At 40.6% G+C, this 70,005-nt stretch overlaps 2 protein-coding genes and 1 long non-coding RNA gene across 8 annotated transcripts in view; 1 reads left to right on the forward strand and 2 right to left on the reverse strand.

Annotated features, from left to right (window-relative positions):
- Positions 1-30,661, reverse strand: part of scn1lab (sodium channel, voltage-gated, type I like, alpha b) — a 48,183-nt gene extending 17,522 nt beyond the window's left edge. For 2 of the 6 annotated variants that reach the window (XM_017702235.2, XM_017702230.2), the window contains exons 1-17: positions 30,277-30,660; positions 20,285-20,607; positions 19,429-19,547; positions 19,194-19,283; positions 18,131-18,259; positions 15,833-15,924; positions 14,321-14,581; positions 10,851-10,914; positions 10,471-10,612; positions 9,607-9,813; positions 7,109-7,387; positions 5,185-5,526; positions 4,821-4,950; positions 4,341-4,579; positions 2,761-2,934; positions 1,919-2,275; positions 1,051-1,542 (exon numbers count right to left, since the gene is read on the reverse strand). In XM_017702235.2, the coding sequence (XP_017557724.1) occupies positions 1,051-1,542; positions 1,919-2,275; positions 2,761-2,934; positions 4,341-4,579; positions 4,821-4,950; positions 5,185-5,526; positions 7,109-7,387; positions 9,607-9,813; positions 10,471-10,612; positions 10,851-10,914; positions 14,321-14,581; positions 15,833-15,924; positions 18,131-18,259; positions 19,194-19,283; positions 19,429-19,547; positions 20,285-20,554 (3,387 nt within the window). In that variant the 5' untranslated portion in view covers positions 20,555-20,607; positions 30,277-30,660. Of the gene's footprint in view, positions 1-1,050; positions 1,543-1,918; positions 2,276-2,760; positions 2,935-4,340; positions 4,580-4,820; positions 4,951-5,184; positions 5,527-7,108; positions 7,388-9,606; positions 9,814-10,470; positions 10,613-10,850; positions 10,915-14,320; positions 14,582-15,832; positions 15,925-16,137; positions 16,230-18,130; positions 18,260-19,193; positions 19,284-19,428; positions 19,548-20,284; positions 20,608-28,981; positions 29,168-29,972; positions 29,990-30,276 lie in introns of those variants that run through there. The other 4 variants (XM_017702236.2, XM_017702233.2, XM_017702232.2 and 1 more) reach the window with 4 other exon arrangements.
- Positions 30,662-37,483: 6,822 nt separating this feature from the next.
- On the reverse strand, positions 37,484-43,126 carry LOC108430062. Its single transcript, XR_001858058.2, has 3 exons — positions 43,001-43,126; positions 41,117-41,241; positions 37,484-37,831 (listed from the first exon to the last, which is right to left on the reverse strand). It is a non-coding gene; the product is annotated as an uncharacterized LOC108430062 (long non-coding RNA).
- cobll1a (cordon-bleu WH2 repeat protein-like 1a) lies at positions 42,405-60,305 on the forward strand. The gene is made up of 11 exons (XM_017702237.2): positions 42,405-42,489; positions 45,016-45,180; positions 45,319-45,523; positions 47,704-47,929; positions 48,100-48,144; positions 49,036-49,139; positions 49,955-50,185; positions 51,091-51,199; positions 53,769-53,985; positions 54,940-56,290; positions 59,747-60,305. The coding sequence occupies exons 2-11, from the start codon at positions 45,092-45,094 to the stop codon at positions 59,765-59,767; spliced, it is 2,598 nt and encodes an 865-aa protein (XP_017557726.2). The 5' UTR covers positions 42,405-42,489; positions 45,016-45,091; the 3' UTR covers positions 59,768-60,305.
- Positions 60,306-70,005: the final 9,700 nt, after the last annotated feature.

The following is a 70,005-nucleotide window of genomic DNA, read 5'->3' on the forward strand; positions in this document are numbered from 1 at the left end:
AAGGGGATTAGGGGAGGGCACAGGCATAGAAAGAAAAGAAAGGGCAATCCGTTCCAAAAGAGAGAGTAAAAATGAGAGAGAGGGAGAGGGAGAGAGAGAGACGATAGTTTGGTTGGGTTTAGATGGCAGAGGCAGTCTTCATGGTTAGTGTGTGGGAAGAGGAAAGACTCTTACAGGGGTCTCTCAGAGAAAACCTGGGGTTCGTCTCTCATTACGCTGCAATAACAGGTCACACACAGAGAGATATACACTTCACAAAACATGGATAACAACGTCGGCAACTTCAACACACCACCAGGAAAAGATTACAAGGAGGAAGAAAGGAGATTAAGAACAGTCTGACAATATTGCTTCCTGAGTTATGGAGATGAATGAGAAAACACACACGCTCATTCACACTCATGCATGTGAGCTCGCTCACACGCACACGCGCACACAGTACACAATATGCATGCACAAACTTAAGCACACTCAATTTCACCCTGGGCAAGGATGCTGCATTTAGCAATTTCTTCAGCAAGCTCACTCCATTCATAGTCTGGGCTGAATGATTCTGTGCCTGCTCAGTTGGTTGTAAATAATAAACATTACTCTGTGTGTGTGTGTGTGTGTGTGTGTGTGTAGCAGTGTGTGTACTAATATAATGAGAGCATTCAGCAACTGTACCTGCTACAAGGCCCAGAGGTTTGTCTTAACTAGCTGACTATGATCTGGGTCATATGAGCACTGGGGCCTTTGGCATGACACACACACACACACACACACACACACACACACACACACACACACACACACGATGAACTACATGTGTAATAGAAGATGATGCAATGGCAACATAACTCACTGCAACTTCACTGTCCCTTTCAGGGAAAAAGTCCTACTTGAATCCACTTTAAACACACTTCCAATGAATAACTTACCATTTATAATAACAATAAAACACAAATCAAGACTTTTCTTTGTTTTTTAAGACAAAAATTACACATTAATCAACACCAAAAAAAGGAAAATTCAGATATTTGTCCAGCCAGTTTAAAGCACCTTCCTTACCTCTTTGCTGCCCTCCACATCGGATGAATCGCTGCTGAAATCTTCAGTATTCAGATTTTCAAAGTCCGACTCTCCCACCGCGATGGGCACGGTGACAGTGAGACTGGGGTTGTGGATAAACGACATGTAGTCCCCTTCCTCAATGCTGTACTTCACATGACCTTCGACCCCGTTTCCAGGGGACACACAGCCCTCTTTGAGGAAGTCCTTGCCTAGGTCGACAGCCACTGGAGCATGGTTGGCCAGACAGTTCTCCTTGCCATCGCTGTGAAGGTCGTCCAAGGGTTTCTCCTCATCCAGGGCCCCCGGCTTGCCACCGGCCAGGAACACACTCTGGAAGAACTGCTGAAGGGCTGACTTGACCAGGGCGACGCCCTTCTGGATGCGGCCTACGGCGATCTGCAGGTTGTTCATCTCACTGTCGTCGTCTGTGGCAGCCAGGTTGTCAGCACTGAAAGAGCTCAGCAGCAGGGCCAGGAAGAGGTTTAGCACCTGCAATGCAACCACAAACATGATATACAATGTAATACACAGTCTTAACACCATCCTAACCACCATCAACACAATATAATTGCACTGAGACCAAAAGAGCACAAAAAAAAAAAAAAACCACAATAGAAGTGTGGAAAGTAACAAATTACAATACATTACCTGAGTACCACAGGAGTAAAGTTACTTTTTCTAGGGTTTATTTCTAATAAAGTATTTAATATGGGTATTTTATTTTCCAATTGCTATTATAGGTTCAAAAAAAAGCTTTTCAAATCTTCCAAACCAGAAAAGCAATTAGCTGAAGCGATAACTATAAGCTAAATAGCTGCTTTGTTCTTTTGTTCAGAAAAACAGACAAAAAAAATACAGATCTTACCACCAGGTTGCCAATCACCATGACCAGCATGAAGACGATGAGGCACATGGTCTGGCCGGCCACCTCCATGCAGTCCCACATAGTCTCAATCCATTCTCCACACAGCACACGGAACACAATCAAGAAGGAGTGGAAGAAGTCCACCATGTGCCAGCGCGGCAGCTCGCAGTCCTCTGAGATCTTACACACACATTCACGATAGCTTTTCCCAAACAGCTGCATGCCTACCACAGCAAAGATGAAGACGATGATGGCCAGGACGAGGGTCAGATTGCCCAGGGCGCCAACCGAGTTCCCGATGATCTTGATCAGCATGTTTAGAGTGGGCCAAGACTTGGCGAGTTTGAACACTCTCAGCTACAGGACAGGGAAATGATGTTAGAGGAGGACGACAGGAGAACATATGTGAGCAGACGCAGAGTGAATTTAAAAACAGTACAAGAAGGTATTGTTCTGAATTTTTGCAGTTTGGAACTTTAGAATCAATTTCCATGACAGAACACATAATAATTTGGGCAAAATGTGGTCATAACATGTATATTTGTAAACTGTTCAAGACAAATGAATCTTTTTTTTGTTCCTTTTTTTAACCAAGGAAATGTTACTTACATGAAAGTCTTTTTGTGGGGTTTGACACAAAGGTACAGACTTATTAAAGATACTTCAAGCATAAATGCAAACAACTAAAGATGGTTTGTGGGAAGAAATTAACGTTGTATCATTTGAGTAAAGATACATGGTCTTTGATAATTTCCATGAATTACCAGCAACATCAGCAGTTTGGATTAAGATTTCCTTAATGCAATACACCTGTAAATGCAAATCAAGAACAGCTTCCTTACCAATCTGAATGACCTGAGCACAGAGAGACCCTCCACATTGGCCAGGCCCAGCTCCATCAAGCTTAAACTCACAATGATGCCATCAAATATGTTCCAGCCCTCCTGAAAGTAGTAGTAAGGGTCCAGGGCAATGACCTTCAGACACATCTCGGCTGTGAAGATCCCTGTGAACACCTACAGAGGTACATATTCATTAGCTCTGGACACACTTCAGTAGCTTAGAATAACAGTGCTGACCTTAAATAAGTGTCCTATTAAAATTCATATTGTAATCAAAATGCCAGATATTTTTATGATTCTTCAAGGGTTCTTTAGTAAAGAAAATTGTTCTATTTGGCGCCACAAACACTTAAAGAACCCTTTGCATGATTAAAGGGTTCTTTTTTACATCATGCATGGGCTCTTCAGATTGATGGAGAATATATTGTACATGGTTCTATACAGAACCTTTTTGAAAAGGGTTTTATATCACCAAAAAGGGTTCTATTGTTAGAATGTCAAGCTTGTGATATTAGAAGAACCCTTTCTGGTAATACATAGAACCCAAACAATATTTGTCATATTTTCCCTTTTATCTTGCACTAGATACTATAGAGCACTGTTGTAGAAATGTTCAGTGGGACTTTAAACATTTAACAGAATATGTTTTTACACTTCAGTAACAATGTTTGACATTTCTTAACGATCAGGGTTGGGAGGGTTACTTTGAAAATGTATTCCATTACAGATTACTGACTACCTGTTCTAATTGTAACCTCATCCAGAGAGATTACTATATTAAAGTAATGTAACTGCATTACTTTGCAGTACTTCTGAGTTACCTGTATTTTTAAACTTGTGTACTTGTTTTGTAACAGAAGTAGATTATAGTTGACTTAAATACTGTGCCTCACACAAACGGTCACTGATCTCACGATTAGCAAAACAGCCAAATATTACCATAATGTAATATAGATTTCATTCTGTATAAATTCTGTTAATGTAAAATAAAGAAGCTAAAAATACATAGAGAAGCAATGAATATCAAAAGTAAGCTCAGTTTCTATAGTTCTATAGTAGAATGGCGAGGCGTCTTTGACAGGTAAAAAACAGTTTTCTTATTCCACCTTCATATCCTACTGACTATGGTCTGCTTTTGGGGGCAGTCATGGGCTGGAGGTTAGGGAACCAGCCTTGTGAACGGAAGGTCGCTGGTTCGATCCCCAGAGCCGAGAGCACATGACTGAGGTGTCCTTGAGCAAGACACCTAACCCCCAACTGCTCCCCGGGCGCTGCGGATTGGGCTGCCCACCGCTCCGGGCAAGTGTGCTCACTGCCCCCTAGTGTGTGTGTGTGTGTGCGTGCATGTGTGCGCTTGTGCGCGCTTGTGCGTGCATGTGCGTGCGTGTATGTGTGTGCTCACTAGTGTGTATGTGGTGTTTCACTTCGCGGATGGGTTAAATGCAGAGGTGAAATTTCCCCGTTGTGGGACTAATAAGGGTCACTTAATCTTAATCTTTCTGTGCTAAGAAAATAAAGTAATGAAAGTAAAAGTTATATTTAAAACCAAACACAGCAATTAGCATTTGTGAGGTTCTCACCAGGTTTCCAACAGAGAGCACACTGTTGAACTCTTTGGTCATGGGATAGTGTTCCATGGCCATGAAGAGCGTGTTGAGGACGATGCAGATGGTGATAGCCAAGTCTACAAACGGGTCCATCACCACCAAGCTCACAATCCGCTTCACCTTCAGCCAATGTGGACAGCAGTCCCAGATCAGGAAGGTGTTGGCAAATTTGTACCAGCATGGAGGACACTTCTGCCTGGACTCCTCCAGCTCTGTACAGACGTCAGGAAAGCATAACATGACTCGGATTAATCGCGCTGCACTATGCAAAAACAGATACAGACAAAGTATGAACATAAACTGAAGTGGCTCTGTGTATGTGGACACTGTGTAAAGATAAGAGTCGGAAATATTTTACAGACAGTGTTTAAAGGGCACAGAGAGTCTTAGTAAGGTGTGAGTCAGCGGCTGTAGTCTGAACATCTCCAATGTGAGAGTGTTTGAGTGTCATACCCTCCATGGTGTTTGTGAGAATACTGGCCACACTCATAGCTCTTTTTCTTGCTACAGCATCATCCAGGTAATCAGAAGCCTGATGTGACCCTGAACGTTTCTTACGGGCTTCAGACTCTGTAGTTGTGCCCTGCAGGAAGAGAAAGAGAGAAACACAGAACATATTGAAAACAGACATGAAAGCATAGAACTCTGTTAAGGATTCATGCGCTTGAGTGCCCCATTGTGTATATGCAAATATATTTTGTTTAATAATTTTTTGCTCGTAGCTAATTAAATAGTGCCGTAAAATGATAGTAATAAGATTTGAATTCTAAGCAATCAGTTGTATCAGACCTTCTTGATATGCTAATGTAAGATGTACCTCAGGAAGCAATCGGCCAATCGGTGATGTAGGCACAGACGTCCCACCCACCAAAGAAACCACTCCATTGCAGTCCACGGTGCAGTGCATCTTCCCATTGGCTGGGAGTATGATTCGGGGGGCAGCGAGGCTGCACTGACTGACAGTCGAGTTTCTCCTCTCGATGCGGCGTGGCACAAAGAGCGATCCTCGACGACTGTCACTGTCCTCAAATGTACTGTGCTCATCATCTGCAAAATCATTCTCTGAGCCGAAGTCTCGCGCTCGACCGCGAAAACTGAACAAACTGGCACGACTGTTCCTCCTTGGAGAGAACAGAGAACCTCGGATACTGAGCAGAGACTGAAGGAGAGAGAGAGATACAGTCATGAACACACACAAATCATCAGGGTCAAGGTTAAACTGTACAATCTTGTTCAAAATATTTAAGCCAACTTATTGTTTAAGATCATTTATCTCAGGAATGAATGTTTCTGCTTGTTTCATAAACCTAAATACAAATACAACCCCAATTCCACTGAAGTTGGGACATTGTGTAAAACATAAATAAAAACAGAATATGATGATTTGCAAATTCTTTTCAATATTCCATATAGGTTGAAAAGGATTTGCAAATCACTGTATTTTGTTTTTATTTATGTTGTACACCACGTCCCAACTTCACTGGAATTGGGGGTGTAAACAATAATCACAACATATCAAATGTCAAAATAGAGATATTTTAATGTTTTTCAAAAAATACATGCTCACTTTGAATTTAATACCAGCAACACAATAAAAAAAAAAAAAGTTGGGACGCGACAACAAAACACTAGTAAAGTTGTGTAATGGTGAAAAAATAAATCTCACTACTAATTAGGTTAGTTCGCAACAGGTCAGAAACATGATTAGGTATCAAAAGAGCATCTCAGAAAGGCTGTGTCTTTCAGATATAAAGATGGGGAAGGGTTCACCACTCTGAGACTGTGAATCTGTGACAGACTGAGTAACATAAGCTGCCATCCAGATGATGTCTTTTAAAGGGAAGGTCTTGATTTTTCAGCAAGACAATGTAAAACCACATTCTGCATGTAGTACAAAAGCATGGCTCTACAGTAAAAGGGTCTGGGTGCTAAACTGGCCTGCTCGCGGTCCAGATTCGTCATCAACTAAAAACATTTGCCATATTATTAAACTTAAAATACAACAAAGAAGACCTGAACTGTTGAGCAGCTGAAATCAAGCAAGAATGGGAAAACGATGCACTGTCAAAGCTGTAGCAATAGGCCTCCAAACACTTCCAGAGTGCTGTTAAAAAAAGATGTGATCTAATACTGCAGTAAACATGTCCTTGTCCCAGCTTTTTGGAAAATATTGCTGGCATTAAATTCAAAATAGGTAAATATTTTTCAAAAAACAATACAATTTCTCAGTTTAAACATTTGAGCCAATCTCTTTGCACCATTTTCAAATAAATATAGGATGTAAATGAATTGCACATCATTTTTATTTACAATTTGCACAGCTTCCCAAATCAAGGTTGTATAAAAAAGTATTGATTAGCTAAAGCAGGATTTGGACAATAACGACAAATATTGGCTACTTCAAAGAATGACTTGTCAAGCTAACATAATCACAAACATAAAATCACAATTTACTGTAGAAATTTTGATTTGTATTAACGAATATTAGTGTTTCTCCAGACTAAATAAACACCCATATTAATGGCGTTATTTTCTCACATGGTCTAAGACACTTGCACAATACTGCAAAAGGCCAACAAATGTAATCTTCTAGTCTCTTTATTATTCATTATGTAATACATGCTAGGATTTTTTTTTCAGTCTGAAGACTGATGATTAACTTTAGTACCCACCACCATCGGATGTGCACAGTACTAACTACATTACCCACAAGGACACATCAGTGCAAAACAGGAAGTCACCTGGTTTGGGGTGGAGCACTTCTTCTCATAGGAGAGTCTGTTAGCGTCTATGGAGAAGCGAAATCCCGATCGCCTGATGCTGTCTTCCGACTCAGATTTGTGGAACTTCTCCTGGTCTGCCTTCTCCTCCTCCTCCTCCCTTTGTTTTCTTTTCTTACGCCTATTCCGCCGCTCCTTGGCGCTCTTGGAGCTGAGTCTGGACCCCCCAGAGGAACTCTCCTCCGACAACCCGCCCCTCCCGCTGTACTCGCCGCTCTCTGTCGCTGCTGCCGCGGCAACCTGCCAGCCAACCACAGCACAGGCACCGTTGTCAGGGGCAACAAGGGCTAGACTTAGTTCAAGCTCACATACCAGGAGCAGAAACAAACAGACCCAAATATCAGCTTTTGGAGACAGACGGACAGTAAGGGAAGTAAACAGAAAGGAGTATGAGAAACAGCCTTGTCTTTTAGCTGCAGGACAACATGATTTCATTTCTGTGCTAGGCTTCTTCTTTCTCCTTCACTTCATTTTTAACATGGTGTTCTCTATCTCATGAGTTATTGTTTGATCCTATGTGACATCATTGCTCTGTTGATAACAAGAAGAGGCTTTAGGTGCCCCTCATGAGCTTAATGTGTATAATCAATTTGACCTTTCTGAGAGAGGGAGAGAGAGACAGGGGAGAACAAGGGGGAGGAGAGGGGGATGGTGAGGAAAAATTGGTTGAATGGTTAGGGAAAAAGTCAGACAGGAAAATAGCATGTAAGGGTGAAAAGGACTATCTGCAAAGCTAAAGAATGAAAAATTAGCAGAATCTGGACTAAGCTTTAAATTCCAGTAATCTACAAGATGCATACCAACAGACAGTGAGTGCATGGCTGACACTATTATTTATAACTTTTCTATGAACCTTATGAACTGGAATAAACATACATACAGAGCCACCATTTGGTGTACTTCACATTTCTGTCTCTCTCACTGTTTACTCTTAGGAAGGAGACTCTCTGTCGTTATCTGCTTTGGTTTCCATGGTAACAGAAGAATGTTAGCCACACCAGTGCACAGAACAACTCCACAGAAGAAGGAGAGGAAAAGCAAGATCAAAGATGAGGAAGAAAATATTAACTTATAAACATACACAGTGTGAAAAACTGAATGACTGCAAGTGTAAAAACTATATATGAGGTCATGTATGTGGGGGGGTGTGCATGCAGGTGTGTTAGAGCAAGTCAGGGGTGTTTCTTATGTATTTGTGTATCAGTGTCTCTGATCATTGGTGAGAGTATTAGTCAGGGGCTACAAGAGTGTTCTAGCACCATTAACCATTCTTGCTATTGCTACATCACAGAAAGATAAGGACTTATCATGTGTCATAGGAAAAAATGAAAGGGCCAATCATGTTTTAGCTTTGACAGAGGGCATTGCTTTCATTGTTTGTAGTGCAGATTCTGAAGCCCACTCCCAAATGGTGCAGTCCACAATTGCTTGTGCATGCGAGGGCCACAAGACTGTACAGCACGCATGTTAGACTGGGGACCTTCCAGGCCAAAGTGCCGCAGAGACTATCGTTTGCCTTCATCTAACGCTCTGATTTCAGTTCATGAAGGCCTTGCAAATTAGCTGATGAGCTGAATGAGGTGTGTTTAATGAGGCAGTGTGCTGATGTCTGCAGTATTTTGGCCGGCGAGGACTGGCTCCTGACTCATGTACTGTGAAGTGTAAAGAGCTTGGTGATCAAAGGGGTGCTCAAAAGCTGCCTCTGCAAATGATGCAAACTCAGCAGCAGCCTCTTTCCTAGTCCCTGAGTTGTAGCTGTGGCCCAATCAGATAAGAGAGGTTTGTTTACAGCTGTCTGCCCAACATGGCCAAAAGCATTTGTTTAAACCAAACACCACTGAGGTTTCTTCACCTATAGGTCTGTGCATTTCTGACCTCACCAATGTGTTGACTTTGTCGAGGGAAACATGGCTTAGGGCACCATTTAGAACTGGGCTTGATGGTGCAGAGCAGTGTATGCCAATCCTGGTCCTGGATATATACCTTCCTGCAGAATCTAGTTCCAAAGAGAATCTGTTACAGCCATGAGCTAATTAACTTCCTCAGGAGTCCCTGATTGGCTGGACCAGATGCTTTATGATTAGGTGGGGGCAGTGGGTGCACATTAGATGCTGGTTAGACCTAAAGTCTTTCGTAAAAGTAGATCTCCAGGAGGACACGCATGAATGTATGCACAAAATCATGTGAAACTGCACTGATGAGTTCATCCGTCTAAAAAAAATACAATAGATCTTACCTTAAACACAGCCCTCATAATTTCCAAATTTGCGGATTATACGGAAATACCTAGCTGCTTTGGTATGTGCATGTTGTGACTTTTAACTACCAAACTACATCCATTTCTGTTGCCTTGTTCGCTACAAGAGCTACACAGGTTAACTTCTGAGAACTCTGGAAGAGTTCAACCACCAATCAAATTCATATCAATCAAACATATGTGTGGGTCGGTGTATGTTAACCTGTGCCTCCTCCTGCTGTCTTTTTAGCTGCTCCAACATGGCCTGGAACTCCTCCTCTTTCTGTTGGGCCTCCTCAATGGTAGCCTGGTTTTGCTCATCGTAAGCCATTGCCACCACAGCCAGGATTAGATTGACCAAGTAGAAGGAGCCCAAGAAAATCACCAGCACAAAGAACACCATGTAGGGCTTTCCAGCAGCACGAAGAGTCTGGAAGGCAAAATAAACATGTTTAAACTGTGGCATCTCTTTAGTGTAAAATAATAGATTAGCCTTTTCAAAATGTTGTGCATGCTAGTTTTAGGTTATTTAGTTCATTAGAAATGCCTCTTTTGTGGGGACTTTTGTTGTGATGGGTGGGGCTAGGTTCTGCTAAGGTAGAGGCTGTTGTAGCAGAGTGAGAGAAAGCTAGACCCTGTTAACGGTAAGAGCCGAGAGCTAGACTGAGAACTGTGTATTCCCTCTTACTGTTTTCATTTAAAACTGAGACACTACAATTCCGTTTCATGGAAGTGGAAGTCATTCTCTATGCAAGTGTAAAAAACTTGTGCATATTAAAAAGGCAATGGATGAACTGAATCAGCCAAGCAAATAAAAGTTTGCTAATAGCATTTAAAGAGACGGTTCAGAGACAGTCAGTGAGGGAGCTCATTTCAACAGATAGAGACATAATGGACAAATGTACAAACAAAATTCACTCTTCAAGAAAGCCGTTCCTGCTATTTTAGCTATCAATGTTATATAGAAACCACATAGACAAGTATTTAAGATTACTTAACTTGATGCATTTTGAAACAAGTGTGTGAATGAATTAAAATTCTGGCCAAACCATCACTTTAAAAGCATGACGAATGTTGAACAGCACACCTGCTGATAGAGATTCTCCCAGAAGTCCTGTGTCATAAGGCGGAAGAGGGAGAGGAAGGCCCAGCTGAACGTGTCAAAGCTTGTGTAGCCATAGTCAGGGTTCCGTCCAGCCTTTATGCACTGAAAACCTTCTGGACACTGCCTGCAAAGTCCAGCCAGCCAAGGAGACACTCTCAGCATGTTTAACCAATCAGAGTGTCCACAGTACAACACAGATCACAGAGACGTGCTGCGCAATCAATCACTGGAAAACGACACACTAAAACCACTTGAAAGGACCTGCGGTTAGATTCCACTGTATTCCAGTTATGAAAGAGTATAGTCAAGCAAACTGCTAAATGGGATGCATGTTAGATTAAATAAGTAATTGGGATTCCTACCCTGCATCGCTAGCATTCCCACACAGTAAAGCATCTCGGCGGTTGGGGAGGAAATAATAATTACCTGAGGAAGAGAGAACAATAAAAGATGAATGACAAAGCAAGGAATAGGTTTGACGCAAGCACACACACGCACACACACACACACACACACACATACACACACACACACACACATACACACACACACACACACATTTTTGACATGCTCATGCAATTGAGTCTTGGACTGGATGCTGTAGCTTACAGGGAGTGTATCTGTGTCCAAACTAAGTTTGGCCTTTGAACTACACAGACTATGAGCTCTCTCCCTAAAGCAGAGAGATCACACACACACATACACAGATGCTCCAAGCTCACAGTGACTCATTTGACTTGGACCAGTGGTACACTCCCCACGGCCCCAAGGCCCTCTTGTGTCACCACACATTTGAGTGTGACACATATACACTAACTAAATCACAAGGAGAGGCATACACACTCATGCTCTCATATACATACTCACAAAAACATATACATTGCTATATGGTGCCTGTTACAGGTTTGGAGACATCTAACAGCATATTATGTAGAAAAATTACAGAAAGATATTTCTTTGAAAAAAATACTGCAAAACTTACAGGCAACATATCACACTGTCAAATAGTCCTGCTCAATTTTCTTGCCTTGCAAATAAACATTCAGAATAAAAATCATCATATTTTGCAGTATAGATCTAGAGATGACTGTTAGGTTGGAGAACCTGTCAGTCTTAAAGAGTTCCTTGCACTGCTTCAGTTGGTGGCCTACCACAAGACACTCAGCACTGCAATGTCAGTAAAGATCTTAGCTCATTGTGCAATTAAATGTTTGTACTCTATATCAATCACCATGCCGATGTGTGCAGGAAGAAAAGACACTTCACAGCAAGTCACTGAAAAACTGTGAAACAGGTAAAAGTTAAAAGTTGCTGCTGTTGCATTCATACGATGACTTCACAGACTTTAGTATGCATTTCTCTCTTGTACTGCAGCTTCCATCATGTCTCTTTTATCATTTCCTAACATGAAGTGATGATAAATGATGTGGTATATGGTTATATGGTTTAATCAGCTTTCTGTTGTTTGTTGCATGAGTGGATGGGTATGGAAGGTGCTGAGTGAGTACATGTGAGAATGTTTCAGTTGTGGTTGAGTGCGTGGGTACAGAGTGTATGCGCTGTGTACATCAAGCCACTGCAGTGATTCCTGGGAACTGAGTGCTCTATCTGTTTGATACATGACCAAAGGCCTCACTGGTCTGTTTTTTCCTTACACTTCTTTTTAAAAGGCTTTGATGTTAAGACCCCCTTCATTGAATGTATGGTATGATGCAGCACCTTCTTACATAAAAAAAATAGCCAATAGCCAATAGCCATACGTGACTGTTTCCATTGATAAAAATACTACCTTGGGAATAACAGGAAACCTCACGTTTTATCTTTTTTGTTAAGTCAGCATTCAAAAAACACGTGGTGGTCTTGCGTTTCCAAATTTTAAAATATATGCCCAAGCTTTCACAGAGTGACCCTTGTCAGTTTGGTTAAATCCAAGTATTTCAATAATTGGCATTCAGTGGAAGAATCTCTTATAGCTCCCTATAGATTACAAGATCTTATATTTTTTGATGTTTTATTAGGCACTGTAGACGGTACTTTCGACCTTTATTTCACCTCAAATGTTCATGGCGTACAGCTACTAAGCAATCTGCTTGAATATAAAATGGCAATATCACTCTCCACTTTTTCACAATCATAATCTACTGGTAGAGAATTCCTCATTTTACTGTGCCCAATGGGAGGAGTTCACATATTAGGTGATATTTTTAATGAAAATGGTTTAAGGATATTTCAGGATATTAAGAGAGCAATTTAATTTACCAAGCACTTCTTTCTTTAGGTATTTGCAGCTTAAATCTGCCTTGTGGTCTTAAAGAGCATCTCTGAACTATAAGTTACAGCTACATCCAATGCTTAGAGTGGTTACTCCTAGTAAAAAGGCTGGGTCAGCTTCCAGTATTTATATCTTCCTACTTAGGGCTTTTTACACACCCCTTGGGGTAGGCCCAGTCTGGTCTAAAGATCTTAAATTGGAGGATCAAGAGTTTTTTTACAGGCCGTGCTTGGGAAACCATCTATTTATCTTCAAAAAACACAAATCACCAAATGATACATTGGAAATTCTCACCAGTGAGACGATTTCACATGCATCTTACTCAGTCTCCAATCTGTAATTTATGTTCCTCAGGGGAGTCTGGCTCTTTTCAGCATTACTTTTGGTTTTGTTCTAAGGTCCTTTGTTTCTGGCATCAGGTTGCCACCGATCTTACAGTCCTACTGGACCATGATGTCATATGCTCAGCATCTATTTTACTTTTAAATTATTTTTCTTCTCTTGATGTTTAGTTTCAGCAGAAACGACTGTTACTCTCACTGTAACAGTCTGCAAAGAAATTGTTTGCGCTTGATATTATTTCTTTGGAGCTGTCAGTTGCTCGTGTACATGGTGCTCAGTCAAGAACTATTAGTGCTTGGAAGGAGGTGCTCCAATCAATGGAATGTTTACTAGGCCCTTGCTAGAGTTATCTATTTTTTTAGTGTTTTAGGAGGAGTCCCGTTATTTAACCCACACATCGGCCACTTTATTAGTTAGCTGTTCAATTGCTTGTTAACACAAATACCTAACCAGCCAACCACATGGCCGCAACTCAATGCATTTAGGCATGTAGAGGTGGTCAAGACAACTTGCTGAAGTGCAAACCGAGTATCAGAACGGGGAAGAAACGGGATTTAAGTGAATTTGAACGTGGTCTGGTTGTTGGTGCCAGACCGGCTGGTCTGAGTATTTCAGAAACTGCTGATCTACTGGGATTTTCATTCACAACCATCTCTAGGGTTTACAGAGAATGGTCAAAAAAAAGAGAAAATACCCAGTGAGGGGCAGTTGTGCGGTCAAAAATGCCTTGTTGATGTGAGAGGTCAGAGAATGGGCAGACTGGTTCCAGATGATAGAAAGGCAACAGTAACTCAAATAACCAACCAAAATCTCTGAGGAATGTTTCCAACACCTTGTTGAAAGTCTGCCACAAAGAATTAAGGTAGTTCTGAAGGCAAAAGGGGGTCCAACCTATTACTAGCAAGGTGTACTTAAGTGACTGGTGATTGTATTTATGTATGTTTTATTTATTTACTTCCTTATTTATTTTCTCACTTTTGTTTTCATGAAGCTATGTTCATATGTGTATGCATATGTAGGTGTACCTATGTTTTTAAATATACTGTCCGAAACACATCCAGAAGGGGGAGTTGGGGAGGGAAAGGGGATGTTTTGTTTTCTTATGTTATATGTATGTCAACATAAATAAATAAATAAATAAATAAATAAATATAACACGGGTAAGAAAGCAAGGAGAAACAAAAAGCAAAGACATTGAGAGATCTCATTCGTGCTTACTCTCATCGAGAATGTACTGAGTCCAGTTAAAGGTATTGAGTGCTTTGTCTGCGCTGAGGTTGAACACTGCGGTCAGGTTGCTGTCGGCAAGGCCCTCAGTGCCGTTGGACTGCGGAATCCTCACACACTTCTGCCGCAGGTTCCCCATGAACAGCTGCAGGCCAATTAGTGCAAACACACTCAGGCAGAAGACAGTTAGGATCATCACGTCCGACAGTTTCTTCACTGACTGGATGAGAGCGCCCACGATGGTCTTCAGGCCTGTAGGGACACATGCCAGACGTCACACACACCCGCGCACACGCACACAACCACAAAAACCCTCACTCACACGGTTTGCTTTGGAACTTTACTTAGGGTTTAAGAAATGCTTCATAGGCTCTATGACAGAATTAAAAAGACTGAGATTTAAGAACAAGTGTAATAATTAAGATACTTGTTTGTATCTGGGTATTTAGCAAAAGCATAAACACCAGACTTGCTTTTTTACCGTGTAACAAGTAACTAAGTATCTATGCAGTATTTAGGCAAAAAGCTGATGAATGCCATACGCAAGCATGCATATTACTGTGTGGTTGCTTTACTGAGTGAGATACTTCTGCGTTTTCATTTCATGACTGGTATTATGAGAACAGTCATGTAGTCATTATCTAACTAGCTTAGTAGATGAGCAAGTTTAGTATTTGCTAGTAATGAATGTATGTTGTTGCATTATTAGTGCATTAGAATGTTTTGAGATGCTGCTTGTTAAAAACATTAAAGCATGCAGTGTTTGTGTGGGCATTGTATAACTACACTTGTGTGTTTGTGTGGGTTTGCAGGTGTTGCACATGTATGAAGGGGTCAGAATAGTGTATGGGTATGTGCAAATGTGCTGTGTGTGTGCTTCATGTGTGTGTGAGTGTGTGTGTCATGGCAAAGTCCTGCCATGCTTCACACTCACACAACACGAAATAAAACAGACTGGCGACGGTGCGCATGCACACAGAACTCAAACAGGAGACAGACAAGGAAGAGAAGAGTTAAAGAAAAGATAAAAAATGAAGTTAATAGAAGAGAAGAGAATAAAATAGAAGAGTTAAAGAAGAGAAAAATAAGGAAGAGAAGATAAAGGAAATAAAGAGAATATTAAGGAAGAATAGAGAAGATTTAAAGGAAAGGAAGAGAAGATAATTAAACTCCTCCAAAACATCACGCTGTAGCCTTTAGCAATGTCTCATGCAAAACAATAACACAAATCAAAACGGCCTGTCTATTCCCCAAGACATGGTCTTTGGGAAATAACAGAGCGGAATCTAACAGAAGGAGTAAGGAACATTACAAAGTGTTCTACAAAAGCCTGGAATCCTTTTTTCCCCCTTTGCTTTTCCATGCGAATGGATTCCTGCTTTCTCAGGCCGCAAGGAGCGACAGAATGAGAGAGAGAGGCCAGCGGAGGAGGGGATGGCGTGAGCGAGAGTTCGGATGGATAAAGAGGCAGCCTCTGGCCTTGAGCTGTGAGCTAGCTCTCACCTGGGATGACTGAAATAGTTTTGAGTGCTCGTAGAACCCTGAAGGTTCTCAGTGCAGAGACATTGCCCAGATCCACAAATTCAGTTACATATCTGTAAGGAGGGGAGGGAGGGATGGGGGGGGGATCACACACACACACACACACAACGTTAGGACGGGACAAAGGCAGCAAGAAAGAAGGGAAACGTCACACACGCACACGGACGCACACCTGACTGACACCTTGTGCTTGCGCATACACACACGTGCGCAATAAGGAGGCATGCGCACGCCTACACGCACACACACGCACGCACATCCCTTACCTGGGATAACTGAGATTGTTTTCAATGCTCTGAGCACTCTGAAAGTGCGGAGAGCTGACACATTGCCTAGGTTTACAAACTCAGTTACATACCTGTAGGATCAAATAGAGAGTTACCACAAATCCCACACACACTCGCTCTCTCTCACAGACACGCATATACATTGCTTACACAGAATCACTAAGGTCAACCTCTGCATTTACATACTCACAGTCAAACATGGCATCACTAAAACAGCACCCAACACTGTAAATAAGGCAAAGTCAGGCCAACTTGAAAGTTTAACTCAATTTTCTGCATAGCTTTTGCAAAAACCCAGCACAGAGGCTTTTTTCAATTTTAGGTTTAGCCTGTTTCGTCATTTTAGTCACCTTCCAAAATTTTCTCAAAAAGGATATTAAAACGTGTAATTGATTTTTCCTATTTTTTTGTTTTGTTTTTTTCCATTTCGCTGTCTCATGACCCTCTATGTGTTTATTCAGCTCTTCATTGACAGCATGTGTCAAACATAACAGAGCAGCTTAGTTTCAAGTGAAGTGCAGGTGCATCACACTAATTCAACCTTACATGAATGAGTCTGAAGAGATTAAGGATGAGCCTGGTTATTCAAATATAAGTATACCTTAACTCATCTTAGAGATGAAAGGCCTAATAACATTGTAAATATACATTCACCAGCCACTTTATTAGGTAATCAGCCAACCACATGGCCGCAACTCAATGCATTTAGGCATGTAGAGGTGGTCAAGACAACTTGCTGAAGTGCAGACCGAGCATCAGAATGGGGAAGAAAGGGGATTTAAGTGACTTTGAACGAGGCGTGGTTATTGGTCATTGAATGGGCAGACTGGTTCCAGATGACAGAAAGGCAACAGTAACTCAAATAAATAAACAAAATCTCTGAGGAACGTTTCCAACACCTTGTTGTAAGTGTGCCATGAAGAATTAAGGCAGTTCTGAAATCAAAAGGGGGTCCAACCATTTACTAGTGGCCAGTGAGTGTATACAAATATATACAACATATTTTTTAAACAATCAGCTATCAGACAGCTAACAGAGTAACAGGCTTTTGACAGTTAATATTAGGCTTTAAGCTCAAAGAATTTTAACAAATTTTACAAAAAAAAACAAATGTATATTTATACAAAGTATAAACTTAAAACATGTTACATACAAGCCTCACAGGCTTCAAATGGACGTCTTCAGCTGCCATAAGGACCTCCTGGGAGACAACGAATGAACTGCACTGTTAGCTTGATGCTAACATACAATGGAGAATTCCATATAGGTGCAAGCATAAATTATGCTAGAATTATGCTAGCATGGCTAAACGCTTAAACAAAAATATCACAAAAATGAAAAAAGTTTATGATCTTACTGGAACCCTATCTTTTATTTTTGCTGGTTCAGGCTGTGCTAGGTCGTGGATAAAGATGATTGGTAGACAACACTAGCAGAAGAAAAAACTGAAAGAAACTCAGGCCATTTCAGACCGTCCAGTAGACTAATGTGGTAGGGCAAGCTGATTCCAGCATTTATGAACATGCAATATAAGGTTGACCATGATTAGCTGTGGTCGATTAATGTTATGTATGATGTCTAGATAACACAAAGCATAATTCCAAAAAGTTGGCTGGAGGGCAGAATTTTGTTGACCTAATTCAGATGCAGACTTTTTTGTTTTTTAAAAAAAATTTTGACTAAAATAAGGTGAGAGAATTAACAAAAGCTACCCAGAAAGTTGGTTTAAACATTCAAATTGACCTAACTTTTAATTTTTTACAGTGCAGACACATACTAACAATCACACAGTCTTCTTAAAGCAACTTACTGAGCTGACTAAAGTTTATCCACAGTGTGCACACATAAGAACATCTCATTTGTAAAACAATACATTGTCTACAACACTATGCTATAATCCACTATACAATAATACAATAAGCATAATAATCCATAGCATGCATAACAGCAAGAGACACTCAGTGACACGCACGCCATGACGATGACACTGAAGTCCAGCCAGTTCCAGGGGTCTCGCAGGAACGTGAAATTCCCCACACAGAATCCACGTGCCAGGATCTTAATCACAGACTCAAACGTGTAGATCCCTGTGAATGTGTACCTGCAGGACAAAAAACACTCTTATCCATGAAGAGACATAATAAAATCCAAATATCTGAAATACATTAGCCTCAGAACTCTAACAGGTTTATTATTTAGTTAAGACTTATCAAAAACACTCATGACTGCAGTAAAGCTATAAAGTAATATATTTATTACTGCCACTCATGGCTGTAGCGAAGCAGTAAAGCAATAAACCCATCATTAATAACAATCAAAATAAACAGTTTCTGTGCCAAGCAATGTAGTTCATTATCAGCCAGCTATGGTTGAAAGGCAGCATAACATTTCTTCATGTACCTCATGTACTTCATATAACAATCTTTGGACTATAAAAACTTTTAAAAACTATAGTGGGTTAATATAGAATGCAGAATTCTCATATTCTCTTAAATCATATATTTCACAATGGCTTTAAAATGATATTATGTCGATCAGATTTTAGAACTGAAACTTTTCATTTTTATAATATTAGGAATGACTATAAATCATCAAGTAACTACGGTGAAACCAGGGATTTTACTATGAAGTTAGTAGTAAATTCATAATATGCATAAGTTTACTATGAAATTAATTATGAGCACACATACTGGTTCTTGCCGCTTGAGTAGACAAGCCACTCAGCCTATTAAAATCTTTAAAAAACTAAATCAAGGGACCAGAGGGCTTTGCCAATACTGTAATTGGCATATTGTCGCTGCCCAAAAAACATGCATCAATTTTTATTTTTTAAATATCATTTGAAAACAGCAGTGTGAACATTGCATTAATGGACCAATAGAAATGCTCCAAAATGAATAGTATCTCTTTGCATTAATGTACGTAAAAAGTTTTTGCCTTCTCCTAAAAAGTTCCCATTTCTGAGATGTTTTTGTTGGACAGTTACTACAGGCACACATGAACAAACACTGTAGCTACACTGAGGACAGACTTACTCCACATTCTTGGCCCATTCTGGAGGGTTGCTGAGCGTCATGAAGGCGCAGTTGGTCAAAATGGTGCACATGATCACGAAACTGAACATCGTGGACAGCAGTCAAGGAACATAATTAAAGACAAAACATTCTTCATCTCTCTCAATCACACACACATACACAGACAGTTTCAGTGCTCACACACAACTCCAAACTCCTGTCGTGCATTCTAAGGTTTTGTGCTAGAGAAGGATATGAATGCACCAGCACTTTAATGGCGGCTCTCCTCAGAGGGTTGAAGGGACTGAGGATGTAGAGGGCAGGCGTGGCGTTGAAGCGGAATATAGCCTTACCACGGTTCAATACTATAAAGGTCTGAAACAGTGAGAGGAGTGTGGTCAGTCTCTGCCCTACTCAATATTATGAAATAAATACCTTATCACACGTTCACAACTAGCTCTTTGATTCCTCACCCACCTCCCTCTCTTTCCCTCTCTCCCTCCTGTGCTCCCTCTCTCTGCCAACTTCACTCTTTCAATCTTTCTTTCTCTTCTTCCCTACCTCCCTCTGCCCCTTCTTCTCTCTCTACCCCTTATCCTTCCTTTTTTCCTTTCTCTGTTCTTAGCTCCCTCTTTCAAGCTCTCCTTCTCTCCCTATCTCACTTCCTTCCTACAACTCAAACTTCTACTTTCTTTCCCACCTCCTTCTCTCCTTCCCTACCTCCCCATTTCCTTTCTTACTCTGCTTCTCCCTCCCTATCTACCCTTCCTCCCTTCATCCATCCCTTCCAAGCTAGCTTTCTCTCCCTACCTCTCTCTTCATCTCCTTCACTCCCTCCCTACGTTCTTTTTCTACCCCTCTCTTCCTCCCTAACTCCATCTCATTCCCTTAGCGTAGCTCTTTCAGTCTCCCACTCTCTGAACTTCCCTCTCCCAGTCTCTTTCTCTCTTTCACGATCTACCCCTTTCCCTTCTTTCCATACCCTTCATTCACCCGTCCCTGGCTCTCTTTCTCCTTTCTTTCCTCTCTCTTTTCTCTCTTTACCTCCTTCGCTCCCCTATCAAATTCCTTATTTCCTGCTCTATCTCCCTCCCTCCCTTCCTCTCCCGTACTCTCTGGTCGTGGTAGTAAGTGTCCAGGTCCTCCAAAGGGACAGACACCAAGTCCGATGGGATGTCCCCGTAGATGAAGGGCAGGGATTTCCCCGCCTCCAGGTCGCTATTGGGCTTGGGCCCATTCTCGTCGTCTTCATCACTGCGCCTTTCTCCTTTGGGACGGCGGGCCGCCTCCTCTGTGATGCGCTGCTCGATGGCAGCGAGGGATTCGGGAATGAAAGGCCGGAAGCTGTCAAGTCCAGGAGGAACGAGCAGCTGGGCAGCCATATTGACATCCTGCTCCTGCAGCCGGACCAGCTAACCTACTGTCACACCGGGGGCTGACCACCACACACAAAAACAAGAGAGAGAGATTCAGACGTCTTGATTCCTTATTGCTTTTAAAATGGACAGTCTGATTCCAAAACAAACAAAGACCACAATATCAGCAAATTAAGTAAACATTTAAATGCAATGGGGCATAAGTCCTTTCTTGTCCACTGTTGCACAAGGTCTTATCTGCAGACTGGTCGATTATATAATAACCAGGGAAATAACTTTTAGAAAATGAGAAAATGCCATATTCAATGCTAGATCACAGGTAAATAAAATGACAAGGATTATCGTATGAAGTATTAATTTATAGTCATTTCAAGAATCTGTAAAGATGCATTTGCTGACTGTATGTCAAGCATATACACAATACCCCAAAAACACTGATTTTCAAAGATAAAAGCCTGAGATCCCTAACTTTCATACTACATCATCAGCCAAAATAGCAGGTTTTTGGACAAACATTTTTGGAATAAGAAGTATCTGATATGAACACAACACACTGGCAATAGTGTAATAAACTATTTATAAAATGAAGACATAATTTAGGCTTAACTTTACCTAGACCTACAGTTATATTACCAAAAGAGATCTAGCAGATCTCCCTTAATTCTATCCAGAGGCCAAGCAAAAACAAAAAGAACATAGATCATTTTTGTTAGCAAGACGTGCACAAACAGACATAAACTATAAGCCCAAAAGTATTCAAATACATCCAAGTACTTTAATGGATATTCCACCCATTTTCAAAATCTGTGCATAATTCAGTTACTGAGCTGTAAACAAAGTGTTTTGATGTAGTGAAATAGTGCATCTTAGCTGCTGATGGTAAAACAGATATAAATCTGAAGAAAACAAGGTTTTCTTTGGGCATTATTTTACCTAACAATGCCCTGCATGTATGTGTCTTCCAATAATGAATTTCAAAAAAAAAAAAAAGCCTTCCTGCCAACACTGTTCTGACTCAAAATGGTTTCTCTATAAGGGCACACTTCACATCAAACCACTCTGAATGACCCTGTTTATTTCTCAAGGATTTAATAATGCAGAGATTTGGAGCAATAAGCAGAATTCCTTTTTAAGGTGCACCCACTGCAATGTGCACACACAGCTTGTGTAACGTCCATAGGAGGTGAAAAAAAATGGGATACTCTGAAGCAGCTGCACATAAGTCTAAGGCCACAATATCTAATGCCAAGAGGGGTACAAAGCCCCTAGCACTGGACCATGGAACAGTGGAACTGTGTTCTCAGGCGTGATGATGCCCCTTTGGGATTTGGGAGTTGGAGTAGGGGTGGGCAATACGATGATATTTTATAGATGTGAGAAATTATAAAATTAATTCAATCATGTGTTTTCTGAGCACATCACAGATATCATAAGCACTTAAAACACTTCCAAACTGCACGTTTCGTTTCAAAGAAATCATAATTAGTCTCATTTAATTAGATTTAGTGCTGCAGAGTTTGTGTAATGCTGAATAAAATCATTGTATACAATGACTTTGACTATTTCTTTATGTCATTTCCAAAAATACTATACTATAGTTATAGATTTATAATAGTATTTTAATAGTGATATACACTCTCAGAAATTAAGGTAAGAAACTGTCACTGGGGCAGTGCCCCTCTTGTCACTGGGGTGGTACCCTCAAGGGTACATCTCAGTACCTTTAGTCAGGGAACATAACTGAACCATAATCCACTGAAATGATATTTTCTATGTTATGTTGACTCGACACACCCCGTCTCGTCTCCAGGCGTTTTATTTTATTGCTCTGTTTTAAACTGTTAGGTTAGGAAAAGGTACAAACATGTCCTGGAAAAACCTATTTAAGGTGCACAATTGGGCCTTAAAAACCACATTGTTTACTCCTTGATGAACAAAAAATGTACCTGCAGAGAACCTTAATTTCTAACCATGTAGTAATGGCAATACGGGTTCTATTTTGTCTGTTCCAACTCATTAAACCTCAGAACTAAATATTGTGATGCTTATAGTGTATGATAAAAATATTGCATTGATATAATAATTTTGCCATATTGCCCACCTCTAAGCTGGAGTTTTATTTGTTATCCAGAATTAATCAGCCAACAAGCAAAGGGGAGACAAACATCCTATTAATGCCTTTGATTTCAGAAAAAATGTTAAGCAGCAGATTTTCATATTTGTTGTTCACTTACTTAATACATGCACAGAATCTTCCATCTTACCCCCAAACTAACAAGCAAATAATAGGGAGGCTTGCTTTGTTAACAGAATGTCAAGACACATGTGGTTAAAGGACTTCACCAACTTGACTTAGTCAACTGAACAATTACTGCACCAACCAAATTAGTTGGTACAAATTTTCTGTTAAAATCCTGTTTTAAATGTCCTGTACTAAGGAAGATTTGCTGAGCCAGACAATCCTGTGCAACATCAAATCTCGACTGAAGAGACAGGCAAAATTCATAGAAGAGTCCACGGTGCCTGCTGAGACACCAACATCAGCAAAACACAAAAATGATGGAATTTCTCCTGACATGTCTTCTGCAAATCTCTAGAACTCTCCTGGACGTCATCCCCACAAAACCATTCTTCCATAAGATATTCCATGATAACCTGTCATAATTCTAAGTGTGTGTTCATGCACATGCGTGTGTTTAGGTCCATATAACTCTGCAAATGACAGTGCCAGGTCTATGTGTTTCACCAGAGCAGTGATGCTAGCAGGTCACCCAGGCATAAATGGCCCTGAACTGGACTTTACCCTGGAGATATACAAATCTTCCTCTTCATTCGCTAATTCATTCTACATCAGAATAGAAAGTGCATTTGTGTGTGTGGATATAAGAACAGACAGAAAAGGAGATTGCGAGAGAGAAACAGGGTGAAAGACAAGAACGTAGTCTTTAAGCTGGATCTCCATAAGCTTCAAGTGGACTGAGTAAATTACTGTTAGATTATGCAGTAAATTGACTGCTGCAGCCATTCTAAATGGTAGTGTGGCCTCAAATGCATGTAATGCAATGAGTACAACAAAATAATCAGTCCCAGTGGAAACACCACGCCTTCCAGTCTGTGTATTTGGTTCTTCTTATGCCAGATAAGTCTCTGAGGAAGAATCAACAGGACTGTTAAGTTTACAGCAAATCAACAAAGGTCTACCTGTTCAGGAAACCTGTCTTTTGGTTTACTTTCCCAAGCAAATCCCTAAAACACAAAAAAAAGTCAATATGAAAGTGATGTACATGAAACCTTCTATTTTAATTGAACTAATCTTTCGTGTTTCAAAATTGTCAGTTACAGAAAGCATTTTGATTCATTAGTGGGGCACAAGACCACTGCATGACCCCTGACACTGGGGCTGCCTAACACTCAATCTAAGCCTAATCTTGCCCTTATCTCAAAACCTAAACCTCACCCTAAACCTGTAGATTACCCTTTTAATTTCTAACCACTTGAATATTTCTAGATAATCTATAGGGTGCCAACAAAATAAAGATATATATCAGACAGTGCAGTGAAACACCCACATACATGCACATAGGCGATTGAACCGGCGACCTTCCAGTCACAAGGCTCGTTCCCTAACCTGCAGCCCACAACAACTTACACGTAAGTACACAGTCTATATATCTCAATTATGTGTTGCAATATAAAAGCGACTCCTAAACATAACTGACATGAAAATATTTCTGAAATGTTTTTCACAATCCTTCTCCTAGACTGACATCTTATACAACCCATCAGCTTCAATGCAAAGAGCGTCCTGATGCTAAAATGGGTGTGTTAGCCTATAGCAGGGGAAACAAAAACATGTAGTGCAGTGGGATTAGGATACACTGAACTACAACAAGTCATCATACTATATTTTTCATCTTGCAGTTGAGAAGTGCCAGAAAGCAGTAGTTTTTATCTCATTAACCAATGAAATTCAAATCAAAGATTCAGCTTATATCCATTCCAAAGTAAGTTTGTGTCTAACAGGGTGGTATTTAGTATTTAGGCCTGATCACAAGGCACCAACAGCAACCGCAGAAGAGTCTAAATATCTTTGATGTACGTCACTCCTGGGACCTCTCTGACTCACTGTCCATTCAAGCACCAGATACTCTTTGCAATACAACAGAACAGCACTCAGGTCTAATACTGTGCCCAGTGGCAGATAGAGAACATACAGTATTTGTGCATGTGTGTGTGTGTGTGTGTAATTCCTCAAATGGCGAGCGGGCGCTGTCTCCTCTTCTCTCCCAGATCAGTGCCTCAGTGGCACCCAGCGAGCGCAGCACGTTCTCCATTGAGAGCACAGACACAAACAACTCCTTCTCCTACCAGCCTTCTACCATCTAACCCCCCCTCCAAAAAAAAGACAAGCCTCAGGAGACCCATTACACCAAAGCATACCATGCTGCACACCAGCTCCCAAAGGCCTGACCACACCTCTCTGAGAGGGACATGGGGGATCACCAAAAACTATTTTTCATGTTCTCCATTATTTGTGTATGACTCTGCCGCGCCTATACTGCTGCCTCTGGGTCTATACTTATAACAGCACACACACACAAGCACATTCTCAATTGGTCCAAAACCAATTGGGTTTTCTTGGTTTTCTTCTGGGTTTCACACAGTGACATGTCATGGGGCCAACTAGGCAAATGACAGCTCTGACAATGCCAAAACACCATAATGAGCAAATTTTCTGCAAATAACCTTTGCAATCAAGTAAGTGTTTAAATGTATTATGGGACAAACACCTTCCTTATTCACTGCTGCAGAAGCTCTAATCCTTAGACTGTTAGACATTGTAAGAACAAATAAATTACTTGTTAATTAAAATTAAAAATCATTTATATTCAATGGAACTCAACTGTTCTCATATTAACACATTATGTAAGTCACAGTATTCACAAAACCTTTTTACAAAAGGGTTCCACTATTGGTTTAAGTCAAATAACCTTTTTTGGTCCTATACTGAACCATTTTCACTAAGACTGCACCAGAGACACTGTTTCTCAAAGCTAATAGCTTTTAATACCTCGATTGCTAATAAACCACATTATGAGTCAAAATAGGGACAAATAGGTAAAACAAATCATTTATGGACTTAAAGAATGACTTCTTATGCTGATGACCATCAGGTTGTGTATTCAGGGCTCTAATGATAGTCTCTACCAGCATTTGTATCCCATGCATGTCATATTGCTGCTCTTAAAGCAGAGTAAACAATACAGTGAACCATGTGTGGACATTTCCATTGCCAACATTTTACATTCTGGCCATTAAAAATACAGAGCATGCAGCAGGAGTGGCCACTCGCCTTGGTGATGTTTTTGTGCTTAAAACCCACTTGTTTTCACGAAGAACAAAGGGCCTCACTTACTAACTGTTCTTAAGAAGAAATCTCTTCTTGAAATTCACCTACACTGTTAGAAATGAAGGGGTTCTGCAGGTACATTTTTCATTGATCAAAATACAAACAAAGGAAACGTACCCTCAAAAGTACAACAGTGGTTTTAAGGTCCAATTATGAACCTAAATCCAGGTGAAAACTCCCTTATTTCATGACAGAATGTTTTAAAACAAAACAATAAAATAAAAAGCCTGGAGACAAGATGGTGTGGAGTCAGTACAACTTAGAAAATATAATTGCAGGGGATTCTGGTACAGTTATGTTCCCTGAATAAAGGTACAGAGATGTACCCTTGAGGGTACCACCCCAGTGTCAAGAGAGGTGCTGCACCAGAGACAGTTTCACACCATTTTTACAAAGATTCGGACATTCACCAGCGCTTTCTTATTTAGGACTTGTTCTCAGGTAAGAACAGAATCTACACACTCTAAAAAGCACAAAGGTGTGCACAGTTCTGCAGTTTAAGAACACACAGTTAATCTGACATAACCTTTTCTTACCATTCTTAGGAATAAAATGAAGAAAAATGCAGGAAGACATTGGCAAAGGAGGCTCATTCTGACATTCACCAAGGTTTTCTTATTTGGGGATTGTTCTTAGGTAAAAACAGAATCTACACACTCAAAAGCACAAAGGTGTCAAAAGTCCTGTGGTTTAAGAACACATCATGAATCTGATGTAGACTTTTTCTTAGGATTTTTCTCAAGAACACATTTAAGAACAAACTTAGGAAGATATTGGAGAATGAGACCCAGTGTTCTTACCCGTGTAAAGTGTTTACTAAATGTTTTCATCCTGTTTCAATGATTTTGGGACTGAAACATGCTTAACAGTGAACAAATTACTCTGGCCACAAAATTTGGCCACAAGGCTATCAAGCCTGTCTACCCCTGCAGTGATCAAAACCAGATCAAACATCCAGGCCTCAAACATGCCAATGACAATCAGAGCAGGAAATACATCACCATGACATACAGTACATCTGTGTGTGCCTGAGTGGGTGTGAGTTTGTGTGGATGAGTGTGTCGACATGAAGATGCTGAGAAAGCTTGACAGCATGTCACTGAGCAGAATGAATCTAATGTCCCAAACTCAAGCCTAAGCGAGTCAACTGTGTTTGCTCCAAAACTGCCTCAAAGCTTGAACGTCATAAATAAATCTAAGAGTGTTACAGTCATCCAGTGCGTAAGTGTGGATTGAAACACATCAATAAAGTATACACACTGATTTCTACATAAGTTCCATTGAAAATGGGGCCAAAACATACACACTTCTATACACATTTGGTTTCCTTGTTTTGAAACAGTTTGTCAAATAAATTTCAGGATTTTTCCTAGAAATATGTGGTGCTACTACAGGCAAATATGGTTACACCAGACACTACTGTGTGAATTCTGTTTGCCTGGCCAACCTTGTTTTTTGGTGCAGTTTCGGTAAAATCTTTTCAGTAAATATGTTGCATTTATGCCTTTAATGTTACCCAAACCAGTATCTTTATGTGACTTCAACTAAATACTGTAGATTTCTGACTGCAACTTTAAGCCGTTTCTCCAGTTCAGCTACTTTTGCAGCTTTCAAATCAGGCCCCTCTATAAACCTCAATGGAGAATTCCACTTTTTTTCTGCATAAATCAAATGTTGATATGTAAGCAAAGTCATTCAGAGTGGTTGGCTGTGAAATGGTGTACTGCAGAAAAACTTGCCAACTCAAATCTCTTTACAGTGGTGGTGATAGAAACCAGGGGTTGTGATGTCTACAATACAAATATAGTCATTTTATTTACTACTGAACCTACAGTAATGGTGAAAATAGTGGTAAATATAAAAAACACTTTCTTTGTGTACTATTTAGCCTTACAGCTCTTCATGAGCCTCTCCACCAAAAATGCACCTTAAAGAAATATATTTCAGACCGAAATCACACAGCTAATAATAAATAAAACAATGCCTCAGGCTTGGGGCAAGATATTAGTAATCAGGCATCTGGTTCTTATCAGCACCGCTGTGAATTGACAGGTTCTGAAGTTTCTCCAGAATGACGCGTTTAACATCAAGCCACTCTGGACGACTTTTATCTCTTAAAGTTTTCATTTTGCCTTTTACAGCGAGTTAACACGAGCTGCTGTCCGTGGTGCTGAAAACAGGTGCACCGCTAACAAGCTGCAGTTAAAGTGCTCCGTTTTTTGTTCACCCACAGAAATGTGACAATATTACAGTATTCTTGCGTTAGGATCTACCAGCATTAACACACACCCACACACCCACACACACACACCCACACACACACACACACACACACACACATTGTGTTCCTTTCTAAGTGACGTATTTCCACTGACTAAACGCTGCTAGGCTACACCTTACCCAACCCTAACCTTAGCCTCAGCAACCAAATGCTAATCTATTTCTTTTTGCAACGAAAAGCTACAAATTTACTACAAAAAATACATTTTCCTCCCGGGGACTAACCAAGTGCCCCCACACCGTCACATGTTCTCACGTTTTCTCATCCTGTGGACATGCTGTCCTCATAAAGAGCTAAATACACGACCATCAGCACACACCTGTTAAGGCTGTGTCATCACTGCGGGGCCCTGTCAGACTCATCAAGCCTATAGACTGCGTGATGACGTCCAAAGGTCAGGGATAATAACTATCGCAGTCAGTTCGTTTATTCTCCAAAGACGGTTTTCTCCTCGTGTTAAAATGCTCGTTCAGACTCTGGTGAGCTCTGGTCCACGGGCGCCATTAACTAATCACCGGGCGCTGACGCGAGCGTCTCATCAGCAAGGTGAGGCCGTGGGTGCCTGAAGATCCGCTTCGAAGCGACTTTGTGGCGGACAAGGTCACGGGGGAGAGCGCGCGCCCCTCACGACATAGCGAGCCTAGCGTGGCTGAGCTTTTTGTTCGGCTCGGAGGTGTTCAGAGCGGAGGGGAATGGGTCTGTGTGTGCCGTTTAAGGATGGAGGGGGGCAGGTGAGCCCTACCTTTACATCAGCGGCTTCATCAGCGGGAGGAGAAGGAGGAGGAGGGGGGCGAAGCAGCTGGCGCCATGTTGACGTCTCCGTCCGTCCACAGCCTCGAGCGCACCGAAGTCGTAAGCGCAGGGCCACGGTGCGCAAGGCTTCCGCGCGAGCGTCGTATGAGGACGGAGCCGCTAGGGCCGCGCGCACCGATCCGCTAACTCAGCCCCCCCCCCTCCCCACCCCGACCGCAAATACCAACCACTGCCGCCAGCAAAGCGGAGGAAACGCGCGCCGACAGGCAGGATTCAAAAAAAAAAACCTCAGGGCTAAACCGGTGGCCGAGCGACGACGAGCACGGCTCTAGGCGTGCCTTCCCACCGTCACGCGCGCGCGCGCACGCATTCACGAATCACTTTGAAGTGATCCATCAAAGCTACTTTCGTAAAATCGAACGTTTTGCCTTGTCAAGCGCTTATCTGGTGGGCTCCTCTTTTTCCCAGGCTGCCGCGGCTGGGTGTGGAGGGTGAGGACGCGAAAGAGGAGGTGTAGGGAAGGAGGAGGAGAAGGAGGAGGAGGAGGGGGAAGGGGGGGGGGGGGGTCTTCATCGACACGCATTATCAATACGCCGCCATGACAGAGGCCGCAGAGTTTCGAGTGCATCCAGGAAAAAACACTCGTTAAAGGCTGCATAGGCAACACACAACGACCCCCGCCCCCCTTTCAGCCTCTTATCAGCCAGATTCGACCACCGTCTCCATTCGCAACGGGATGGGGGAGGGAGGGGGCGAAACGTGCCCCTTATCCATTCACCACTTAGCACGGCATCAAAACGGAAAACAAAACAGGCACAGAAAGGTTTAATCTGATGTATGACGCGTGACATCTGGTCTCTTTAATCTAAATCCGTTTAAACTACTCTCGCCTGCCCACATAAGCTCCATTACTACCCATTACACAGCCTCCATATGCCAAATCAGGCTAATTCACTCCGCTGACCTCTACAAAAACACACCTGAGGTGTCAGGAAAAACGAAGGAAGAGGAAAACGGCTAATGTATCCCGTTTTCCCGTCAGCATTTTCCTCTTGAGAACGGATTCATCAATCAGTGCTTGCGCGCTGTCGACTGGGGTGTTGTTTTTTTCCTTCTTTCTCCTTTTTTGAAGACACTTTTCTGCAAATGACCGAATATAAAGAGGTAAACATGAGCGAAAACCTCAGTCATATATCGCCGTCTTAAGCCCTGCCGTGCACATTCCCCATTCTCTGCTCCTGCGCTTCCAGACGTTTCTGCGTGGATCTTTATTGAGCTACTCACCATGGCCAAGCCTCCGCCTGCTCGAGCCTGAGTGACGGTCAATCCCGGTTAGCTCGTCTCACCTTCGGTTCCCACCGCTGTGCTCGGTCTTCCATACAGAAAATGAGTCAGAATGAAAGCCCGGCGGTTATTCCTGTCCCTGCGCGAACGGTAATTATCTTCGCCGAAAACGTCCCCGCAGCCGTCGCTCGTCTCGCCATGTAGCTCTCTCACCGACACAGGCGCTTCCGGTTGTTGGTGGCTGTGGTTGGTGGGAGGGACGCGCGGAGCGTCTGCGCGCCACCGTACCTTGCACCCGCGCGCACGTGCAGCAGATATTGCATAAACAAGAAAATATCGCTATATTGATGGCTAGCTCGGACGGCCCGCTGACGGCTGCAGCGACGCGGTTCTGTGTAACAGCCGATCTGCGCCGTTAAGAGCCGCTCTTCAGACCCCGCAGCTGCGCGTTCGTCAGACCTCGTAGCTCTGTGTCTGCTTTCCAAACAGAGGCACATTAAAATGACGCTGTCACGCCTTTAGTTATTTGTAAATGTTTAATGTGCAAATAATCTCCTTTTCAAACATGTGTAGAGTGGCCATGTGGATGCGTTACTCAGATCTGTAGTGAGGCATGTTGTTTAACGCATTACCTCATTACCTCCAGCTTCAACACTTCTGTTAGGTTAGGCTACGTGACGGGGAGGGGAGGGGGCGGAGGGGGCTACTGCTGTGTTGTGCAGTTGTCGTTTTTATTCGATTCATTAAGAAAAGTAGGGCTACAAGACTCCGGAGTATCAGATTCACCAGTAAGAGTCGTTGGCCACGCTGATGAGCATCAAGCTGTCCCTTACACATAAACAGCACCTGAGGCATGGGAGAGGCGCGTGAGAACACAGGGCAGCGCGAGGGCGCCCTCTGTCGACAACAAACCTTCCATTAATGATCACCCACTCAGAGAGAGAGAGAGAGAGAGAGAGAGAGAGAGAGAGAGAGCCAAGTTATTCACCACCAGCACTCTCCCCACTGTCCAATAGGACAACCAGGCTGATACCCATACCCTCCCAGACAGAGAGAGAGAGTCAGAGACAGAGGGAGAGAGAGAGAGAGAGAGAGAGAGAGAGAGAGAGAGAGAGCACAAGAGGGAGACAGAGAGAGACAGAAAGAAGGAAAGGGAGAAAGAGAGCAATAGAGTGACAGAGAGACACAGAGACAGAGCAAGAGAGAGGGAGATAGAGAAAGAGAGACAGAGTGAGGCAGAGAGAGAGAGAGAGAGAGATTGAGATTTAACACCTTTATTACATCAATATAGTTACAGCTTTATCAATCGGTCCATCCAGATATATGAAGTTAAAACACAGTTAAAACTTGAAGACTAGGTGAGAATCATCATCAACACAGCACAGTACATCACTCTGCCCCCACACATCAACAAACACCTCGACCTGGTCTACCAGCCTATAATACTCCACTCTATATTCCACTCTAATCCACCCTGCCATCAGTCACTTTAACATCAGCTCAGGATTCACACAGCCAGCACCTGTGGCCTTAGTCTTCCTCAACTCCCATATAGCTAATTTTGCCGTCCCTACAATATAATTTAAAAGACACATTTTCCTCCACTTACTCATGTACTTCACCCCAGTATTATCAGAGAATTCGTCACTAAAAGCATCAAAATAAACTTAAAAACAGAAACAAAGCACTCAACCTATCACAGCAGAAAAACAGATGCTCAATTGTTTCATCCTGACCACAAAATCTACACTGCCCTCCCACTGATGGATTCAGGTGTGCCACGTGTCTGTCTGTAGCTATCGCCCCATGAATAATCCTCCACTGTAGATCAGCTGAACGTTTCTCTCGGGGTTTGTACAGGGATCTCCACCTGTCCCTCAGGAAGAAGTCTGGCCCGAACAACTCCAGTCACCTTACCACTCTCTGATGCCTCAGATCAGTCTGGTGTGCAACTTTGACACAGGCAAGGTACAGAGCCTTCCTTGAGAGCACTCGAAACTGTCCCAAGTCTGGAATGTGAAACAATGTTCCCGGTGGACTCTCTCCTCCCCTGGATCCACCTGAATCCACCTCCAAGCAGGGAGCAGAAAGTGCTCCTGCTTGCTGTCTCTGTATCCCTCTTCTTGCCATCAGCCATCTACAACACCCAGGAAGTGCTGATTTTACTTCTTCCACTCTGCATGACTGTAGTCCAGTCACCTCCCCGAATTCTTTTGACACCTCAAAAAACCATCTTCCAGACTAGGAGAAGAGATTGGTAAAAAGGGGTGAGACAAGACAGACTGGCTGAAGTCAGTCTTATCCAGAACAGCTGAAGGTCATAGCCCAACCTCCCTGCCCTGTGCAGGATTTTACTGGCTGTTTGAGTCCATGGTAATTCTCTCTGGTAAAGCAACCTTTTTGCTGATTGCAGCGGAAAGGCCCTCACCCAGCTCCGCATATCCACCAGGCCTTGTCCTCCTTCCTCCACTCCAGTGTTGTCCACTCCAAAAGAAATCAACCACTTTCTTCCATAGCCTTCCAATCAGCTCCTCAGGAGGCTCCAAAACCATCATCCTATGCCACAATGTAGAGGCAACCAAGTTATTCACCACCAGCACTCCCCCTCTGTGGTAATAGCCAATTCCATTTAGACAACCAGGCCGATACCTTCTCCATCATACCCTCCCAGACAGAGAGACAGAGAGAGACAGAGGCAGAGACAGAGAGACAGAAGGAGAGAGACAGAGACAGTGAGAGACAGAGAGAGACAGAGACAGAGCAAGAGAGAGGGAGATAGAGAAAGAGACAGAGAGAGTGAGAGAGACAGAGAGAGAGAGTTAGAGAGAGTTAAAAAGAGAGAGAGTTAGAGAGACAGAGAGAGAGGCAGAGAGACAGAGTGAAAGATGGAGAGAGAGAGTGTTAGAGAGAGAGAGAGAAAACGAACATACTCCAGTATGTAAATGTATATGAGAGCCAAACGGATCTCATGTGGTGCTGGTGGGGGATTTTAACTGCGATGTTTCCCATAAAGTGTCCCGCTTTGGCTGAAATCACCCTCAACCGTCTCCGTATTTCAGGCAGCTTTCCCGCTCGCCTGGGTGCGAGATCCTCGCGGGCTGAAGGGTTTAATGAGCGCCGCTCGAGGACTGTCAAAACCGGGCCGATGCGTCACGCATCACCGAGGGCCTCGCGGCAGCCACGCGCTCACCCGGAAAAAATCGCTGTAATGCAAGAAAATCACTGGGCTTTCCCGCGGTTTGTGCTTATTCCACTTTCCTAAACGGCAAAAATGGAAAAAAATCATCAGCTCTTCACTGCAGCCGTGATGATGATCGAGGTGTCATGGTGTGTTAAGACACTCCTCCACAGCGGTCAGTCACTGTAGGCTGTCTGATGGAAGCCTTCAGCTCAGAGCGGCTCAGGCTCAAATCGACTCCGAGCTGTGTGTAACGTCCCTTGCGGAAGGGAAGGGTCAGTCCCTGGCCCCAAAGAGGATCTACAGCACTTAAAGAAAAAGAAGAAAGAATAAATAAATAAATAAATAAATAAGAAATGATTGCTATGCTTGAAAGACCCCTTATTACAATACGGGTGGAATATACTAATTAAATAGGGGAGGCCGGGTATGGTTGTAACACTTTTTGCTTTAGCACCTGTAACACTCAATTTTTGAGCTAGAGTTCTCAAACATTTATACAAAGTACACACATTTGTTTACTACCAATGGCACCAATTCAAACCTCTGCAAGATTATCACATTCCTTGTGAGTTGATGTCAAATACACTGTGTTCCTTTGTTACAACCTACCCCACTACCGGGGTAGGTTGTAACACATGCTGGAGTTGTAACAATTAGACAAAAGAAGCAAAAACAGAGACCACATCATGCAATATCCTTCAAAAAGAGGTTTATTGAAATAAAATAACAATCCAGAACAATGTCTCTCTCTCTGTGACTGACCATAACTCAAATCCACTTTCTGTTTGACTCAGGGGTGTGTGTAAATTAATGTACTAGAACAAACTTCCTTAACGATATGTATGCTTAATGAAAACTCTACTACAATGTACCTGTATAAAGAACATGTAGGTCAAATAAAAAACAATGACTGTGTGTGTGTGTGTCTGTCTATGTGTGCATATTCTTAATCAGAGTCACAATGGTGACAAATGAATGTTGGTAACCCTGGAGTGCAGTCTTGGTGGGCCCAGAGATTGCATAGGGCACATTTTACCCACACTTCCTTTGGCTTCGAGTTGCCAAATGGCTCCATACAGACAACACAAAAGTTTTCATCGTCTGAGGTCTCAGAATCCTCAGTATTGGCTTTCGACATTTTCTTGGCGAGCTTTCTCTCCTTTTTCTTTTGCTTGCCTTTATTCTTTCCTAAGATTCTCTTTCTTGCATTTTTGCTTCCTCTTCTCTGTTCTTCTTCCATCAAAGCTTGTTTCACTGGTGTATCGGTGAGTATTTCAGACTGCCTCTTCTTCCTGATCCTGCCAGTTGGTTTCCTTGGCCCTGCTTTTGGAAACGGCCGTATAGCCAAAGGACTGAACGCCTGACCTCGAGACAGCCCTGATGTGCTTGGCTCATCTGGAGTACAGGACATGGTGACATCATGAATTGCAGAGGAGCCAGAAGTAGCCAGGTAGTATGGAGGAGAGGAGGCCGTCTCCAGGTGAGCTGGATGAGAGGAAGCAGTCGCCAGGTGAGTTGGAGGAGAGGAGGCAGTTGCCAGATGAGTTGGAGGAGAGGAGGCAGTACCCAGGTGAGGAGAAGACGGTCGGTGACTTGTGAGGGTGCATAGTCACACTCAAAAATGTCAGGATTGAAGGGCCAAATACCTGTGGATTGGAAACCGGCTTGAATGTTTTTGGGTGTTGCAGCTGCAGGCAGAGCAGTCTTCACAACGCTTGGAATATCATATATTGTCATCGTCTTGGCAGGATTCATCTTCATCCAGGCATCACTTGCGGTGTTCACCATTTTCTTGATTTTTCTAAGGGTATGGTTGTAACACTTTTTAAAGATGTGTTACAACCCACCCCAAACCTGTCAGCCATTGTTTAGCTAGCTGTATTAGCATAGTGGTTTGAAATTAGCAGGGGAAAAATGCATCACATTTTGCCTGAGAAACTACAATTTAATGTAATATAATTCATATGGTTTTATTTGCAATAGTATAATTACTAAATAATTCTTACCTCAAAATCTGTTTTTTCTTTATAGAATCTGCATGCGCCTGTTTCTAGCCTTGACAACCACCATGTGGGATCAGGGAGGAAATGAGCTAACACAGGAATGATCATATGAATCCTATCTTATCCATGATTGGTGCAATTGGTGGTGTTACAACTCTCCCCATGTTACAACCATACCCGGTCTCCCCTACAATACATCCAGAAATAAAAATAAATCAAGAATTAAAATTATACATAGTAAAAAAAATACAAATGCTAAATGTAGAAAGCATAAATACTACATTTATTAAATTTATTACATACAATAAAAATAATACATGCATAAATCCCAGCAAAAACATACGTTTGTTCTTTTTTAAACATTTAGTGCATTTACTGAGACATTTATTCATCACATTTCTCAGTTTCTTACTTAAACTACTTAAACTAAGTATCCGCTGTGTAAATGCACATTTACTATTGTTCACTGCGCAATCATTACATCAGTTATACAGCACGTTAATTACGCAGTACAACAGATAACACAGTGAGTGTGTTATCGCCAAATGACATCACGGCTATGATTTGGTCTCTGCAGATCATCACAACCGTGACGTTATACGCCATAACACACAATCTTAATTTAGTTCTATTGCTTTTATACAATAGTTAAAGAAATAAAGTAAAACTAGGTCAACTGGATCGTGAACGGGGCGTTTCATGTTTTAATGTTTTAACACTGCTGCTTTATTTTTAAGAGATTTTAAACTCGAGTTATAGAAGCTTAAAATGGTGCTTCATGTACGTTCATGACGTCAGTGACTGCGAACAGCCAGTGAGCGTTAACGGTCAATAAGCTGCTCTGCTTGCCAACCAATCAGCGCTCACTAGCAGTAATGCTAGCACCTGCTGCCCAAAACCCTTTCACTGTATAAAAAAGGAAACGTACAGGTAGATTTTCTTTGCTTTTCTAGTGAAATATACTCTTCTACTTTCTAAAATAAATGAAATTTCTGGGCAAGTGATTAGAAACTATTTTCACTTTCTTTCTTTAGCCAATTAGCTCCATTCACCCTATTGAGGACTCTCAATTCATTGGTGCCCTCTGGCATTGTGCAGTGCTGTTTTTGATATAATAGGGAAAATAGGAAGTGACCAGGCTTCTCATAAACTGGCTCTGCAGTGCCCAGTGGGCGAAAATGAGTAGACCACTGTAGTCATGTGTCATTCTGTAGTCCACGTTATGCCCATATTAGAAACTCCTGGTGTAAGCTCGATTTCTCTAAGGCACAAATGAAGGAGGTCTACGATAAATTGTTCCCTCATGGGACATAAAACTGTTCAGAACCAGATACATTTCGTCCTGAGTATATTTGTCTCCTGAATATCACTGGATCCTTTGAATTATGATGTTGTTACAGATTCAAAATAGGAATAATGCTCCATGCAAGCTAATGCTGCTCCACATTTATTTGACATTGCTAAGCTACACGAAAGTAAATGTCCTACTGTAGAGCATATTTAAAGGCAGCTCTGTACATAAAACTCAAAGTATATTGATAGCCTAATATCTAGAATTAGATATTTTGATAGTCTAAATCTTCTTTAGAACTACAAGGCTAAAGCCAGTTTCCCATCGGCTAGCTTCTTGTTTGAATTTTCCAGTTTCATCTTAAATGGTGCAGCAGTTGTGATTAGCCATCAAACATTAGCAAATGGGAAAAAACAATACAAAACAATGTTAACCACATGTCAAGCAGAAACAGAACAACCGCATTAAAGGAATAACTAGGCTTAATACTAAGAATATTAAGCAGAGTCTGTACTGATTTAGCCTGAGCGCACATAGTTAAGCATGTAGAGCTTGTCAAAACAAGAAACAGAAAGGAAAAATCTATTGTGTTTAAGTGAGTATCAGATGAAGAACAGAAAACTGTAGCATAACCTACGTTGCATTATATTAACAGGTTTCTTTTTTTCTGATTTCTTTTTAAGTTCCCTCCTCCTGTACACAGAAATCCACTAAAGCACATGCAAAGCATACTGGTTTGTGCAAGAGGATGCCAGTCTAATGACATTTATTCAGTGTGCAGTAACATTAGCTTACATGTAACAATATTCATATTTTGACTCTTCAATCACCATCTGTGCCATGCATCCGTCCCTCGGACCTGATCAGAGCCACAAGAGCCAGCTCAAAGGAGGGGCCCAAACACTGGCGAGGGACACGAGTGATGGGGAGTAGGAGGACTACAGTCACCAGAGAGGGGAAGTCAATGACGGCAACAAGAGGCACGAAGGCAGGATGCAGGTCCCAAACTCTGCCTCCTTGTTATCCCAACGACAGCCTCTTGGTTATCCCAGCCACTGAGAAACAGTTCTCCCTTGCTGCCTGTTCAGTAAAAGAGCATTCACCTTTAAAGTGCAATGTTTTCCACATCACCTTCTTTGCTGATGCTACATTGATGCCAAAAGTGGGATAGTGAATGAAAACAGCCTTAATTTTTCTGCATAGACCTGGCGATGAAATATGGGCATAGTGCCAGCTACAGAATAAGGCTTGATTGTAAAGGTTGATTCTATAATAACACTCATTACTCAAAGTGAAGGTTACAGCCAAAGCAACTTAGCTACTACATTTGCTGGTTTTTGTGGGGGTACTTTGGTTAGGGTGTCAGCCTTGTAATGTTAATTCAATGTCTTGATGTCTGAGCTTGTAAGTAGCAATTAGTATTCTGGCTACTTATCTTGCAATACAGATGATAAAGTGGTATTCAGAGATAAAACATACATAGGAAAAAAAAACATACTGAGTTCATAACATTTTAGTTTACAACAGTGGCAATTTTCAAAAACGCCATTCAATTCTGTCATGGAGAAAACCAGCTTGGAACCTGGAGTTTCAGGGTATGACCCCAACTATAGAATGATCCCACGACCTTAGAGGTCTTTTTGTGCTTATCTACAGTTCTACACAGATGTGTGTTGACATTTGTTTTTCTCCACAGAGTGCTGCATCTGTTTAAAGAGGATCTGGCTCCCTTTGTATGTTTCACAATTGGAGAGATTGAGAGAGATGCTGCTTCCACGTTTAAAATATATTACAAATAGCTCCTTATCAAAAGCTGATAAAAAAATATTAAATAAAAATAGGTATTGACAGTCATTTAAATATATTATTCTATTAATTGTCAAATCAACAAATAGACGGTTGTTACATAATGACAAAACTACACCCTACAAGTTCTCAAGCCATCATATTTATAAGGATATTAACTGTCTGACGAATGAAAAAGAGCACAGTTCAACTACGCTTAAGTGTCCTACTTTACCTGATGTCCTACTTAATCTCAGCCTAGTGTTTTCACGCTACCAACTGGATGATTCCATTGACAACGTGAACATGCAAAAAAAATATGTTTAAACATTGTCCTGCCTGTCCAGTTGAGATGACCAGAATCTAAAGTACAGTAAGAGCTAGTCAAGACCCCTGATAAACTTATGATAATATATATTATAACGGGTGTTGCATCTTTTTCTTATGCTCCTCTAGGCTCTCTCTCTTTCACACGCACACCTACTCTCACTCTGCATATTAGCACCGTCATGTGGTGGTACATATTTCATTAGAGTTGCTGTGCTAAATGCCCCCCTCACTCAACTGACATTTACAAGAGTGCACACATACAGCCTGCACATACATAAACATACATTCAGAGGCACATGTAGATGCATACATGTAAGCACAGACAGAGTGTGCACTTCCTATGTGAGGGTGCCTGCAATTCAGAGGATGTGAAAAGTAAACAGCTTATTGAAGGAGCATAATAACCTGGAACCAGGAGAAGTGAGGTCATGTTATTGGCCTGCATGCACACACAGAGTGGAATTTCCTTTGCGAACCTGTTTGATGAATATAGCATTTGTGTGTCTGTGTGTGTGTGTGTGTGTGTGTGTGTGTTTTCATCTGATACTGAGAATTTGGAGCAACTGAATCACTCTGTTACTGCACACAATAGAACAGCAGAAACAGTAACTGCAAATTGCTGCAGGAAAAACATCTTTCACCTCCATGTGACCTCCTTTGTCTTTAGCATGTACTAGTTCACTCATACCTTTCAAGTTTCTATATCTATAAAAGGCCCATTTCTCGGAAAACCAAATTTTCCTCACTTTTTACTTGAAATAAAAGAGTTTGATGTAATGTACAAGTACTGTCCCAGTTTCAAAACATACTGTTTACTCCCTAGTTCAGGGGTCAGCAACCCAAACTTAACAACCCGAACAGGCATTTTGTCATTCCAACCAAAATCAAGCCACCTTGGGACACAACATTTTATATCCATATGTCTCAGTATGTGTTAATGTTCTAGTAAAGACTAAAAATATAATATAAAGAAAAACGCAGACTTATTTTGCTCTGCTTTAACCTTTAGCTCAGCTTTTCTCACATGTCTGGCAGGAAACTTTTCCCAAATGTGGAATAGATGCCTGTAAAACATCTCCCAACAACAGTATGTAACAGCTGCACCATTTAAGTTGGAACAGAAAAATTTAAACATGAAGCTGGCAAACGAGAAACTAAGTTCAGTTTTGTTGCTTTTTATTGTTTGACAGTTTCTCATCACAGACTTTAACGTATCAGGAAACCAGCTGAGTGTTTATGAATGCAAATAGAGCAGCGTGTTGCCGACCCGTGCCCTAGTTCATACTGTCCATCTAAGTAAACTAAGCTGCAAAAACAGCCTGTTTTGAACTCACTGTTTCTGTGATGTCATTAAAATCATTCCATTTACATATATGCACCTTATAGGACTGAAACAATTTAGCCCCCCCTATTCACACTAAAGTTAGGAGTGTTTCAGTTTGGCATGCTTTTTGAATCGGACACAATACATGACAGCCAAACAAAACCAAGCTTATTTACATATATTAGTCTTAAATGCACAGAATAGCCCATGTGATTCTAAAGGATAACGAGAGGTTGGAAAAAAAGGTCATGTCATAAATCATTTTTACTGAACATAAAGCCACCCAAACCTTATAAGAGGATAAAATACAAGACAAATTTAGAATATAGGCTCTCTAATATTTGTCCTGTTCTCTGTAGCTTGTAGTAACATATTTAGGGGTTTAAAAGTTTAAAGAAAAACAGTGAATGGAAATTCCACATAAGAGCCTCTTTTAAATAGGCTATGTACTCGATGAGGCATTAATGGTAAGCTGATTACTAATCTCGCGTGATTGGCTGCCAGATATTCCTGGAGCTTCCGCGTCATCTAGTACAGTAACACACATTTGTGCTCTCATCACCTGTAAGAGCGTTCTTAGCTGGAACGGTTGAATTCTCATTCAGCTGTATAACAACAACATTAGGCATGGCTGAATCTACCACACAGGCACCAAAAGTACCCCAGATCCCTGCAAAATATAGGCCTATATCTTTTAATGAAGACCCTTATACACTTTATGCTGAACAATTTGTTCTTTTGTTTCCTTGTTTTATCCTCAGTGTTAAATCATGAAAAGATTTGCACCTTCCAGCTAAATAAAAGTCAGTATATTAAATATTAAGAGTGAAATGCTACATATTAAGCACTGAATATGTTTCAAATACTTGTGCTGTTTCTCGGCACAAAGGTATAAACACTGAATGGTGTACATTTTAGTTTCATACCTTGTCTTATGTAATCGTCCATAGGTGGTTGTGTGTGATTAGAAGAGTGCAGTTTTTGCAGAGTTTGTGGGGATGAGACACCACAACTTTAATGCCCAGGGGAACCAGAGGATCTTCAGCTGGCTCTGGTCAGATGAAATAAACAAATGAGCCTCACAAAAAGCTGAAAAGCTGACAGCTGAGCATTTTGACCGGTAATTTCCCTACTGGATCAATTAACACCATCATTTATGGCATGGCATTTTGGCTGACGCTCTTATCCAGAGCAACTGGATACTTCATGTGTAAAGATGCAATCAGTAAAATGTATACACATTTTACAATTTACATTTTAAGTTAATTTAAAGGGCCCATATCAGTGAAAATCAAACTTCCCTTGTTTTTTTTGCAAGTTGTAAAATATCAAAATGTACTACACTCTCTCCAGTCTATACTGTACGTATAAGGAAGCTAGGCGGCAAAAACAGCATGGTTTGAATTTCATGTTTTTGTGATGTCACAAGTACCGACTCATTTACACATATCCACCAAATTGACATGTTCACACTGAAATCATGTGGAGCATTTCAGCCAGCCAGCCTTTTCAGTTAAGCACAGCCACAACAGTGGTCATTCACTCACTCTCTCTCTCTCTCTCTCTCTCTCTCTCTCTCTCTCACACACACACACACATAAACAGTCTTCACAGCACAGCAAACAGACCATTTGTTTCTAAGGGGTATGGGAAAAATGGTCATGCCGGTTTTAGTACTGGCACTTCCACAAGTTCGAAGTGGGGAAAAATCAAATAATAATAATAATAATAATAACTTACATTTATATAGCGCCTTTCACAAACCCAAGGTCGCTTCACATAGCAAGACAAAAAAAAATGTAAATATATATAAAAATTAAAAAATAATAACAGTAATAAATGTAGGATGGACTCTTTAAATTGCAAACGCATGTATACAGCCAGCATTCTATACTGCTCTCTGCTAGATCTTACAACTGCTATTTCTGTCATTCAAATACCGTCCAACTGAAAAAAGAAAACTTCAAAAGCACGTAGCAGCTCTTAAAAACAGGTCCTAAATTCTTACAGACTATTTCTCAACTGGCTTAATAACAGTTCTGAAATACACACTGGCAAATATCACCTTTAACTCAGGCTCTTTTGCTCGGTAACTACACAGCCCTGAATTAGAACTGTACTAGTAACACACACAGGAAACAGCTTTGTTGATGTCACAGGACTGGGCAGGTCCATAAGGTGCTGTCAGCTGCCAGCAAAGCAGGATTACCCAAACCCCCCTTCTACAACTCTCTCTCCACACACTGTCTGACAGACCTGTGGATGGTGAAATTCAGTTTGCTGAAGAGCAAAGAGGCAGGTAAGCAAGCAGTTCCTGTTTTTTAAAGAGTTGGGTTCAGTCTCAGTTTAGCATGCCTGTTCACGTTATTTCCCACGCTTTGCGTAAAGGGGGGCACGCGTGTGTGTGTGTGTGTGTGTGTGTGTGTGTGTGTGTGTGTGTGTGTCACCTGGTAATGCTTTAGTTAATCCTGTAATGCTGATGGAACCAGCCCTCTTAAAGCTTCGACTAAACTAGTTGGAGGCGCCAGTATAAAGTCATGAATGAAAATAAATTCAAAATGTTTGTGTTTTTTAAAAGGAACTTGTTTTATGGAATATTATGCTAAACTGGGTAAACTGTAGCTGAGCGATTCGTGTGGGTCAGAAAGTAAATATGTAGGGTAGATAAATCCACATTGTAGCCAGACAACTTGAAGAAATACAAGATTTCTTACCACTTATGGTCAGTTAAGCTCTAAAATAGCTTAAAAGAAAAACAATCACTATAAGCATGACTGGGTTACGTTATTGTGAATAAATGTGACCATAACCTGCGGCTGGCTGAGAGTTCAGGGCAGCTTCCCGCTAGCTTAGCGCCAGGTGCGTGCTGCGCATGCTCAGTGCAGAGCGGGCGTGAGCGGTTTGTGTCCGGCGGCCCGTGACCTCGCGCCGCTCCGCTGCTTTGGAAAATAACGTGCAGCTGTGATAATGCTGACCTAAACACCCACCCACCCTTTAACAGATGTGTTAGCAGCCTTTTAACACTTCAGGGTCTCAGGTGGTCGACTCTTGCGGGGGAGAGCGCTAACGTTACCTCACACAAATACACAGGGGCTGAAAATCAGTCACGCCACAGAGCCCATATCTCCGGAGCACCTGAAGTGAAATGATGACTATTTTTTAATAAGCTGTGATTATTTTGAGGCCACGAGTTACGAGAAACGTAACTTGGCCTCGATATAGTAATATGTGGCCACACCTTAATTAAACAATACTCACCCTGTCAGGTGCCTCGTATATGTAGATGTGGGATGGACTGAAATGCCGTCACTGCTTCAAAGTTGTGTTTGTACGACCAGAGCCGGAGGAGCCTGCTCTCATATTTCCCCGGTTACATCAAAAACGTGGCTGCAAAACGCCAGGGGGCGCCCACGAGCGAGTCCTCGATGAATGGGGTGAATTGAGTTAAACGGCTAAAAATGAAGTTAAAATAGTTTCTAATCACTTGCCCAGAACTTTTATTTCATTTTAGAAAGCAAACGTATGCATTTCACTCAAAAACAGAGAAAAGCTACATGCATATTTTCTTTTTTCTACAGCAAATTGGTTCTGGGCAGCAGGCTGATCGCATTACTGCTACTGAGGGCTCATTGGTTGGCAAGTGGAGCAGCTTTTTATATTAAAATGTTTTATATCAAAATAAACTATGATTTTGCACAAATGCTCCACATTAAGTCATTCATTTTGGATTGGACTGGGAGCGCCCCCTAGTGTTTGAGAAACCAAGAACACATTACAGAGTTAGTAATTCTCCTCTGAAGTTCTGAAACATCCTCAAGTAAAAATTGTGTTACTCCAGTGATTTTAGGACTAAAGTTTTAAAAAATTTCACTGATTTTCTGCATAATTCAGCTGCTAAAAAGTAAACATAGTCTTTCAGAGTGGTTTGATGTGAAATGTGCCATTATAGGGAAACTTAACAAGTTAGAATTCAGTGGTTTTCATGAGAACCACACGTCTGAGGTTTTTACTGCGTCTAAAAGCTGCCTCAAAGAATGCTATTATATGAAATTTTACTTATCACATGCATGAGACCTTGTTTTAAAGTGCTTTTGAGACACATTTTTTTTAATTCTGTTCTTCGTGGAGAGGTACATGCAGGGCACTGTGAGGCAAAAGAGTCCCCAAATAAACCTTACCACTGTTTCACCTTTGTCAACATTACTTTTAAAAACTCAGAAGGTTTTGGCTAATAAATAAAATGGTTGTATTTTTGTTGTAGACATCATGACCCCTGGTTCCTATCATAACCACTGTAAAGAAATGAGGTAGTAAGTTTATCTGCAGTGCGCCATTTCACATCTGACGACTCTGGCTGACTTTGTTTACATCTGAAGGACTGAGATGTAACTTCCCCTTTGGAATAGCAGTACATTCAGCATTTACCAGTATAACTCAAGTTTGTCTGCCACAGTCGTCTCTTCAGATTCCCTTTGGCCTAAAATAAAATGCTGAAGCTGCCCACCTCTGGGCTCTTGCATGCAATGTGTGTGCAACATTGACAGAACATGTCTTACATTCCACTGCTCAGTGTTAGCAAAGTCACAGTGAGTCAGACTCCAGGGGAGAACTTCCCAGTGCTGGAATGGAGGAGGAGCAGAGTTTCTTTGATTGTTGAATCTGATAGAAGTGAGGTTGTAGAAACGTAAAATGAAAGATTGCTCCAGTAATTAAAGTTAGTTGACTGTTCAAATAGATTCTTGACCTTTGGTATGCCAGCCTTATCATTTCCTGACTGTGAGGTGACCTGTATATAAATAACATTATTTAATTTTGGCTCTAATAGGACACAAACGGCGGAAATTCCAGAATACTCTTCCTTGAATACTGACTCAGTCTGAAACGCTTGGACACACACACACATGGAGCAGGAGGAGCTGATTGAAAGGGATCTGACCCTGGCTGTGCAGCTTCCAGGAGAACAGGAGAGAGCAGTTACGGTGCATGGCAGGTGAGGGAAGTGGACACAGAGGGAGAACATGTAAATGAATCAGTAACTTAAATGGAATGCATAACTGTGATAGTGTCTATTTGACCTGTGTGTGTGTGTGTGTGTGTGTGTGTGTGTGTGTGTGTGTGTATTCTACAGCAAACCAGTGATGGACTTGCTGGTCACTCTGTGTGCACAGTACCACCTGAACCCATCGGACCACATCATTGAGCTTATCTCCACCAATCAGAACCAGATTAAGTTCAAACCAAACTCTCTGATTGGCTCTCTGGAAGCTGAGCGGGTTGTGCTTAAACCTAAAGGAAGTGATGACAATAACAGAAGAGCTTCTAATATGCCTGTGGTAAGACAAATTAAAATAGACTTCTCCACCTCAGATGTTCTAGGGACATGTCTGCCTAGTAAGGCTGCAGGAATTTCTCCAAAAAGTTAATTAGCTGTTGCTAATGTTTATATACTGTAACTAATAGTTCCAGTCATAAAATCTGATTGGCTGAGCCGTGTTCAAAGCCACTGTAAAATACTCAATACATGCACGTCTATGATGGCCTAACAGCAGCTGAATTCTGTCTTACGACACCAAATCATAAACTATCCTTGGGCTGTTTATGGAATAACATTTCACTTTAATGCTGCTTGCATGGACCAACAAGTGTACAGATGAAGTAAAAACCCAGGTTGGTTTAAACTGAGAGGCTGGCAACTTATTTTCTTAACTAGAATTAGGTCGATCAGCACACCTACAGGCTAAACAGCTCCTTCATTAATATCACAGACTTATATTTAAAGTTTTTATTGTATGGTTCACTGTAAAACTTCACTATAAAAGACACTTAAATGTCTTACATGCTTCAGATGTCCATGTTTTCGTCAGATCTGCCTTAAGCAACATTAAACCCAGGCTGAATCTCAAACAGCTTGGTGCTCCCGAAATTAGAGGTGGGCAACTCCGATTCTGCACAGGGGATGTTCCTGCTCAGGCACACCTGATTCAACTCTTCAGCTAAGTACCAGGCTTAGTTTGTGTGCTAGAGCCGGAAAATCACCAAGCGGTGCTGGACTCTGGTCCTTATTTCCTCACTCTTGCCCTAAGCAGCATGCTATCTCTATCTACACCCAAATCATGCGCTGTTTGTCCAGTATGGATGTGGCTGAATTCTGAATGACTATTTGTTGGCTGTTATGCACTGTTTGGGTCCAGAAGCCAATTTTTAAATTCTTGCATAGTGTGACACGTGGGAAGTGGAATGTTCAACAGCATTAGCTTGGTGCTAAATACAACCTCTAAATACGAATGCGTAGAGGTGTTAACAAAAACTAGCATCATTGTGGTGTTGACACTACTTTTAATGAGCAAACGTACTTTATAAATAATTTGATAAAGTTAAAAAGTTAATGAAATTGCACTCTCAGAAATAAAGGTAGTAAACTGTTTCTGGGGCAGTGCCCCTCTCGTCACTGGGGTGGTCCCCTTAAGAGTACATCTCAGTACCTTTAGTCAGGGAACATGAAATTACATTTTCTAAGTTGTATTGACTCCACACACCCCATCTCATGTCTGGGCTTTTAATTTTATTGTTCTGTTTTAAAACATTAGATTATGAAAATGTACAAACTTGTATTTTTAACCTGGTAAAAACGTATTTAAGGTGGACAATCGGGCTTTAAAACCACTGTTGTGCCTTTGAGGGAACATTTACACTGTACCTAACAGTGTACAGCGATGAGCAGCTGAACATTCCTGTCCTGTTTCAGCAGCAGCTCATAATGCGGTTTATTGCTTTTATAAAATAATATGGTGATTCGTTGTTTAATTAAAGGGGCGCTCTGGCCAAAATGAAAACTTTAAATCATTACTACATCTGTTGTAAATATGCCTTCTCGCATGCTACAGCAGTACAATGACAGTATATATATATATATATATATATATATATATATATATATATATATATATATATATATATATATATATATATATATATATATATAGAGAAGTATTTTATGGTTTAAACACTCAGAAAACCCTCTTTGAGTGTTGTATCTTGAAGGTGGGAGAACCACAATGACTTCTTTATGCATCAGTACGTCTTTTCTTTGGCTAAAAGAGTGAAAAACATTTTTCTGGTATCCGTTTTGTGCCAAATTAACATAGAATTGACGGCTGAGGCAAACGTTCCACTAATGCTTGCTTTGTTACTGTTTATTAGCCTACAGCTCGGGATTGGTTGAGACTGCAGGGATTCCTAATGGCTGTTTAACATATTTGCAAAATGCATCATGGGTGTTGCAGTACGAGAATGTTGACAAACAAAAACCTGAAAATGAGATGAAATCAAATCATGAGGCTGAGGCATACAATGCTGCACTACACAGTATTACATAACATCAAATAACAAAATAAATGCTAGTTTAGCCTCTTTAATGACAGACATGCTCTATAATGTTCTTATGGTACATGTGGTCATTCCAACAGATTGTAATACACTAAAGTAACTGTTTTTTTGTTTTTGTTTTCCCCAGGCCACAGTGCGTTTGATGATAAACTACAGGAAGTCCCATAAGGCTGTAGTGCGAGTCAACCCCAGGGTACCACTGGCTGAGCTAATGCCTGCTGTGTGCGAAAAGTGTGAATTTGACCCTGACACCACTGTCTTATTGAGAGACAGCCAGTCAGAAGACCCCCTCGACCTCACCAAAACGCTCAATGACTACGGCATCAGAGATCTGTATGCCAAAGACACAAGAGGTAAAGATGTATGTCTTTTTTTCTTAGATTAGTGGTTCAGATGAATTTGATGTTCGTGATCATTTTTATATTACAACACCAGTAATAATTCTGTTTTGGCTTTAGCTATGCAGATCCAGATGTTAGTGCTGTATTGTTTTGCACCTAATAGCCTTTTCATCCTGTTGCAGTTCATTCAAATGACCCAAAGGACCCAGCAACACCAGATCATAAAGGTAAAAGAAAAAGATGGCTCTCTGTGCCAAGTAACTAATTCATATGCTGCATTTCCATGGATACAGTGTAGTCCGTCTGTAAGTAACTAGACAGTTTTTTTGTCTTATACTTCAGTGCACAATGGACTTGGATGAACTTGGGGGAATTCATGTTTCAGTTTCAGCATGTTTCTGTTCTTACTTGTTTTGGGGTCTTTTTGCCTTCAGTCTTATCTTCAATAACAGGATGATTGATTTAAACAGGATTGTTTCACTTTTTGGCCCTGAAAAACTCTTAAAACTAGTTTCAGTAAATTGTTTTGGTCTATTTCCTGCTGAATGAGTTCTGAGTTGTCTGTGGTGGTTTTAGGTACTCCTGTGAATAATGCATTACAGTAGTCTAGATGTGAAGGTTCTCCCTACCCCTGTAGAATTTAACGCTTACACACACACACAGAATTCAATATTATGCTCCTATTGATTTTTGTCTTGTCTGTCCAGAACATTTGTCTGAACTCTGCAGACTTTTAACAATCCCAGCTCTCTGTACATTTTTAGAAAACTGTTGCCTGGGCTTTTTGTTCTTGGGGCTTATCAGTAGTGCACATCTGGGACTTGTTTCTTATCTTGTTTCTACATGAAAGAATGATTCAACACACAGCTGGCCAAGAAACAGCTGAGCAGCCAACTGTCCACTTACTTAATAGACACATTAACGCATAAATAGCCAGTTTATCTGATGTCCACAAATAAAAGGCATTTTGCAATTTAACTTCATAGTCAGTTGCCTTTCACATCTCGTGCTGTTGTACAGACCAACCAAAAAAAGTTACTGCAGGGTTACTGACAGATTACACTGTACAAATGACTTTAAGAGCTCATTTGCTGGTTTGCTTCTGCTTGTTTGTTCAGTATGCGAGGTGAAGAAGATGGTGATCAGGGAGAAACACCAGAAAGAGAAAGAGAACAAAGGATTTCTCAGCTTGTTCAGGAGAAACAAGAAAACAGCTGAAGAGGTTTGTCAGAAGAGGTTTTCTGTATTAATGTGTTCTGTTTGTTTATCAAGTAATGAGGCTAAGCTTTATAGAAGAGCTTCACCATAAAATCTGATGAATCGTTTAATGCTGATCACACTTGCTGCATCAGATACTCCCCATGTGAGTCTGCACAACAAATGAAGATGTTTCAGATGCCACACAAAATACCAGACATATATCTTTTCCCTCTTGTGCAATCAGAAATATTCTTAAAGGGAGTGTTGTACGTTGCTTGAAAGGGCCAAAAAAACCAACATAATAATTGTTACATCTGTTGCAAACATGCCTACTTGCCTTACTTGGTGGTGACTCGGTAGTCTTGAGAGTGGTATTTAGTTTAAAGACTAGGAAAACCCTCTTCTGGTGTATAATGAAGGGGGGGACTACAAGTACTTTGCGTCACTTTATTTTTTTCATTCTTGTATCACGTATATTTATTAACCTCTATGTGGGTGGATTTTCTTATCAGTGTGGGGAATTCACAGTAGTACTAATGATGCTTTTGCATAAACACACACATGTGCTGGAATGCCCTTTTAAATGCTTTATCACCTATGCTAACTATGATTTTATAAGAATTACTGCATCTTACAATGAAATTTGCATGTTATTTTTTGGTATTTATCTTAAAGTAAAGTATTTATCTTAATATGTAAATATATCACAGATGTGCTTTTCTATATCTGCATAGCAAGTACTTGCTATCTTAGGCCCTCTACAGTTATCAGCAGACTTGTTTCTCATTTTATGATATTGCTAGGTGTTTTAGTTGGTTGTTTCTCTGGCTTCCATAGGATGTGTCCAGCACCAACAGTGCCCCTACGTCTCCAGCAATAAATAATCACCATGTGGTTAATATTAGCTGTCTAAAGGGAAATTCACCCACATCCACTCCATCCGCCGATATGTCCAAGAAGAGACGGGCACCGCAGCCTCCGAGCATGATGGGGTCCCAGAGCTTCCCCTGCGGACTGAACTCTAGCCAGTCCATCACCTTGCCAACTGACCAAGCTAACGGAAAACAGGTGTGTGGATGCCAGCAGAAGGGTGTGCATTAAACTAAGTGAGTGAAATCTCACCAGTAGACATGCACAATAATGATACTCCAATACTTAATAATACTGCAATGGCAAGGTTACTTTAAAATACTGCCACTGCAATTTATTTGAACAAGTTGTAGTTTTACAAGACATTTTTAGGTGGAAGATCACCTCTGCTTTAACAAACTCTCACTGCGCTATCACAATCTGATCATATGATATAGCCCCTCCACTGAGTGGAGCTTGTAAGCAATCACAACAAGCACAGCCACAACACAGCAGAAGGTGGGGGGGCAGAGGGAGAAACCCTTTTCTCTTTTAAAAAAAAAAAAAAAAAAAGTGAAGACTCATATTGTACGCTGCTTAAATAGGTGGGAAAAATGACCAAAAGCACTAATACATGAACGTTTTGTAGCCTGCCTGCCTGTGTATGCAGAAAAAGGTATGAAAGAACAATAAACTAAACTCTGTTTTGTTTAACATGCAACTCAGCAGACTTCTAATGGACTAACAGGTCTTAATGCTTTACAGCAGCGTTCTTAACTTCAGTCCTCACCACAAGAAATTCTGTATGATGATACACAGTGAGCTTCACTTTGTGGACTTTAATATATTCAGTGTTTATTTACTTGTAAATATTTCTTATGCATAATTAAAATAATGATCTGCAACACTTTGAGATCTTTATGGCATTCAAAGCCTTTAAAGATATTGTGATACTATTGTTAATGATGATAAAAGGTAAGGCAATTATCGTTCTTTAAAAAAAAATGATATTGGCACATGCCTTGAATAATCTTTGGTTAAAAAGGCTGCATGAATTACAGCTACAGTTATCTCACACAGTAAGTGTATGATCTTTAAGTTGATCTGTATGTGCATTGGTTCAGGGTGTGCTTAGTCGTGTCTCTTCCACTGAGTCATCTCTTAAAAGGACCAAACGAAGAGCTCCGCCTCCTCCATGCACTAGTTCCTCTATGCCAGACTCTAATGAGAAAGGTAAGTCTCCATGTGTGTATGGTGCTTTTTCATATCACTGTTTTTGGATGAAAACCTTGTGTCTCCAAAATAGTAACTTTACAGGAGAAGGAAAAAAACCTGCTTTACTTTTAATGTAAGCCACCAGAACTAGAATTTTTTCCAAGTCATTTTGGGTCGTTTCTTTTAGTCCGTTCATTGTGAAATTTGCATACAATGTAAAGAGTAACAGGCCATTTCAAATGGTCAAAAACTGAAAAACATCAAAAATGGAGAGACAAGGTTTTCTTCTGACAGCGGCGATATGCTTTTCAAACGGCATGACATTAATAGCACTACATACTGTATATGTTATGATGTTGCCTGTTGCTTTGAAGGAGTTTGCCAGATTATATAATAAAGCTATGAAGATGAATTTGTGGAAAGGAAGCAAAGTGTTGAGTTGAATGAAGTCTGTTTTAATCAGAAGCCAGTTAAAATTTCAGCCTGATAGTAACCTGCAAGTTGAATGTTTGCAGTAAGCACTGGCCTGCCTCTCTGCTTTTGTTCAGATGCAGTCCTACAAGGAGGGGGTGCTTAGGAGACCATGTGCCTTCTCTCTTCCTCTTGTCTACTCATACTCCTCTCTTGCTGTCCTGCTCACTGGTGATGGGCAGATCTCCTTCTTATCCTCTTGTCCACGTTTGTCAGCCTTATCACCAATCTGTCATTTGTATGTCAATGTCAATGTCTGTCCTTGGTGCGAAGTGTCAAATTATAGATGCAGTTACCAGATCAGGTCACACTGAGCACTTGTTATGCTACGCAAGGAAATAATCAAGATTTTATGGGTTCATATGGCCTCTGACCAACTGTGTTATGTTGCTATAAGGTTTTATTGCAAAGCTGCATACAGTTTCAGCAATGTATTGTGAATTTGATATGCATTTTAATCATTTAATAGATTTAATGAGAGGTTTGTTCAAAGACAGCCTGCTTCAACCATGAAATAGCTTTTAGTTTTAATTCTGTTTTAATTGAGTGATTTCAAGCACTTGGAGCTTTGTGAGGCATGTGCCTCTATGTATCATTGGTGCCTTAATATAAAAAAAATCTCCCTTTTTAAGCAACTTTGGTAACAGCTGATTAAAGCTGCACTGTGTAAGTTTTAGGGATTTGGACCTCTCTGGTAGAAATATGTCATTGCATGCAATGTGAAGAACATTTTATAGCATCAGTTGTGTTTCTGACCCCTTCTCTGAGCTGATCAATTTGATTATTGCGAATGCATTGACAGAGAATTCAAAGAGAACTCAGTAAAACTTGGTGAAATACGTGTCTTCAGAGGATGAGTGAATTATCTACTATTATCATCATATCTTCATCAGTATCATGTTGATTTTGTATTAGAGACCGAAACACAGAGGCAGAGCTTCTTTTCGAGCCTGTAAATGGGACATTAATATGTAAAAGAATATGACGTGGTCCCAAAAACTCCTGACGTCTTTGACTTTTTAATTACTATTTCAGACTTTTTTTCTTGCGCTTGTAATGCTAGTTCTTTCAATTAAAAGCAAAAAAATCGTGCATAGTGCAGCTTTAAGTGGTGACATGCTTCTGATCAGTGAATAATTGACATTGTGGTTTGAAGATGAATTAAATGATTAAGTCCTTTTGCTTATAGTCCATTAATTCAACATGAAATACAGTATAGTGCAAAAGTCAGTTTTTTTGTTTACTGAATTTCCAGTCAAAATGTTTAAGTATAAGTTGTTCATTATTCAGCGTCATAAAAAGCAAAACATCTTTAACAGAAAATTACTCAGACTCCTCAACTATTGAATATGTATGTGTATAAATATTTTAGTAGTTAGTGTGTCCACTCTTTGCCTGTATTTTTTTTTCTTTCTTCGTAAGGCTTGCTTTCAGGGTTATTTTTATTAAATAAAGAAATCTACTGGGATATTTTTCCACACTTTTCCACAAGTTTCTTTTTCTTAGAAGATGTTTTTTTTTCTTTTCTAAAGTCATGTGCTAATTTAATCATTTTGTCGTCATTAAATGTGGTCTCTTCTTGTGCTGTTTATCTTGGCTTTATCTGTTTGTCAGTTAATTCTTTCCTTTTTAAACTGTTATGTGATGCTTTTCTTGTCAATTTTAAAGCTTGTCCATCTTTAACATCAAGCCATATTTTAATAAAATGCTAAGTTTACAAGGTTATGCAGCTTTTTACTTCTTTATACCAGTGTTTTGTGAACATATATTGTTGCACCATAGAAGAACCACTTTTGATTCCTTAAAGAATTCAAGATTTTACACCTTCCAAAAGGTTAATTTGAGTTTTACTAGAAATTTTACTCTACTCTATGTGGAGTTTTTTCTTTTAACAGGATTCATACACTGCATTTACAAAATTCTCTAAAGAACCATGTATGAAAAGGTTTTTAGGGAACCGAAAGTAGTTCTTTTATGGCATTTCCCCAAATAAACTTGTCACATTTATTTTTCTAATAGTTTACTCAACATTACTCATGAAATAATTAAAAACGTAAAGAAAGTAGGCAAAATAGGTAGTGCAAGGTCGGAAATGGTGTCTTCTTTTTTTAATCAGAGTGGTCCTGTGTAGAAGCCTCACTAAACCTCGCCTCAATAGAAGAAGCTCAAGAGGAGGCTGATGTACCATCACACTTGAGCAGCAACTGTTACAACCAGGACAGTGATTTTACAGCCTGTTTGCCCAGCCAATCAACCTCTTTAATGACAGAGATCCTGTCTGAATTCATGGATGTAATGAAGACAAAAGAACAGGGAGAGCTCTCGTCTGACAGGTATTTTAATTGATTTTTCATTCCTTTGGCCCTTTTGACTTTCAGTTTAAGCTCAAAGTTATTAAATCACAGTTTCAATCATTTTAATTAAATGCCATATGTATTGAAAAAGCTAGGCCTTTCTGACTGCTTTATTAGATGCTTGCCATGTTGGTAGAGATTGCAGATCAGTATTGGACAATGCTGGATTGAACATATTATTATAAGGATGAATTTGATCCAATTCTGTCATAAATGTAGCCTGATGTGGCACATAGTACCAGTGTCTTGTAGTGCAATGTATTTATATGTGTAAATGGTGAGAAGGTGCGCTAGAGAGCTTGAGTACTTGGAGCATGATGACTTACTTCAATTAAAAACAGCTCATTTTGAAAGCTTAACAGGTTTTAAAGAAGAAATATCAGATATGCCGATACTCAAGGTTTTAGTATTGGTGAGATTTCTATTTGTAGCAACACCTTGTAGGCCAACTGTAGATTTTTCAATGTACAAGTTGTTAGTCATGCTATTCCTCTTCAGTATCCCTTCACCGTAGGCTAGATGGTTTTGACTGCTGGACTGTTCTCAACCCAGCTGTGTTAAAATCACAGAAGCACTATTGCAACTGCAATGCTAAGATTGAACAACCACCAAATATTTTGGTCAGTGGTGGTCCTAGGGTGTTTTTCCCCCACTAATGATGGGTGCAGAGGTTGGCTAGCAATGATGGTTGTGCTTAGCACCTGTACAGTCAGTAATTGCAAACCTACAAAGCACACCTATATGGTAGGTGTTTCTGATAAAATGGCCAATGAGTGAAGATAGGAGAAAAACCAACAACTCACTGTACAAAACAAGAAATCTGAGGTTCAGGAAATTGAGTAGCCACCTTATTGAACTAGTTGGATGATTAGATTGTTCTCATGCTGACTTGCTTTTGACTGGTTGTGCTTTTTCAATTTCTCTTCTCTCCAGTTCTGTCACATATTTACCTCCAGCAGCGAACAGTTCTTCAAACTCTCAGTCGGTGCCTGGCTCTCCAGCCAGCAGTCAGGACTCCAATCCCATAGGGCCCCCTGGTGGCTTGCAATGGAGGAACTGCTCTTTGAGAGAGGGTCTCACTACCTTCACCGTGGTACCACAGAGAAGACAGCCAATCTTGAGGCAATATGAGGTTCTCGTCACCCTGGAGGCTTTAGCCTCTTTGGAGCAGAGTGATGGAAGGACAGAGATTCTAGAGAGCATTCCTAAACATGGAGAGAATGTGGAGACTTTGGCACCAAAAGAGATTGGGAATGCTGAGCTGTGTGAGGATGAGATGATGATTCTGGGAAAAAAATATGGCAAAAGTGAAAATCGAGAGGAAAGAGATGGAGGGCTGGGCATTCCAAGGCCAGCAGAGAAAGTGTTTGACAAGTTTGAGATGAATAGAGATATTGAGAAACACTCTGAAAGGGAGAGATGGGAGATGGAAGATGAAGTGGAAGAAGAGAAGGATTGGGTGAAGGAGTATAGAGCGAGGAGAAGAAGATTTCAAGGTGACACTGTTGACAGGAAAGCGGTGAAGTTAGACAGATGGATGAATGAATCTGAAGAAGTGCTGAGTTATGCAATAACACAGGATGGAGGAGACGATGTAGAGAACGGTTTTCCACCACCACCGCAACTTCCTCTTTATTGGGAAGAGGAAGAGATTGAGAGAAACAATCAGCAGGAAAGAAAGGGAAAATTGGGATTCAAGACAGTAAGAGAGGAGGACGACGAAGATTCAAATGCTTCCACCATCAGTCCAGAACCATCCAGCTATGAGACCTACCATAAGCCTATGGCTGACACTGCTCATCTCTCTGACATTTACTGGGATGAAAACCGTTCTTCTGACCTTCATTCCCCAGATTCTAAACTTGATTTTGATGCAACACAAGTGTCTCTCACTTACCAACCACTTCATTGTTTCCAATCTCTTTCCCAAACTAAGCCTGATCCAAAGTCCCCCTGCAGTAATTACCAGCCCAGCTCAGTGCCTGCATCTCCTACTTTATCTGGACATTCAGACCTAGACACCTCTCCTAACTCTAAACTCAGCCCCACTGTTGATGTTCCTTCTCCAGCCCCCATGTCTCTTTTTGCCTTGGCTGTCTCTCGGAGAGCTCAGAGTCTTACAAAAACATTCTACCCTTTATCTCCATCCACTCAAAGTTCCTGCTCGCAAACCCAGCCTTCCAGAGTGTTCTCTCAAAATCCACCGTCTCAAAGGTCCAGCCACTGTGTTCTATCTGCTCAGGGTGGAAGGAGTCGAGCCTGGAGCTCCCCATCCACATACACAGTAAGTGAAAAGTGAATGTGAGTCTTGTATGACTTGAGTATATATTAATGTAATAAGCCACAAGAGGCCCTTCCCCACACACAGCCTCTTGTGGCTTTTTCAGAAAATAACATATTATTTATAATAACCAAAATAAACAAGTATTCCATGAAGAAATGTAGTTCCTTTAGAGTACAGTATTGTTGCAAAGCAACCATGGACCAAATGAGGAGAATGTTCAGTCGCACTTCAATGCTTTTTAACTGTATAAATATAAAAATATGACAACACAGCATGAAAATGCTTTATAAGTGCTTTTTGGTCACTAAATTACCGCTGCAAGTCGTATTTAGTGCCAATCTAGCGGCTCCCTCTTCTTACGCTGAAACTGAATTTCACACAGCTCCCTGCTCCCTACATAGTGCACTACGTAATAATTTAAATACTGGATCCTGCAGCCCGACAGTGCAAAATATGGCTGAGAAATGGTCATTTCGGATTCAGCCACATCCATACTCAATAAATGATGCACTATTTGGCAGCAGAGGCTAGAATTTCTAAACAGCACACTGTTTAGAGATCATGGAGCCACTTGGTATTCAGCCTGGGTTTGGCGCTCCTTCCAACTGGAACATTTGAAGCGTATAATCCATTGAGATGACATATTTTAGACTTTTATACTGCCATTTTACAGTTAATCATACTGTAAGTACTTTAATTTAAGCCTGTGATATTAATGATGGAGTTGTTTAAGCTGTTGGCTATGTTTTAGCCTGTTAGCTAGCCTACCATCCTAAGTTTCCAGCCCCCTCCCATCACCACCACTGTACAATTCTGACCACATTTTGCAGAACGAAACACTTCACATCAAACTTTCTGATTTTGATCTTTATGATTATTGAATTATACAGATAATCAGTGGAATTCCACTTTAAGTGGATGCCGGGGGGAGGGGGGATTAAATACAAGAACAATGTAGAATATGTACTCTTTAAATATTTTCAAAGAGCATGCGTTGTCCAGTGCACCAGACTTTGGACGGTTTGAACATGCCTTGCTTTGATTGCACAACCCTGTTTATCTCGTCTTCTCTTCCTTTTGAATGCTTAGACAACCCTATGACCCCCTAAGTCTTTGATGGTCAGCATGAAAGTTGAGAAACGGTTTATCTTCTGTCATCCAGCAACAGGGCATGCCTAAAAAGGATGTATGCCCTTCTATATATGTGCTGTTCAGTTTATTCAGAATTATTCAGAGGTCATGGTCTGTTAAGGTCAGACTGTTTGTATGTGTGTGTGTTCAGAATGTGATTGTATTGGCATCCAACACTCATAACAGTGTGTCTTGATTTGCCACATCTGTCCTGTGAAGTTTATGGAAGTGGTTTGTTCCTTCCTCTAAGCACGTATGCGTGTTCATGGGGAGCACACTGCTTTGTGTCCATCTTTGCGGCCAGCATCCTGTATAACTAAACTGAGAGTCAGGGTTGTGTATGTATGTGTGCTTTAAAAACATGGGTTATTTCATTATCATGCTTCATATATTTTGGACAATATCACCCTTTAGCTCTAACTAATATGAGGGAAGTGATCAGTTATTATGTATTACTATTATATACACAGTCCTTTGTTTCAGTAAGTAATGTATTTCTGTTTCACAAAAATACTTTATCACCAAATTCTTTTGACTTTCATTTATTCAAGTTGAAGTCAAATGGCCACAGAGCACCAGCTTTTCATTTTTCAGTATCAGGAAAATAAACCGAAAACGAAAGCCACCAAAACTTAGTATACCAAATGTATTAGTATTTAAAGCAACACTTTGTAAGTTTTGGGGTTTTGCAGACCTCTCTGGTGGAAATATGTGGTCAATCTTGGAACATCCAGTAAATTACATCATTTAATCCATTTGTGCTCTATTTTTTTTTTTACAATTAGCTAAGAATAAAGTAGGTCACACCAGTGACTTCAGCTAAAAGCTTCATATGAAATCATGAGCTAAGTGAGGGAATTTCTGATAACTGAAAAGAGGGAGTGGACTTACCATGAGCAAATTTTTTATTTATTTGTTTGCGCAGTAACACCAGTGACACGACTCCTAGGGACCACAGGTTTCATTATATATTTGATTATATTTGTTTGGCATTTGTTTTCTTTACATCATGGAAATCATATATTTCATGTATTTCATTTCATGTATAGATTATTGCGGTTAAAACAGCAGAAAAACTTTTTTACCTCAAAATAGGGCCTCAGCCTTTACACATGACTGTGAGGAAGAGCACTTTTGTGGTGCTTGGAATTCTGTATAACTGATTAAAAGCCAATATTGCTGAACTGAGGCTCAAGAAGGTGTAATTGTTAAAATAACATTGTTTTAATTTAAAATAGAAAGAATAATCCTAACATGTTTTTTGAGTGTAACATATCTGTATATGATAGGGATATAAAAATGGGTGTTTCCATAGAGTGACTCAATTGCAAGCAACATGCAAAGGAACAGTTTTGCAGTGATGGTTGTGCTTCGGACCCCCTCAAGTGGATGAATCTGACTTTTGTGTCTCAAGAGTATTTAAAGACAGCTCAGTCAAAATTTTAGCCTGTATGTGTGACGTTAATACATAAAGACGTATGAGGTGGTCTGAAAAAAACTTTTAAATGATTAGTTCAGGCTTTGTTGGGCGACTAGCAGCGGTGAAAACAACATATTTTTATGTTCTTTTTTCTGCATACTCAGTAATGCTACTTTTCTGTTTTAACTTGTCCATTTTTATACTACCACCTACTATCACCCTTCCAGTCTTGTAACCAACAACTTACAGCTGTCCTTCCAAAGAAAGCTGTTAACAAAGGGGGCAATGTTTCCCTTCAAAGAAACAATAACAATCACACAAGCGACTACCCAAACACACCTTAGCTGCCTTTTAAAATGGCAGAAGGAGATATTTCTGAGGATGTTCGCATCCAAGCACACTGCTGAGAAGATCAAGAAGCTGCTGGTGTTCTCAGTAAAATGGACTCATCTGAGTCCAGACCTCATCACTGAATGTGTTTGGGATTACTTGGATCATGAGTGGAAAGTGCAACCAACTTCTAAGACTGAACTTTGCAGGTGGATTGCAGGTGGACACACTGAATACTGAAAACATTCTATATTTAGTGGTCGAGGCTTCTGTGTCATTTTTTGTTAAATAAATGTGCGTAAATCTAAATACATGCATCTGCTTTTTTTCCTTTAACACTGAAAAATGAATAACTTTGGCCACTTTGACTGGAAATGAAATAAAACACTGGATGCCCTCTGACTTTTGCACAATACTGCAGTCTATTTGCTTTGGATGACCATTTCACTGAACTTGAGATTTACATCTTCATTTAAATGTTGAAAAATTCAGTGTCTGAATGTAACTAAAAATGTATGATGTATTTTTTGTGATGTTGTATGTTTGAGCAATATTCTGTGTTTTTGTGTCCTCAGGCTGGAAAGAGTGTTGACTGACGTTCTGGACGAATGCAAAGATCCAGATTTGGACGAAACTTTTCAGTTTTTGTTGATAAACCTTCTCAGGTCACTGCCTATATTTTTATTAAGATATGAGCTTGTTTCGTTGGCCTTTTCTTGTATTGCAGTTTCATTGATTGATTTGTCTTTTTCCACCATTTTTTTCTTTATGAGCTGCATCGAGCATCATCTCATTTGTTTATTTTGCTAGGCTGAATCAATGTTTCCCCATCCTGGTCCTGAAGGCATTCCTGTCCTTCATACTGTAGTGTTTCTTTGCTGTACACACACTGCAGCCCAGAAAGGGCTTGTTAAAGGGCTGAGTAGTTGTACCGGGTGTGTTGGGAGCTTTGAGTGCTAAAGTGTGAAGTGTTGAAAAGTGCAGGGCAGGGGGTGCTGCAGGACCAGGATTAGGAACCACTGAGGAAGATTATAATTCAGAAGGAGTTCTGATACAGGATTTTCTAAGAAATGTGATGATATTGTTTCTGTTTTGTCAACATGCATTAATAAAACATGTGAAGGAGCTTCCAGGGAAAGGACTTTTATCATTTTATTCATTTGCAGTAGCTTTTCTGCTGCATATTAAACATTAATAGTGACATTTTGGTTTAGGTTTTGTCAAAAAGCTTCACTTTTTTTGGGATGGGGTGAGGGTTGGGGGGTGGGGCATATATGCTTTCTCTTTTTGCATCCTAACCTGCATATGTTTGAGGATGTCACCCACCCCACCCCACCCCACCCCAAAGTGGGCACATTTTGGCTTATTCTGATGAAAAGATGGCATTCACTTTAACAGTGCAGAACTACAGCAACTCCCCACTTAAACAAGCACACAAGTCTTCTCTCGCTCAAATCATTATAGTCTAGCATGTTCAATAATAATTAACAGCTGCGGTTCTTAAATCAGGGAGTGCTGCGGCTCCCTCTGCACCCCCACGTCCTGCGTCCCTGCAGATGCTGAAATGCAATGCCTAAAGTTTTACTTCTAAACTTCATCTTCTAAACCATCAGCTCTTTTTTACCAGCTTTCTTTCTTTTCTTTTCTGCGTTTTCTTTCCTCCATCCACTTTCTCAGTTTTCTCTTCCTCAAACACATCACCTTCCTCAATGTCCTGTGGTTCATTTTACATTACATTTTACATTTTCATTTTCACATAAATCTCAAAAAAGAAAAAGAATCAAGAAAGAAAGAAAATGAAAAATGAAAATGAGAAAGAAAAGAAACAGAAAAGCAAAGCAGAAAAAAGTGGAGATAAAGGGAAAAGGAAAGCAAAAACATACAGTAAGACAGGAGGAAAGAAAGGAAGAAAGAAAACAGAAAAAAGCTAGTAAGCAAGAAAAAGAAGGCGGAGAAACAAGAAAGAAATGTAAATAATAAAGAAAAAACAAACAAGGAAAAGAAACAGGAGCTAATCAGCTAACCAGGCAGACCTTGCAATGCAGAACATTTCTTAAGAAGTTTGAGCACAACGTAAATAACGTGTGTAATTGCTCTGTGTGGTTATGAACATGGAGCTGAACTGTGTTGTAGTGCCTTTCTTCTTGTTCTTGTTAGCCGTGTAGCCTTTAGCATGCTAATGAGCCAGTCAGCAGAGGACAGTGATGAAGTTGTACCAGCAGTCAGGTGTTCAGCAAATCGTATATGATGGGTTTGAAATGTCAAGCATTTTAAAGTACACTATATTGCCAAAAGTATTCAGTCACCCATCCAAATCAATGTATTCAGGGGTTCTAATCACTTCCATGGCCACAGGTGTATAAAACCAAGCACAGGGGCCTGCAGACTGCTTCTACAAACATTAGTGAAAGAATGGGTCGCCCTCAGGAGCTCAGAGAATTCCAGCGTGGTACCGGACGCCACCAGTCCAGTCGTGAAATTTCCTCACCACTAAATATTCCACAGTCAACTTTCAGGGGTATTATAAAGTGGAAGCGATTACGAACATCAGCAACTCAGCCATGTAAAATGACGGTGGCGTTTAGTGTAAATGACCATAAAAAGAGCCATTTTCTTTTTCTTTTAATCGTTGATTTATTTCTCAACTTTTCTTTGAGCGTACACGTAAGAATACGCTGACTTTTATTTCGCGAATGCTATTGTGTAGTGGCATGTTGCAGCACGTGCAAAAAATGGAGGGAAAACATGGTTCATGAAGATGAACTCACTGAAAGGTTCTCACTGAAAGCTCTGCAGACTTAGCACCTAGCTGGAAGGTGAACAAGGTCATTTGATAACAAACCAAAATCTAATTTTTCTACTTATTCAAAGAGCTTGTAGAGTACTCGTAAGGTGTTTCTGTGAGCATGCATACTGTGCTTATGTGATCCATGCAATGTAGGCCACTCACAAATTTACAGGCTCATTCTTCTATATTCTTAAATTTGAAATATTCATGGGTCAAGCAGTTGTGTTGCTTTCTATTTTTATGTCTAAGTTTACCGCATTTAGGACACTGTGAACTTCTGTAATAGCGTTTTACAAATGGACAGTCAAGCTTGTGTTGTGAATGGTTTCAAGAAGTAAATGTTTTGTCAAAATATCAACTTTAGATTGTGCGAACCAACAGTTACACATCATCCTTTATATGTTGTTTTAATTCAGCCCTTATGGTGAATTCATGAAACCTAAAGAAAATAAACCTAGACCATCATTTGGCTGGGGCTGCTTGACTCTGAACAATCCTGATGACTGCTGCACGTAAGGCTGATGTTAACGATGAAAGGTTTCCATGGCGGCACTTCACCTCATGTTGCTAACTTCCAGTCATCCCACGGCTCAGCGTAAGGTCTTCAACGGTAGCTTTGCGCCCCATACAGGCAGCAGTGACATGGATCTGGTGCGATGGTCAAAATATGTCATGGTTATGGATAGCAGCAATAAGCAAATCTGTGAGTATTATCTGCAAGGTGAGAATTGATCAGTAAAGGCTTCTACAGAACAAAATATTTTCTCAGATCTCAGTGACTGCTTTCAAGTCTACTTTCACGGCTTAAGAAAACAGAAGCTATGTCCATGTGTTTTGGTTAATGGACATGCAGTAGAAATCAAAAGAAGGGTGGGCACTTCAAGAACATTGCAAGAACATAATTTTCTAATCCAGTATAGTGTAAACATCTGTATTGTTACGTAGCAGTGCTAATTAGAGTTGTAGGCTGTTTTGATGTGCTGTCATTTCTGAATGGTCGATGCACTACCGTGTTTTTGTTTTACTAACTTACTGCAAACAAAGGGTAAAATGACAGAACCAGTTACTTTCTCTTTAAATTCTGAACAGTCTGAAAAGCAAATCAAGTCTCCAGCAGGACATTCAGAAACTTGAGAATATGTTTCAAAATGAATCTGAAACTTCGGGCAAACAGCAACTAGAAGAATTGTTTAAAGCCAAGCAGCAAGTGTTGAGTTATTTACAAGGTCAGTTTCAAGAGTTTCAAAAATAATTCGGCATACCTCGTCGCTCTGAACGGACAGGGAATCCTACAGAGAAAATTCTCGCCTTTCAAAAAGAGGAGGCTGAGAAAAAGGAGAGGAAGCTTGCTTCCATGTACAACCAGTGGAAATTTCAGGCTCGTAATGCACGCCAGCAACCTAAAAATTACATTTCAGAGAGTCGGTTAGCCATATTTGTTGACACTTTAGAAAAGGCAAGGAATGATGTTGTAGACATTTATGATGAAATTAAGCATCACATGGAACCTTCACATGAAATATGACGGCAAGTGGATGCATGTGGCTCAGTAACAGCAGACATTATCAAAATTGCTTAAGAAAGGATAGCAGGCATTGATGGAGAGTTCAATGCTGAAAGGGAAAGAAGCTCAAAAGCATGAACTAGAACGGCTACAAGCAGAGAAGGATTTAAAGGTTGCACAAGCTAGGCTAGGGGTCTACAGTCAAGAAGTAGCATGCAAAACTAGTAACCTGTCCATCAGTTGTGACCTCAAAGGAGAACAGAGTATGATTCAACTCTCTTTACAACAGTTTTCCACTGTCATAGCTATAACACCACAGGCAGACATGTCTTCCCTTACCCAGGCCTTTCAAGACAGCATAGCTCTAAATAGACTTCCAGTGCCAGAACCATTTGTGTTTAGCGGTGATCCTGTTCTATTCATTGAGTGGAAATCAGCCTTTATGTGTATTTTCTCAAGAAATATGCAAGTGGTCCAGCTCGAAAGACCTTGGATGGTACCTTTTACAGAAGTGATAGCAAAGCCTATCGAGATGCTTGGAACAAACTGGATCATCGTTATAGCCAACCATTTATCATACAAAGGGCATTTAGAGAAAGGCTCGAAAAATGGCCAAAAATTCAATTTAAAGATCCCATGGGGCTGCGAGATTTTTCAGATTTTTTTGAATGCCTGTTTGGATGCCTTGCCTCATGTTAAGGGTCTCCAAATATTAAATGACTGTGAAGAGAACCAAAACCTTGTGCAGAAATTACCTGACTAGGCAGCTTCTCATTGGAATACACAAGCTACACAAACACTGAATCAAAGTCAAGAATTCCCTAGTTTTCAGGAATTTGCTTCTTTTGTGTCAATGGAAGCAGAGGTTGCCTATAATCCAATAACCCCTTTCCATGATCTCCGTTCTTCATAACCTGCTCATGAGAGACAAACCCTCAAGGTGGTCAGGAGAAACAAGTGTTTTTAGCACTCAAACAAACACAGACAGTGAATTTATTTATGTTTGGTCAAGACAGCAAACATCAGCTTTACAACTGTTCCAAATTCACAGTCAAGTCCCTAGAGGAGCGCCTGAAGTTTTTTCAGGAGTTGAAACTCCTTATGGCTATCTAAAGCCTGGGCATAGTGCAAGAGACTGCCGTCATCGTCTCATGTGCACCAGATGCAAGGGAAAGCACCCCATGTGTCTTCATGACGATACCTATGTAAAAAGCCAGCAGCATGTGTCATCAGGTGTCTGTCAAGATAGATAGATCGCCTTTCCAACTTTTCTTCTCGCTCTAAAGCAGTTGCATGCATTCTTCGATGAATCAACAAGGACAAATCTAACAGCCTCACTTCTACGTATAATCAAGAGATATATCAAGATGAACCAAAGAGAATAAGCAAAGGGACTTTGCTGCCTTCCCACCATGAACTACACTCCCTAGATGTCTTCATAGATAGAGATGGGTTGCTCAAGGTGGGAGGAAGACTTTGGGACTCTTTTCCTCTCTTTGAATGATTCATTCAAACACCCTATAATTACACCTAAACATCACCCCATAATGAAGATGATAGTTTCTCACTACCATGAGAAAGTCCAGCATCAAGGAAAAGGCCTTAACATAAATGAGATTAGATCAAACAGCTTTTGGAGCCCAGAAATCTATAGAACTGTAGCATCCTTTGTTCACAAGTTCGTCACCTGTAGAAAGCAAATAAGGCCTACTGAGGAGCAAAAAACCAGAGAGGTTGGATCCATCACTGCCACTTACTTACTGTGGCATGGACTGCTTTGGTCCTTTTCTCACAAAGCAAGGTCGGAGCATTCACAAACGGCATGGTCTTTTGTTTACCTGTTCCTGCTCTCATGCTGTCCACCTTGAAATGATTAATGACATGTCAACAGATGTCTTTATTAAGGGTATACGCTGCTTTATTGCCATACAATGAACTTCAAAGGATGTGAAGGCAGATGAGCGAATACTTTTGGCAATATAGTGTAGTTTATTGCTGTAGCTGTGAATGTGTGTGATTGTATGTGTTTGCCCTGTAATGGACTGGCAATATGACCAAAGTGTTTCCTGCCTTTTGCCCAATGACCACTGAGATAGGCTCCAGCCACCCCGCGAACCACAAAGATAATGCGTGTGTGTATTGCCATTATTTTGGGGTTTGAAAAGGGAAATGCATCATGGTCGTAATGATTTCTGAGCAAGTTTTGCTGATAAAGTTGACAGTTGTGTTCACTTGAACCCTCCGAAGACCCTAATACCCTTCATCTGCGCTAATAAAGTAATGGAACAGCTGGGGATCCCTCACCACCCCTCAGGGGGAAATGAGGAGGCCAATGGGGACAAGAGCTTGTTAAACCCAGTATGCAAATGGGGGGTTAGATTCAGAAACCCATAACAAGATATTTTGCTTGCATACCACAGCCACTAGGTGGCAACACTACCCTGACTAAAGTTAGCCAGTGTGCTGCAGAACACCACTGAGAATCGTGACTGATGTTTTCTGAAGTTTTCATCAACAGCACATCTACAAAGAAGTGGAAGCATCAAAACATAGATTAATTATCCACCCTCTCTTTCATTTTCTCACATTGTTTTTTTGTTTCCTGTTACTGTTTTTGTTCAACGCTGTAAATATTTTGCTATATTTTTTTCTGCTCTCCTGCTTTTCTGGCAAGAATAGAAACATATTCTGTCCCTGGATTACAGAGAACATATTCAACACACAGAGAAAAAGAAAAGAGGATCAATAAATGACCTCAAGCAGCGAGAGAGAAAGAGAGAGAGAGAGATCTGACATTGCCAGAGGACTTGTGTAAAAAAAAAAAAAAGAAATGATAAAAAGCAACATGAATCAATATAGTAGTGACCTTTTATTATCCTCAGCCTAAGTTCTCCACCACATGTAGTTATTAATTTATTTGTGAACCTGTTTGTATATAATCATGGCTTGATGTGTTCCGGCTTGATGGAAGTTTGGTTTTCACTGGTCTTATTGAGGCTCTGAGCAAAGACTTTACTGTATTAACAAAGCCGTCCCATTAGGGGGCAGAATCCCCCAGGAATCCTTCAGGATACAAGCAGCCCAAACAGAGGAACTCATCACTCTCGCTTTGAATTTCACTCCCAGAGGGTATTTCCTACTGCCGCTCTGCCCACGCCAATAGCAAACCCTAACTTTTAAACACAATGACAAATTGGAAATAACATTGTGAGGACAAGAATGATAAGAAACATTGAAAAATCAATATATTGGGACAAAAATGATCAATAAATGTCAGTATTTTCATTAAGTAAAACCAAGAGTTTTTAACTGCTGCACTATGTAAGATTTTTTTTGTTGAAATTGAAAGAAGTAGCATTAAAAACACTAAATTATAATGTTTGGTTGGCCTGCAAATAATATTATACAACTTTACATATTGTTAGAATGTAAAGATGTCACATGCACAACCTAACGTTTAGGTGGCAGAATCAAAATTACACTGATGAAAATATACAATATATACTAGTAATGATGATAGTAGATGATTCACTTAAGAAACCATATGTAATATATTTACTGTACTAAATATTAAAATGACCATAATATTTCATCAGAGACTCAGGAAACATGCTAAGTTGAACACAGCCAGCATGTTCTCCTTTAAAATTTCTGTATTGCAGAAAGTCTCTTTGTGTTTTGGCCTGTGAGCCCGCCCACTGTCCGTTTCCCAGCACCATTTCAACACCCTGGGTTGCCAGATATGAAACAAATTGGTTGGCACAGTATGCTGCAGCCATGGAAGCAAGCAAATGAACTACATCAACAGAAATAACATTAGACTTTACTGGACCCAAAAAACCCTTAGCACCCTTATAAAACGCCCCATGACCAGAGATGTGTGTCAATATTGGCGAGACATTTCAAAGTTGGAGACAGTTTAGAGCCCAGAAGAGCCCTAATTTTCTTCTGAACAGGTAAGCAGTGAGTTTCAGCTAAGGTTAGTCAACCTTAATCAATTTATCATGGCTAGTAAGTATTTAAGATACAGCCAATGGAGTGATCCTGACCAGTGCTGGCTAACGCCACCATGTTAACACATGCTAGTGCTAACTGCCACCAGTCACACTGAAGGATTATGGACTTAGCTTTGGCTACTGTATAAAGCCACCCTTGCACCTAGCTAATACTGACAAATAATGCACATGAGCTGATTTATAATTTGCAAACTACACCTATTTAAAAACAGTTCTATAAATCCAAAAAAAGGACCCCCCCAAAAAAAGGACACTGGATGTGTCACATAGCATCCACAATTCTAAACTATTGTTTTTAATTAAGGCACACAAACCACTGCTGCCAGTCAGCATCACCAAGTGTCACTGGGTCTGAGCTCAGCATCTCTAAAACGGCATAAAACTGAATCTCGAACTGGACCACAAAAAGCCACAGGAGGTGACCTGACTTGAAATGTACACTGAGAAAAGCAGTGAAGATAAACAGACAAGTGCGAATCATTGGCTACCTCAGCTAACGTTACTAGCTTAGTCATAATTTATTTCACTTCATACCTTTTATCTTGAAAACCAGGCCCATCCACAGACATTTTTAGGTGCAGGAGTTCATTGGACCCGACTGAAACCTAATTTAATTTACAGCGAATTGCAGACTTTCTTATCAAGAGAGACACTGTAATCATTTTTCAAAGGAAACCAAATGTTGTTAAGAGTTTTCCAAGGCAGCCAAAAGTATTACCTTTATAGCCCAAACACAGATTTGAACCACAACCTCCAGCATGCAAAGCTGCAACAGTTCCCATTACATGTAACTGCTATGAGTCAGGAAGTTGGAGAGTTTGGCATGAGCGCCTGTTTTTGTGATGCTGAAGTTATCAACAGTTATTAACAGGTCTTTTAGAATGGCCACATAAAAAATTACAAAATAAAAACCAAGAAGTGCACTTGCGCAGTGTGAGGGCTCGAGGCCCCATTGGGGTCTATGTGGTAAATTCACTAAATGAGCTTGATGTTTATCAGTGCTTTTCTGATCTGCTTCCTGTGTGTTATGGCTGTGCTTTGTACTCTCTGCTGCATGGCCACTGAATTGTACTGCTCTGGATTATGGAATACAACAGCAGCTGAGCACCACTGCCATGACCAACTGAGAACTGTAACCATTTTAATAAGAATATTTGCTTTTATTTTTAAGTGTTTTTATTCTGGCAATTCAAGTTATGGTGTTTTAAAGAGTTTTTAAATTTTACTTTCTAGTTTTTTTATTTTGATTGTTTAAATGCTGGAACACTGAGGTGTTGCTAAAATGTTATTGGTATTGCAGATACCAAGCATATATCGGTCTGCTGGCTTGATAAAGTTGGCGCCCCATTAACTGTTTGCCACAGCTCGTCCACCCTCTGACCACCTAGATTACTGTCCTGCATAAAACCTAGTTTTTAATCTCCTCAAACTGATTTTAAATGCACAGAGCCTTTTACTTTAGAAAATTAACTAAGACAAAGAACTGAGAGAGAAAAAAATAACTGTGCCTGATATAAAATAATATTATCACTGTGCCAAACAAAAACGATTTACTAAATTTGGAAAGTATAACTAAAGAAATGTAGGACGGAATAATAAGTAAATTGGACTGTGAGGGGAAAATGAGTGACGATAAGTGGAATTTTGTCTAACACTCTGCATAACCGCAGGTAGGCCGCCAGTTTTGCTATCAGCGGGCCAACAGTGGCCCACTATCCTCTTGCTATCAGGACAGATATATGTCCTGTCGCTGTCCAATGAAAAACATGTATCTCCATTTTTGTTGATTTTTACTTTTCTACATCATTTCAACACACGTTTCCTTCGTGTTGTGTAAAAATTTCATAATGATTGAACCAATAGAAATGGTCTAAAATCACTTGGAACAAAATCTCTTTACATTGACTTACACTAAAAGGTAAGAGTGTTCTTGCCCTCTCCTGTTCATATTTTGATAGTTGTTTTTTTTTGGACATCGACGATATGTTTCATGTCATGTTTATACAAATTACAATATTATTTTGAGTTAAATTGTCCACACAATGTGTATTTACGTCTAAGAGCTATTCTATCTATGAGCAGTGCAAAACATGGTGAATAAATGTGTATATATATTTTTCAAACGTAAATTTACAGTAAATTTAAGGTAAATGTCAACTAAACCACATTACTTTTACAGTTATGTAAAATTACAGGACATTTATTTTAACTACAGATTACATTGTAAGTGACTGGTAGAATCCTGTCTTCCACCCAGTGACCACTGGGATGGGCTCCAGCACTCTGTGTGTGTGTGTGTGTGTGTGTGTGTGTGTGTGTGTGTGTGTGTGTGTGTGTGTGTCATAGAATGCAGCTACAGTAATCTTGTGGTGTAGGTAACTGTGACATCACACTATAAAGCTGCTACTTTACCGTTATTTACCATTAATATGGTACAACAAATTACTATGAAACAAATGCAGCTAGTACCCAGTCATTTTCTGTCATTTTTACAGTGAACTTTTTTTACAGTATGGTTCTTCTGTG

The sequence above is a fragment of the Pygocentrus nattereri genome, chromosome 30 (assembly GCF_015220715.1).
Source record: "Pygocentrus nattereri isolate fPygNat1 chromosome 30, fPygNat1.pri, whole genome shotgun sequence".
Taxonomy (NCBI): Eukaryota; Metazoa; Chordata; class Actinopteri; order Characiformes; family Serrasalmidae; genus Pygocentrus; species Pygocentrus nattereri.

Coding starts and splice junctions, on each gene's coding strand:
- cobll1a (XM_017702237.2), top strand. CDS start 45,092: ATGGAGCAGGAGGAGCTGATTGAAAGGGATCTGACCCTGGCTGTGCAG. Junction 48,145..49,035: donor AGCAACACCAGATCATAAAG/GTAAAAGAAAAA, acceptor TTGTTTGTTCAG/TATGCGAGGTGAAGAAGATG. Junction 53,986..54,939: donor GGAGAGCTCTCGTCTGACAG/GTATTTTAATTG, acceptor TCTTCTCTCCAG/TTCTGTCACATATTTACCTC.